The following is a 64,394-nucleotide window of genomic DNA, read 5'->3' on the forward strand; positions in this document are numbered from 1 at the left end:
CACTCATGGCTGACATTTTCCGGTCAGCCTGATTTTAAAAGGGAAGCAGCACGGCAGAGCAGTGCTAGCAAGGGGCCCAGGACTCATCCGGCTTTGCTCGCCGTTCAGCACAGCTTCCTCCGACCGTAATGTTGCTGTGGAGGTCCTCAGCGATGCTCCAGCACTAAGGCATCCTCTTGCTCTTGGCCGCTGCCACTGAGACTCAGGATGCCCCGCAGCCACCTGCTATCTCCATGGGCAGATGCAGTCTAGACACCGCAAGCTACATGTTTAATTTAAGGCTAATTAAGCCAGCTGAACCAGGCATAGTTGTTAATAACAGATCAGAAGACATGTCATCTTTCTCAAACATTCAGGACACCCAGCTTCCCTTTATTGTTCAGACAAAGGGAAAAACTGCTTTTAATTTGGCCCTGGGATTTAGGCAGCATGGAGGAAACAAAGCGAGAAGGGGCAAGCGAGGTCTCCAGCAGCACAACAGAAACCAGGGAAGCCAGAGCATTCACCCAAGTAAAGGTTTTCAGAAGGATGCGAGCAACACAAAAGCACAAATATTACTGAAACCATCCCAGTCTGCTCTGAAATAACAATTGTGCTGATCTTATTACAAGTTCTGGTACTGTACATCAGACTTATTTCTTGTAATCGGGAGAGAAGACAGCACCCTGCAGCCCAACCCAGGAGCACATCGACTCAGTGTAGGAAGAAAGGAGGGTCTTCTTGTTGGAGTACTGAAAATAATCCCTGGAAGGAGACAAGTTTGAAGGCACAATGCTGCATCCTCCGCCCCAGCCCCAGCTTGTCTCCCAGCGGCCTTCCTCCTAAAGAGCCAGAGTGACAGCACTGACTGCAGTGACAGCAGGAAGCCACCCGAGACGTCTCTGCAACTGCCAGAATAAATTACCTGTTTTCCTGGGCTTTTGAGACCCTGCTTTCTCAGCACAGGCCAGACAAGATGCTGCATAGCAAAAGCTCCATGTACATTAGAGGAAGCTGGAGAACTGTGACCTAAGGCTGGGCTCTTGAAGAGTCCAACAAACTCACAAAGAAATTGAACTGTCAGATGGGACTAGGGAGTCCCGCAAATGCTTACAGATCTCCAGCTACTGAGCCAGAAAACAAATGTTCCAGGTTTGTTGTGTTTTGAATGCCATTGCTAGAAAAGACTTCACTAATGTCAAAGATCCCAGGTCCTGGAAAGATGCAAACGGCTTCTGTTAAATCACAGCTCCTGTTAAAAACACAGCATTTTAGCTTTCATGATAACTAAGAAAAGCCCGAAAAGCATATGATCTCTACACATCTAAATTCTTAGAGAACAGGGGATAAATAGAAAGCACTCAATAATAAAGAAAAGTCACGAGCTGTAGGGGGCCGTCTCATGGCTGGGGGGTCGGAACATGCAACCTCCCAGCCCGCAGTGCTTCCTGCTGTTGGCCACCATCTTCTGGTCCACAACAAGCTCCCACTAAAAACAGCTGTATGGTTGCAAAGGAAACATTCACACTGGGGACTGATGATAAATCAGTGTGATGATAACTGCTGAAGCTGCAAGGAGTCTGAAAGGGCAGCTAGCAGAGCAGCGGGAAATACAGGGTTAACCTGAGCAGGGCAGCAAACACAAGCCCGGCAGTGCCAATGCAAACATTAACCTTTAGCTATCTTGCAGCTGATCAAGCGCACCAGTGAAGAGCATGAAGTGTCATCCTATAGGCATCTGCGCAAGCTACTCTGACATTTCAACCTGTTGTCACAACCACACAAACGTGGAGCTTCACCAGAGCCTGCCTGGACAGTTCAGCCTGACCAAGCTAACAAGAAGGGGGGAGAAGAGCAGGCAGGCAGTGCTGTGCTGCCAGGGCACTGGAAAGGAGAGCGGAGAGTCCTCCCTAGACCACAGGATACCGAGGAGCAGAGTTGAAGCATGTATATGCAGTCAGAGCAGAAACCGAGGCTGAATATTTGCCTAGCAACATTTTGGATATATTCAGAGCTGGCTGATAGAGGAGGAAGGGTGGCACCACAAAAACAAGTTGTTGTAGTTAAGAATGATCAGCTCCTAAAGCTTAGTTGGGATGTGGGACACCTTTCCTTGGATCCATGAAGGCACCATACCAGCTATCATATCCCAAGGCAACAAAATGCGTGTTCAGCCGTCATTCCTGATGGCAAGGGTAGCTCAGACAATAGCGGTGAAGCCATGACGGCAAGGGAAAATGGTGGCTCTTGTCCAAAGTCTTCCCTCCTGCACCTTCCCTCTGTGCTGCAGATGGTGGCTGCATGCTGAGTGCTCGCAGGCAAGGCACAAGTGTCAGAACAGACCAGACATAACGGCAGCAACGTGCGTGCTGAGCGTGACGTGTCTTCTCCTTCTTTGGAACATATGGGTGCCCCAGGTGAAGAAAGGGGCAATGGGCTAGCCATACCACTGCCCACCTGTTAGCACCCAAACCCCACACTGGTGTAACACTCAGCAGAGCCTAAGAACCAAAGAGAATTAATTCCTTCCCTGCCCCCCAGCACCAGCTCCTTCTGGGCAGGGTACGGGCACATTCAGGAGCAGCTTCCCCACCTTCTCTGCCCCTCTGAACAGACAACCCATCCCCTTGCTTCCTTCTGGCACTGGTACATGCCGTCTCCCTTAATAAAACCAGCAGTTTTTTTCCTGTGACATCATAAACCTTCCAGCATAAGAAGAGGGAGCTGTAAGGAGGTACTTGAGGTGGCAGACAGGGAGAGCTCAGGGCTAAAAAACATCTGAACTGCCATTCACGTGACTTAAAAGAGCGAGGGCTCAGGAGACACAGTGCTCTTCCTTGCGTGCAAAGCAGCTTCTCCCTCGCAGCTACGTGGCTGTCAGAGGAGTTCCTCCTGCTGCCACAGCACTGAGGTGCTGACAGCACAAGTGGAGTCCAGAGAGGATTTAAGGTACAAGGAAAAACAAACAAGCCAACCTGCCTTCTCATTCAAGTGTTTTGTGAGCTTCCAAGCATGAGGAACCCCCAGGATGCATCAAGAGGTTGAACACTGCAAAAGTTTCCATGGTCTGAGGGTTTCCTGTGATGGTCCCCAGCTCCCTTGGCTCCCTGTACCTAGCCTGGCAGCTCAGCTCTTTTCCAAGATGTTCTTGGATTTCTACAGGACCATTCCTGGAGCTGTCATGAGAGAAGAACAACCAGGTCAGCAGCACAGACTTCTCCAAAATCATCTTTAGGCCACTTGGAGAAAGGGAAGGCAGGTTTCTGGAGAAACTCACTAATCCTCAAAGAAAACAATAAAGCTTTTTTGTGCTTTGGAAGAAGTCAAATTTATGTAATGTTTTTAATTTCCAGTAGGTCTCATTATTGTAATCTACAGTCCCTTCAAATTACAGTACCAACACTCATAACTCCTCTTGCCAAGCGTTGGCTTTACTTGTTCAGTGCCTCAGTTCACCCACAGGGAAAGAAACTTGCCCAATCTCATAAACGGTGTGACAGAACTGGGAATAAGCTCGCAAACGCCTGTCCCCAACCCTGCGCTCAGGGTTCAGGGTGCTTGGGGAACAGACCTCCCTCCCAGAGGAAAACCACATCAGCCTGGCCCAGGGATGGCTGTTTTGCGTATGCTGCTGTGGCTCTGTCAGTTTTCATCCCAGCTGCTGTACCAACAAACCAAAATACCCTTTGGACTCTTGCTCATTTCCAGTTCTACATCTGTGAGTCCTCATGAATAAAGCCACCCTGATCTAGCTGCTTCAGGCTCCCTGCTCACCTTGGAAACGGACTTCTGGGCTTGGCTAATCCCCTTTGTTCCCTCTTGCCCCTAGTCTCAAAACCACAGACCATGATGGCTCCTCTTTTCCCCAGGCTCCCATCTCCATCCTCAGGTGGGAGCAGAAGTCATGCAAGCTCCCAGCAGTCTTCTCAAGCTACCCCCTCAGGCCATAGCACAGCACAGCTCAGTAGCAAAGTAAATCACGAAATGCAGTTGCATAACACGCAGAAGAGATGCAGGAGGGAACAATCTTGCCCATAAAATGATGAAGGCAACAGCTGCAGAGCTCACTGGCTGCCACCATGCCTGTGGGGAGAGCAGGGGAGCACTACCGACCTTGAAGATTTGGGCTAAGGGGAGAGGGATAGGCAGAGGGAGGAGGAACAATGTGTGGGAGAGGATTCAACAGCAGAATAAAATGAAAACACCTCTTTTTGACTTCGATTTGCTACTAGACATCCCCAGGTTCATGTTGGATCTCCCAGGGCCTGCTAGGGAAAGTTTGTACAGGCAGGTGAAAACAATCCAAGGCTGACAGGGCATGAAGTGGTGAGAGAAGCCAAAGGGGACCACACAGAGAGCTGCGAGCCTGAGTTTTTTTTACTTATGAGGCTGTTGGACCAGATCTGGCACTTACAGATACTCAGGCCTTATCTTGGTTGTTATTCACCTTGTGCTCTCTAGCATACCAGCTGCTGCCCCCACCACCAGGCTGTGATCTTCCAAGCAGCAACCTCTGCTTTTTTTAAGTCCCTTTACCAAAGTGAGTTCAAAAAGTCTATATCTACCATGTCAGTCTTGACTGAAAGCTGAATTTGATCATAAGACACAACTACAGAGGCGTGCGCACTCCAAGCTGGTAGGATGCAAGCAGCCGTGGTCCCAAAGGTCTCCAGCCTCATTAGCTCAATATGGTGCTCCAGCTAATGGCAGCTTGGCAAGCACTGCGTCAGCAGTTACCTGGCTTCTGTCCTGCCTAGGGATGGTGTACATGGGCTTGGATCTTCCTCCAACTGTCCTTATACTTCTGGACTGGATCATCCTTCAGCTGCTGAAACATGGCAAAAGCTTGGTGAAAGGATGCTTTACTCCCAGTGGAGTAGAAAAAACTCCTCTGTAGTTTCCCCGCTGGATTTGTCTTGTTTCAGAAGCACTGCTGGTGCCGATCTCTGAAGTGCTCATTGATTGTCTTCTCTCTGATCTCAACCTCATCTATTCTTTCTGTCCTTCCTGCAATTTGAATTGATAGTATTGACCAGGACACCTTCTATAATCATTTGACCTACAGCAGTTGTCTCTTAGAGCAGTGTCTTTGCTGTGATTTATTAAAAAAAAGATTTTGCACTTAATTGTGCCCATTCCTTGATGGCAAGGCTGTGCCAGCATCACAACCTTTCAGCTTTGCACTCAGCCATCTGCTCTCAAAGCAAACCCCACGTGTTATTGCTTCTATGTGTGGGATTCCTTTTTGGCTTGAGGTCTTCTCCTCACCTAAGTCATTCCAATTTTGGGGCTTTGTCAAAAATATTCTCTAGTTCAGTGAGAAATCTTGCACCTGCAAACTCTAGAGTCAAAAATGCCTAGAGTGTTGAATAAATATTGTGGCTCTGTCTTGAAGAGAATGATGTACTTATGCCACATCGTAAAGCACTTTCCAATCCATTAGTAACTAAATAGGATGTTAAACAGCAACTGTTATCAATAAAGACTTAAAATCAGCAGGCACAGACAACTTGCACCCACGAGTCCTACAAGAGCTGCCTGAGGGTATCTCCAATGCACTTATGGTTAATTTTATTTTTTTAATAATGCTTGAAACAAATTTCAGCAGCCATATGGAGTATAAAATGTGGCAGTACTCAAAAAGGCCAAACTGGATGATTAAGTCAGGAAGAAACTAACTAGCCTGATAAAAACGAGCATAGAGAAAATAATAAAAAACCCAGTAGGGAGTTTATTATAAAAGCATTTGAAGATGGGTGGACAGCTTCTCAGGGTGACCCATCAGTTCATGCCTTTCCATCTCTGCCAAGTAGTGGTCTAATTCTTGATCCACCTCTTACTACTTACATCCTGACAGTTTTTCATTAACTTTGGTATTCCTCATTATGTCTTCATTTTGTGAAGTGGCCTTTTTGCTTTCCCCCTCCGCACGACTCTTTCATAGCAGCCCTTAGTAATTTCAGTCACCTTTGAGGGTGACAGAGCACTGGAACAGGCTGCCCAGGGAGGCTGTGGAGTCTCCTTCTCTGGAGATATTCAAAACCCGCCTGGATGTCACCCTGTGCAAGGTGCTCTAGGTGAACCTGCTTTGGCAGGGGGTTGGATGAGATGACCTCCAGAGGTCCCTTCCAACCCCACCCATTCTGTGATTCTGTGAGTTCTCACTTTCTGGATGCCTCTCCCTTGTATTTGAAGTCAATTATGAACTTGTTACTCATCTGCTTGTCTTTGGCTACTTTGGTTCTTCCTGGCCTTTCCTTGCACTAGGATAGTTGGTGCTTGTGTTCTTGGTGTCCTTTACTTAAATCTCTCTCCTCAGACTTGCTTCCAACGGGATTTTGCCTGGAAGTTATCAAATTATTTAAATTCATTTTCTTCAACTGCACTGGCTTTATTTGGCTGTTCTTACGCAGTTCAGAAGCCTTAAATAAAGATATACCACTTTATGCACATTCACATTCTCATCTCAACCAACTCCTCCCCGGCTCTCAGCTAGTTTCCTTCTCCACCTTGTAACCAAAGTTATGGTCCCTGAAGCATTCCAAGGGATCAGCACAGTGCCAGGGTGGGACTCAGTTGACCCAACACAGATGCCTAGCTCTGGATGAAATCTGGAGATGAAACAATGACTGCAAGAATGGTAAATACAGAAAAAGCAATTTACAGCAATCATAACACTTGGTAGACTATACCCATTCAGATAAAGCACAACCTTTCTATTTCCAGAGCATGCATTACATGGGCCCAAACTAGAGTAGGAGATGGTGTATTAGAAAACAACTCCAAAGCGTACAACAATCACAATGTTGGATGTAAACCAGGAAGCAGTGGCAGAGCAATGAAGACTTATTTCAGCATATGGAAATGGGGAGACTGATGTTGGAAGACAGTGTACAGTTTGGGAAACCGTATGGGTAAACTGAAGAAAATGAGAAAAGAGGCATGGGAGATTTGAGGTCTAGAGAAAGCAACTTGCATTGAAAATTTCTATTTGGTTCGCAAAGAGAAGATTAAACAGCAGCTTGAAGACAGAGCACAAACTCTATATTAAAACACTAGGTTATAAAAAAGCCTCATTCTTGTTGAGGAACATGTAATGGGATGATGGCTGGAATTTAGAAGCCTAGAAACCTGACAGGTTCAAAACAAATGCAAAATGGAATCAGTCGCCAGTGTCCATCCACGTGAGATCACTTACTTGCAGAAAGAAGCCATTCTTCCTTCAGAGGGCAGTGAGAAGTAAAGTTTTACTTCAGATATTATCAGCATTTTCTGAAGAATACTTCATGCCTTTTCCTTACAGTCGTCTCCCTACACTTAACACAGCTGCTGTGTCAGCAGTCCATCCTTCCTTCCAGAACAGCAGCCCTGATCAGACAATATCTAAAGACCAACTTGCACTTTCTTAAGGAATACAAGATGTCAATAGGCTTTTCAGTAACCACGTACTAACCTATTGGATCACCCTGCGCAGGCCATAGTCCAGTTTCTAGCTGTCCTGGCTTTACTGTAGCAGCCCTTGGAACATGTCTTAAATGGACTGGCTGGCTCTGATCTGGGCATCAATGTGTAGCCCCAAACAAGGCAGCTGTATTTTGTTTTCCCCCATCTAGTTCCAACCCAAGGACAGCAACCCTTTGTCAAAAGTATATGCTACCCTGTCACTACAGCCTGGCTTAGAGCCAGATTCTGATTTAGAGCATTCCAGTTTTATTACAGACTCTTGCATTTAGTTCATAGCAAGGGCCTCATTTGTACAAAATTGTGCATCAGTCTGATGTTACGGACACTACACACTCAACAGAAGAATGACTTACAGAAAAATGTTGGCTTCCTGAATAAAGTGCTCGAGATCTGTCAAACGAAGTGTTCATAGGCAACCTACCAGAAGCTTGATGTATATATCCATTAAACCTGACATATTACACATATTTACAATTTAACACATCTTTAACATGGCGAAATAAACCTGCTTCAACAGATAGTACTTTATTCTCATCCAAATGTACCAGTTTCACTTCCCGCTATGCTTATCAGCACATCACTTGGACTGCAGTAAAACCTGACCACCTGGAATTGCAGTCCAGCAACATTTGGGTGCTAAAAGCTGATGTAGATCACCATTGTCGTAGATCAAACTCTCTAATGGGTCAGTTTAAAGTTCATGTTGCTTCTTCAAGTGTGCATGTGAGTGAGAGAGGAAAGGAGAAAAAAAGCCACCCCAAGATCTAGACACAAAGAGAATGCTTGAAAGCAGAGGTATTTATTAAAAAATTAAATTCCAAATTCTACCTCATTTTCCATTATCTCCTGTACAAAATACATTTATAGCTCAAGGGCACATTCTCCCATCCACGCTGTATGGTGCAGTAATTACTCCTTAGTTAGAAGACATTCAGTTCATGGACATATGCACGCACGCGCACGCACACACACACACGCAGCCTTAGTAAGAAAGGTGCAGAATATAGGACAGAATTACAAAAAACCCCTCTCACTGATGCTCCAAACTCTTGCTCAGTCAGGGGCAAGTTCTCCAAGGATGGCTCTAAACAGCACCTCTTGTAAAACACAATAAACTCACTTGGCAAAGTTTTAGGACCAATTACAAATTCAGTAGGAGTGGTTTCTGTGCTAGTATGTCCCCTACCTTAGATATTATTTGTGACAATCATAGCCCTTGACATTCAAGCAAAGAGCATAAGGGAGTTCAAAAAGTAAAGCAACTCACAACCAACCACACACCCAAGGTCTTAGTACTTTAAAGAAGACAGAGACCATTTTCAGTCCTGACTGCTGGCAGCCCGCAGCCCTCCAAATACAGCACGTGTGCTATGGAGGTGGTGTTCTTATCCTCAGCCTTCCTTTCACAGCAGGAAAGAGCCTTGTAACAGTCCACACATTTTTGCTTTCATGACACACACTTGCCAATGTGTGGGGTCACATGCTGTAAAGGGGAAAAATAATCTTACCTACATTGCCCAGCTGGCAGAGGCACAGGGCACCACTAAGAAGATTTTCACATTGCCAGCAGGATCCTGAGAGGAGGAAACAGTGTTATAAGGGTACTTGTGTGCAGAGTGCCAACCCAGAGGGTAAGTCACACAGGCACGGCCTCTGGAAGGCAGGCTGCTAAGCACGGCAACAGAGAATTTTAGGTAAATGCCTGTATTTCCATGTTGACAGCTGGTTCACTCTCAAGTCCCTTGAAAACAATTCTCAGAGGGATACAGGAGGGAACTGTCAAATAACACATTTGTTTACCTTTCCATAACAAAGTTCTGGTTTTGCTCTCAGTGCATGTGACAGGTATTCATCCACTCACAACACTATGAGGTGTCCTGTTCTACCCCTTGTTCAGGCACCATAAGAAACAGATGCATAGCCTAAAAACTGGAGGAGAAGCAAAGGCATGTCCTGTACTTTGGGCATACTTGAAGAAGCGGAAGGAAGTAAGTAGACAGAAAAAGGTAGATCCTGTCAATGCCCTTTGTGCATCAATAAGCCCTTCCAATCAAGATGCAAAAAGAAAACTCTCTGCAGATGAGAGACTGGTGGTGGCTCTCCTGCCCACAGGGCTGTGAATGATGCTGGTAAGCAGTGCATGACACAAAAGCCCTCCAACTGGACCAAGGGCAACTTTGGCACAGGAATCTCCATTCAAATCCCCCTCCCAGTCACATCTGCATCTCATAGCATGAGTAGTCCAGTTCCTGGAAATAAGCCAGAGCCTGCTGCTGGAATAGGTGTGTGTACTTCGGTGTCCTGAAGTGACTCTTAACAGAAACCTTTTAAGATGGATGGATTGTCTAGGATGAAGCTAGATGAGCCTAGAGGCTTTTTATCTATCTTCCAAAGACTGAAGAGGTAAAAATAGAGTTCACACATAAAAAAGAATTTGAAGCAGGGAACGTGGCAGCCTGCAGCTTTTTATGATTTGAATCCACAGATACAGTTTGATGAAATACTTTGCCAGTGATAAAAGGACCCCTGTCAAGCAAAGTTCAAAGAGAGCAGCTGCTCCAGAGAAGGTCTTCTGGCCTCAAAAAGCACAATTAGCTATTTTCCACATGACTGGGGAAGAGGACTAATAAGCACTCCTCAAAATGAACCTGAACTCATTCCACAAGCACAAATGGGAAAACTGAAGTACCCAAATTCCATTCAGGAAGCAAAGAGTGCCCTGCACCCATTGCCTCATGTCTGCACCACTCAGACATTTTAAGTCAGTCAGTAAGGGAATCTCAATCATTGTATTTTATTGACCTCACAAAATACTAGTTACTATTATGTTCTAGCTATGGCCTGATAGGTTTTGTTTTGAGAAGCAAATATTGAAGGTCAAATTCTAACTAAAATAATTCTTCAGTATTTTCCCCCCTGAAAGAAAACTGAGCAACATCAATTTACACTTACTCAAAAACCCAACCCTTGGAAGGGTGCGGAGGAAATGTCTGCCCTCTAGTATTCAAACATAGCCCTTTTAATACTTTTAACTCCAGATTTAAAAAAAAAAAAAAAAATAAAATTATGCTGAAGGTTGCTCCCTCTTGTGGAATAGCTAGATTTTTTTCACTGTGTGCCTCCATCTCCTTACCAGCACACAAGGCCTAAGAAATAGATTAGTCTCGGTGCCAATCAAGTGCTCTCACAGGATCTCTGAAATGGCAGTCCTAAAGAAGAATAAACCTTTGTCTGTACTGGAACAGAAGCTGGGCTTGTGCACAGGAAGGTGCGATGGCAGCATGACATTTGCCACCTTCAGCTGACCAATCCCCAAACTCAGCCGCCAATCCCCACCCAAAAGGTTATTAGCAATAAAGGATAGAGGGACCCCGCCAAGGAACACACTGGCTCATCTTCCTCAGGCAGCTCCTACAAAGCTGACCCCTTCATAATAACTGAAGTAACTAAGGTTAATGAGTTGATCTTTGCTTTCCCACAGATTTAATTGGTGAATAAAGAGTGTTAGAAACTGTAATTCCAAAACACCCACAAGTTTCTTAGTTTTCTTTGTTGTTAGTGTTAAGGGCAAGTGTGTGATTCTACATGCTGGGAAAACCCCTACACTTTAAATCACAGCTTTTATCAGCTCTTCTGGCAAATCCTCCCTATGGCAATTTGGGACTACCTTAGGGAAAGCTCCCATTCAGGATAGCAAGGTATTAAGCTGATAATTTCATCAAAAGTAGAAGATGCTGAATCACATTGCTACAAAGGCAGCAGTGCACTGTCTGTCAGCCGTGTTACCAACCATTAACAATTTGCAGCTGCTGTCAAATCAAGCAGGATCTGAAGAAGTTTGCAGCCTTCTCCCTCATCCTTCTTGCCTATATATCACCTCTGTGAACCCCTGGCTCATGCAGGTGGGAGCACTTCCTGCAATAGCAAGTGGAAAAGCATCATCAAACCCAGTAGCTAATTAGCGCAATGACTTCCCACCATGTGTTACCAGCAGGTGATTAACTCAAAAGCTTTAGAATCAAAAGCATAGGTCCATATCATCTGAGTTACTGTCTATAGGAGTCAGCTTCTGCAGAGAGATGTGACACACCAAGCCAGAGCATTACAATAGCAAGCAGATGCCTTACTGAACAATGCTATGGATCTCTATTCAAGAGGAATGAAAGCAAGTCTGACTGGAGTCTCAGTCCCCCCCACAGAACAACTATGCTAACACAGCCCTTCTGTGTTGTAGGAAATACATTAGAATTCAAGGTTTGTTAAGAGAAATGAATGCACAATTCCTGTTTAAAGATGGACACACTCACCTGCTGCTCTCCCTGTACCTGTAATTTTGATGCAAGGCTGAGAAGCAGAGCAAGAACTCTGAAAAGAAAGGCTTATGTTCCTTGAAACATACACAGAAGAGTTTTGCAAATATTACTTATTCATACAGGAACACAGCTGGGGTCTAAGTGTCATTCACGTCGGATGCTACAAGGTAGCAACCTTGAACTGTGACAAGAAATTGAAATTGGATGAAGAGTAGGAGATGGAATAAAAGGAACATTTACAAAAATAGACCTAACAGAGGAGAAAGGAACCTGATAAATAGTATTCCGCTTTCTTGGAAGGGGTGGATTCAACATTCTATGGCTCCTGACACTTAGCAGACAAAGAATTTTTGCCTGGCCTCACATTTTCTTCAATACAGTAATTTGATGGTCAACCATCTATGAGAGGGAACTTGCTGGAATACAGCACGCAGATACCATGGCACTGACAGCCAGTTTTGCAGATGTGACTTTCATTAAGATGAAGCCTTCCCCCTAAAAGCACATGTACGGACACTGGAATAGCTGGGATCAAATCATGAATGACAGCTGTCTGTAAAATTCCCAAGATATCATTTCAGTGTCTAGGACACCCCCAAGAAACCAGTCTTCACAGCATACGGGGGCAGAAAATACATTGCCTGCTATTTCCACCATAATTTCCTTAGCAGTTTCAGACAGAACTGCAAAGAAGCTACAAAGTACTGAGCTGGAACAGTCTGGCTGTGAGCGCAGGCCTGCTAGGTGATTGTTATAAATGATTAAAGGTGACCAGAAAGCAAGGCAGTATACAGGGATAAACAATCTCTGTCTCCTCTGTCTGCAGAGGGCCTGGGAGACAGGCAAGGCACAGCAGCTCAGGAGATTTCAAGCAGACTCCTTTCAGACAAATTCTAAAAATTCAGGGTCAGAACAAAAGAACACAGACAGACAGGACAGGGTAGAATGGAGGTCTCGAGATACTTACATGAAGCTGTCAAAAACCTTGCCAGAAGAAAGGTTATTAATCATGATAGAAGTCCTAATGTCTCAGACGCTGTCTGGCTCTCAAACTGCAACGATGCTTAGATTACCAGAAGGAAGACACACATGCACGCGTGAACACGCAACTACACACAGCCTCCAACTTGTACTGGTCTGACTGCTGGAATGCCACTGCTATTTGACTGACACATATTGCTCAAAAGAATTGAGATTTAAGCAGCCAGTTGTCCAGAAATATGACTTAAGGAATCAGGACATGAGTCTTCTTAAGAGGACCTTCTCATGGTCACCCTCCGCATCCTCCAATGCAGGCAGTGCAAACAAATGCCAAAGCAACAGGGCTACTCTACCTAGAGCTCTCCAGAGAGGGCATTTTACAGTCACATGTATGTCTCCAAAGCACCAGAATCAGCCTGACATGCAGCAGATCTCATGCTTCTCATCCACTGTTCCCAGGCTCCCTTTGCTGGCTCTAGAACTCCCAGGAGTCCATCCACCGGAGCCCTGCCATGGGGCTGCCAGGGTCAGAGGCCATGGGTCCTATCATCCCGTAGGACAGAGGATGGAAGAGGTAGAAGCTGTAGAAAGAAACCAAACACCCATCAGGGACTGCACAGTTTTCTGTCTCAAGAACATTGCAGCAGATTAGTCCATACATATGGGACCTTTGTTTTCGGGCTGCTCTAAGCTCCACTGGGGACCTTCTAATCTCTGCTGAACATGATATATACATAGTACAGTGTTATCACAGGCGGTATTTTCTCTTAGTAAGCAACAGCTTTGGAGAAAAGCCAGCTGAGAAAACCTACAGCAATGAAGAATTTGCCTGTATTTGAGGGATGTGGCACAATCTGACATGGGGACTAGAATCAGAAACCACTGAGCTGTGGGGTTTGGAGGAGAACAGAGTTTTCACACTGTGTGCTGGGATAAGAGAAGGATTCCCTGCAATGGAAAGATGTTTTATAATGCATTACTGGGACACAGATGCTGAATCTAATCAAATTTGAGGGTTTAGGATTGGGCTTGATGATGTCTGACAAGTTCAGCAGAGAAGAGAGGCAGAGACAAAGGCTAAGGATAATTAACAGGCACTAAGGTTTCCATTGAGACAGTGACTGTTGCACATTCAGGAAAAGTTCAGCTTTCAGCACTCACCTGTACATGATGAGCAGAAATAGTGCCAGGAACCCCCCTCCATATGCTTTTCTAGCTGTAGTGCTGGGTGACAAGAACCCAACATAGAACTTTAGTAGTGTGTCCCAGGTGATTCCTAGGAGAAGGAAGAGGTAGAAGTCAGGAGCAATGCAGAGGCCAAAGAACAGAGCTGCTACGTTCAGCCATAGACTGGGTTGACAAAGCTCTGTTAACAACAGAAAACCTTGTCAATTTTTAAAGTTATTTACCTTGGTAACCTTCAGAACTACTGGGATTTTTTTGTATCAGCAGAAGGTTCTTTTTTCCTACCTTTCCATTTGAGTAAACGCAAAAGAGATCTGGGGTCCAGCTGGTACAAAATCACAGGAAAAACTACCAAGACTGAATTATAAACAGACATGACAGAAAAGTGGGGACAGCAAACAAAGGGAAGTAACTTGTATAAAAGCATATGTAAGAACAGTGACACAGCAGAGAATAGGAATCATGTCTCTGAATTTAAATGCCCTAAGCACTAGACATGACTGCCTCTTCAGGGTGGTAACAAAAAAAGACAATTTGGCACCGCAATCTGCTTTGTGAAAAACATTTTGAAATAGTCAATGTTTTCAAGCACATTGCACAAGCAAGCAGAAAAACTGTAAGAAAAAAAAATACTGTTTAGTCTGAAAACATTCAATTTAACAGAATTGTCTTCTCCCAGACTCTAGTACTTACCTGTCAACATGCTGGAAAAAAGCATGGCAGGAAAGTAGTGGTGAAAGTAGAGAACTCGGCCCATCATAAAAAAAGGGAGGTAATGAAGGAGCCAGCCCAGCATGACCTGCCCTCCACCATGTAGCACAACTCTGGACAGTTCTGGAACACAAATAAACAGACTTCAGCAGAGAAAAAGTCAACTACAGTTCCTATTTGCAAACCTTATCACAGTAAGTAAACTCAACAGGAATGATCTTTGCAGGAAGTCATGCACTGATCTGAAATTGCTCCAAGCCTCTGCAACACCCTAGCTGCGTTCTTTATGAACATACAAACACTTTTCAGGAGAACAGTTACCAGAAAAGATATGCAAAGGTGTCAGTCTCAAGGGACTGGCAGGAGGTTTGCCATGCTCTATATTAAGACCAAACTTGCAGTTTCTCAGGACATTCATCAGGCTAATTATGTCATTCCAGTTTCTGATGTTTTCTATTCTCTCTGCAACGAGACTACAAGCCATTGAGTCTCTTTGCCAGCCTTTCCTGGAAAGAAATGTTGCTTAGCTTTCAGAGCCTGGGAGGCGACTGAGAGCTCTGGTGTCTGCATGCAGCTTAGCCGATAACTTATTGTGTAATTGAATAGTTTCACATTACATTTTAGAATTCACTTTCCACAAAAGATCTAACAAATGAAGCAACCACTGATGCAAACTGGAATGGTCTAAGTATGACTTATTAGGGTTTGTGAAAAGCTCTACAACCTTGGCATCAGACATAATAAAGGATCATTGCATCTCTTGCATTTGTCATTTGCTTTTCATAAATATCAGGGAACATTTCTTATTTCAAAACACCATGCATACTACAGTAGTACAGAGCACATGCAGAACTTGAGAGCAGGGCATTGATCCAACTGGTCTGTCTCCCTTAGAGCCAATACAGGTAGCTCCTTGCAGTATTTTTGTTGAAGATCTGTCCTGTTCACTATTAAACTCTTTGAGATATGAAGCTCCCACTCTTTTCCTTGTGGACATTGCTCGATAACTTAAGCTCAGCGGTTTCCCACCCTTGGCGCACAAAGTCCTGCCATCCACACACTTTTAAGGTGCCTGCAAAAGGCATTTGTGAAAAGGAAGCCTATTATCAGTAACCTACATAGGGTACGTATCTCTACTAGAAAAAACATCTTCGAAGCCTGTAAAGCAGAACAAGCTAAAAAGCATGGGACCAGTAGATCTCTGCATCAGGAAGGTTTCCCTGACATATGTTTTATCACCTTCTCCTACTGATACGTCCAGATCAAATACAGTCTTTCCAACAGACAGGCGTCTGTCATTTCTGAGCCACAGTGATCAATGTAACTGATAGCAATTGTGGCCAACATCTTGACTCTTGGGCAGTTCATAAGCAACTCCCATGCTAGGTTGGGTGATCACCCACAGAGCAGAGCTGGCGTATGAGCTACTGACTAATCCAAGCCCTTGTCTCCTTCAAGAAAACAAGGCAGCAAAAGCCTACTGAGACTCATATCTTTGGATCAGCTTAAGATGCCAGCTTATACCCAGTCCAGCTCTGTACTCTACAGCAAAGGTGTGGGAAGACTTTTGAGGAGCCACTGATCACATCTCCTGCCTGTGAGTCACGTCCAGAGCTATTCTCTTTGGCTAAGCAGGTGTCTCAGGGCCCTTGCTGACTTGAGGATTTCCAATCAAGTCTTACTGGCTTAGGAAATCTGGCAACTCATCAGGAATGGTCAGTCATGCAAAAAGTGAGACTTATTAATCAGAGTAATTATTCCTAGTATGGAAGCCTTTGTTAACAGTCACGTTGTTCCGTGCTACACTTTCAAAGCACTATATAGTTTAGTGTGCTGTACATACAGCTACCTTGAGTGTATTTTGTTCAACTTCCAGGGTTTTAATATAATATAAAAAAAGATTTTTTTTTAATACAGGAGTCCCAAGATGAGCTTTCCTGTATCAGGAAAACAGGATGTTATAACAAGGATTCTGTAGTGCAAGAGGGATAGGAAGACTGACCTCACCTTCGAGTTCAGATGTCAGTTGGACACCTCTCTTCAGGATCACTGCAGTGGAAACTGCTATCAGAAGATATAACCCAATAGTGACCAGATTTAGCCACCAAATCACCTACATAGGAAAAGAAGAAAGATTTGGGACTTCAGGCTGGACATAGGAACACATAGGTGAGAGAAAATGAAAAGCTACGTGCAAGCATAAGAGTACAACAAGAGAGACAGTCCAAAAGAATGAGAAGAAAAAGAATCATTGTCGCTGGCAGAAGCAAGAGTAAGCTAAAATTTGCTAAAGACATTGGCTTGGAACCTCCCACTCCAACTTACCGGGTTTCCCAGCAAGTAAACCCGATAATCAGTCTCATTGACACCAGAAAAGCGCAGGCCCTGAGGAAACAGACCAGAAGGGAGTAAAATGGCTTTGCATCAATCCAGTTTGTATTTTGCACAGTGTCAAAGGTGAGAAAAATTCCCATCCATGTAGCTCAGGTGCTACAAAATAAAGCTGACAACATCTTCAATGCAATTAAGAGCTGCTATGCTTCAAGAAGCACAGCAAAAGCACTTGAAAACAGGAACGAAGGTGGATTGATCAATATACCTGGTAGTTGATGGGCCAGTGCCAAGGTTTGGATGTAACTTCATTTTCCTTTGGTTTGAGGCCACTGTTTCCCTACAGATAAGTCAAGATAAAATTTAAATGAGCAGGCAGTTATGCTGCAAAGCCTGCCCAGAAATGTCTAGGTACACAAATGTAGATGAATACTCTTCCTGAATAAAGGCTGTTTTCTGACTACATAAACACATCATCTTCCGGAGACGGCCACAATGAGGACAATGAATGTTTTAATATTACTGTGCAAGTGAAATGTTCTTTGGGTACCATTAGAGGCAGTATTCTCTCATTTCTCTTCAGCTTTTCTGTCACTGAGGATACATGTTGCATAAGCAAGACCTTTGTTCATTAACAGACTACTTCGAGAGGTTTTCCTCCACACTGAAATAAAAGCCTCAGAAAGATTATTTCCATGGAAACTCATGCAGGTGCTTCCTGACCTGAGACAGCATTATCACTGGTTGCCACGGTAATGCTTAGCATTAATAATAATTTGCTTGACTGCCTTCTTTCTTTTAAAAATCTGAGAAGAGCTTTACAAACAGTACCAAATAAAACCTTAGTCTCCCTTCTCAAAATAGTAACATCTTATTCTTCAGATGAAGGATTGAGGAGCTGCAAGCAGAAGGGCTGTGGCCAAGAGCACAAAGAACTATCACGGGGAAAGACCGCAAGATTAGTCCACCTTGAAAATATTAAATCCAGCTCTTTTTTTTTTTATATTCAGCGATGAATGGGGAAGAGGAAAGCAGAAAACACAGCACCTCGATGAATTAAAAAATTCAATCCAAACATTTATTGTTCTCTTAAGTGTCTGTTTAGCTAATTTTCCTGACCCTGATCACAGGAATATCCTCCTGCCTCACAAATATTAATTTAACTTTAAAACCTTCCAGTAGGGTAGGGAAAATTTCCAACTCTCCTTTACCAAAATGAATTTCAGCAGTGGAGGAATTACATAATTAGGCTGTAGCTAGGTCACACCAAGAGCAGAGCCAGGCATCAAGCCCAAGGCTTCCAAACTTTTGGAAGATTTAGTTGCAAGAGCACCCCTTTTTCTGACTATAAATTCAAGTAGGTTGCTGGGGCATGTAAATTCTGCCCTAGCTTGCAGCCATCACCCAGATATCTCAGAAAAGGCTATTTCTTTTTGATGCAAGAGAAAGGAAGAAGAAAATTATAATCTAGAATTAATTATATCCTACCCGGATCATAACCATGTGGGATTCTAGCAGAATTTCTGCAAAAGAGGGCTTCAAAACATCCAGGCTGATATTGGGCACTTTAGAAGAAGAGAGAAAAATAGATTAGAAGTCTGTATGGTTTAATTTTATTTGCCTCTTTCATAATAAACTAAACTCTCTCCTCCTGTAACAAGTCTGGTTCTAGCACCTCTTTTAACTCCCTACACAATTCATTCCTATTCTAAACACAGAGGCTTGCAGTCAAAAGTATCCCTCAGTGAATTTCACAACTGATGTACTCCTAGATTTCCTCCTTTACTTCCAGAAGCAAGAGAAATAGATAAAAGTCCATGAAATAAACAGATTTGCATTTCTAGCTAAAATTAGAGACATATTGTTCATAGGCTGCTGTTTATCTGTAAATGAACCATGAGCGTGGGAATGTAAAAAGCACTACAACAGAAGAGGAAATTCTACCAAGTCAACAGCCCAGGATTCCTCTCCTTTGGTTTGCATACAGTTACCCTGAGAGGATGAAGAACACTAGGTTTTTTAATAACTCAGAACTCAGCCCAAGTCATCTGCAATTCATGGGATCAAAATTGTATTGAATAATTCAGGCCAAATGAGGCTGTGACACATATCTAACTCCTGGATGAGGCTGCAAGGCCCATCTGTCAGTATTGGCAAACTTAGTTCTCTGTCACACTTCTATTCATTTCTTGATGTGCTGCAAAGTCATTATTTAGCATGTCCTCAGTAAGAGAAGGAAAAAATACACCAGAACAGAGTGGATCCTAGGTTTTTAAAAAAACCATTAAAGTATATATGACATACTCATATTGATGATAGTAATTCCCAATTAAACCAATGATGTTAAAAATAACAGCCTGTACTGCAGTGCCTATGAAACTTCACACTTTTGTTACCCATGAAGATCACAAAATCCTTAAAAAAGTATTTATACTCCCACTACACTTGAAGCATTATCACCAGCTTACAGTACAAATCGTGAAGTAAAAAAAGGCTACACATCTCTGAACAACTGGCCCAAGATTAGCAAGTTCCTGCTTCAGTAGGGAAGAACACACAAATTCCAAACACTGAATGCCAGTTCTTGCCATCTGATAGCTCATCCCTTCCTTTAACAGCAAGCCAAGATGCACTGTCAAAGGAAAAGGAAATAAATGACTTACACTTAGGGTTAATATGGTCTTCAAAGTTCCAGAGGGAACTGGGAGTCTCCTTCAGGTATGGTGTGCAGGTGACTTCCACTTGTTCCCAACCCCTGAAGAACAGTAGAACAGTTAGTCACCATGCTACAAAAGATCACTCAATATTCCCATTCATGTCTGATTTTTTTCCCCATTTAGCTTTATACTTCCCCATAACACCTACCATACCACTCAACCCCAGCAGCTACATACTTACACGCTCTTACATGCTCTAAGCACCAGGCAGAAATCAAAACAGATCTGTCAAGCAGCCAACATCAAAATTCTACCGAATATTTGAACCACATTTTCTACTTTGGGCATCGAAACTAAAAAACCTACATAAGGCCCACACATAAGCCGTGGGATTTTTGAAGATGATGCATATTGACAACTAGAAACTACTTCAAGTCAACCCTTACAGTCTCTCCAGAAGAAAACCACCATCATTAAAGTAAGTCAATCCATGCCTACAGTAACTGTATCACAGAAACAAAAGAATGACTTTAGAGGATCCCACCAACTGTTCATTTAGTCTGTCACCCTATTTCTAGCAGGTCACATCAAACACTTTGGGAGAAAGTGCATCAAACCCTGCAGTAATGTGACAGATTAATAAGGAATTTTCTATCAATCACCACTTTGCAGACTTAACTCCACTAATTAATTAATTCCATTAATTAATCACCACTTAATTCTCTGAAGGAGAGTGATCACTCCTCTTTAAATTCCTAAAAAAATACAAAAATCCAATATACTCTAACCATCCTTATTTGCAGTTAACAAGTATTTTCCCCCCCTCAGGTCTTAACGTAAACAATATTTTGTGGCAGTAACTTCCATTCACAGGGTAAGTTTGTGTTAGGGGAAAAAAATATATATATCCCCTTTCTTGAACACTGTTGACAGAGGCAGTGATTTATTTTTTTCAGAAACAATCACACTATTTACCCCTGAGCCCAGTTTTACTGGTAAAGTCTAAATGGCAGTTGCATTCCTGACCAGGCAGTCGCCAGAGGAATCTGCCTGCGCTCACTATGATTCAGCATCCACAGGATTCCTTAGAAACCCTTTTTACCGTAACACAGTGAAGGGAAGCCTCAGCGAGCAGTAACAGGCTGCTTTGGAAACGCACCGCGTGCTGCTTCAGGATCCATGTTAGCATCCCACACAGTACATCTCTGCAGATACAGCTGCTTGCTTGGCGTTAGCCTGGATGTCTCTGCATATATCTCGTTTTAATCATGAAGATATATAATCCAAGGACATATTAAATCACGACCCTTGCTAATAGCAGCTTGTTACCGTTGCCCTCGCTTCAGATGCTGCATGCAAAAATGGCAGGTCTTCCAATCTCAAAAGAAACTAATACCAATAAAAATAAATTTGGAGGATTGTGGTGTGGAACAGCACGAACTGCCCCAGGTTCTAGCAATTTTTGTGAATCCCAAAGATAAAATAAGCATTGATGAACATGTCTGTCATCCCCTCCTGGACTTATCAGATGACAAGATCTACGCACATGACACTCTTGGATTTCTTAGTAACAGACATTAATTTTCAGAGCTGTATACCTTCACTGTAACAGACTGCATAACCCTAACCCAGATCTCCCCCTCTGGTTATATTTTTAGTACCTGCTAGTTACTTTTTTATTCTTTTAAAGATAAAGAAATGGAAGAAATGTGGTTATTGCTTAGCTTAAAAGTACCATTGAGCAAAGGAACATATCAGCTCAAGGCCTTGCAGGGGTAGAGTCGGATTACAAGCTATTTACCATTTTGGCAGAGTCTTTCCAGAAGAGCCCAATATACACCCTGTGGCCACATGGGTTAGCCGGACCTGACTGCGTAGGACTTTGATGAGCTTCCCAGACTTTCTGCCCACCACTTCAATCCGCCAGAAATCATTGGAGTCTCCTGTTCCATTCTGTCATGTAAACATACCATAGGAGAAAAAAAAAACACCCAAAAAATGAAAAAAAAAAAAACCCCAAACCCAACCAGCTAAGAGACATACAGGACTGAAGCACTGCAAATAGAAGCTAAATAGCTAAACAAAGGAGCCCAGGTTACCCACACTCAGACTTCACAGAAGAGATTTCCCATCAGGAAGAGATGATTCTAGACATGAGCAACTACGCACAAATACATTTTTATCTCACCAGCCTCAAATATTTTTGCTTCCAATTCATACTTGACTGTGGCTCAGAGTTACATTTTAAAGGGGGGTAACTTGGCTGCTTCACAAAAGGGGTTTAGGCAACAGCCCCTTGCATTTGGAAATTCAGCCCTCAAAGCAGATTTCATTTTTGTGATTCAAAATTCTGTCATCATTCTGTCAAAAAAAGGCACTTGTCTATGAGACAAGGCCAAATACATAAAATAATGCTTGTCAGAGCAACTTCAAGGTTGCTCAGTTTGGCATTTCTGGAGTTGAACGCTGCCAAAGCTAGACTGGCAGTAAAAGCTTAAGTTATTTTCCTGTTTGTGTTAACATTAAATAGACCTTAAATATAAGATAAGCTATTTCATGCTAAATCAGTTTTTCCTCCAGTATGGTAGATGCACATTTATCACCTTGGCTAACAAACTAAAAAAGCAAGAATAAATCCCCTTGGCATGGGTATGAACTCTCCCCAAAAGAAGGAGCTTTTGTTTTATCTTGCCATTCACTTACTATTCCATAGCCAGTGACCTGAAAATGCTTCCTTGTCAGGGGAGCCTCATGCTGGTGACTGTGAAGATTTCTAGAAGTTCTGAAATGAAATTAAAAGTCAAACCTTGTTTTGTTTTTATGTCTCAGTCAATTTGTGATAAGAACTTCGGTTTGAGACATTCAGAGAGCTGCCAGCGCTTTGACCACTGAATTCCAGGCAAGGGCAGGGCAGGATGCAGCCTTAACAGCGACAGAGGCCACGGAGTGAAGCTGCTGCTTCCCACCACGCGACTCTGGGCTTATGGCACACTGGGCAGTGCTGGAAAAGGAGGACAGCATGAATAAATCCAGCCCTCAAGCTACAATTCACCACCTCCAAGTGGTAAAGACGTTGTTGGGTTTGGTCTTGGTTTTTTTTTTAAATGAAGAGTAAAGGTGGGACTAACAGTCCTGCTCTTGCAAGAAGCAAAGCGAGATCCTGACCTCTCTTGATTACCAGTTTTGCTTTTGAGGGGAAAGGCTGAACCATTCCGTCAGGCACAGGTTTGCTGAGGGGGGGGATCCGTGGCCGCCATTAGACCAGCTGTACGAGGTGCAGCCAGCCAGCCTCCCGCCCTAGCAGGCACTGCTAACCGGGGCAACCACAAAAACCTGCCCACATCCCAGTCAGCCCCTAACGAAACCCCTCAGACACCGAGCCCCCCCGCCGCACCGCGCCGGCCTTGTCCCCACGGACACCCCCAGCCCGCGCGGGAGGCGAGCGCCCTCTACCGGACCTTGGCCGCAGCACCGCGGTCTCACCTCCCGCTCCAGAGGCCTAATCGCGATTTTATCGCCTCCATTATCATATATTTGGTAGTAAAATCCAAAATTCAAAGCATTTTTTTTTAAATCTTAAAAGCATGTTGGAAGCCTAAGCAGTGATCTGTGAGCACGCAATACTGAACGCCACATGACGCAATTTCCAGGCTCACAAGTTCAGAGCTTCTGTTAAGAAATCACAGCTGCGACAGCACAGAGCACGGTGGCACAGTGACATTAGACTGGATGAAGAGCAAATATCAAGTCACTAGGGCCCCCCTGCTTCCTCTCAGGTATTCCCTACAGAGAGGGAAGGCACCAGACGATGTTTTCATTAAAAGCGTTTCTCTGCTGTCATCTCGGTGCTGTGGAGAACTTCAGCGGGTGGCTGCTGCCTATGCACGTAGGAACAGGACACTTGGAGTACACTGACAAAAACCCCACACTATTTGCCTAGAAAAATCAGAGAGTGGGGACAAGCAACAGAATGAGTGGTTTGAAATTGCTTCTTTGTCGAAGAGTTACCCTTAATACTGTACCTCACACAGGTGAACAAATCCCCCTGCTGCCTAGGTAGGTATTTCTAATGAAGTGGTGTAGTTCTGTTAAAAGTTTCCCATTTAACAGACACGCTTTAAAACATAAACCATAGAAGAAAAACTCCACAAACTCCACACTGGAAATGCAGATATACAGACAGCTCTGTCACACAGCCCACTTGTGCTGGCCTAACCATGTAGTTTTGCGCAGGACAGATCTCCCACCAATTCTATTCAATCACACAGTTTCTTTGAATCCCAGAAATCAACCTTACTCTTTATGTTCCAGACGAATAATATCTCCGTGCCTCACAAACTCCACAGGGCTCGAGGGGTCTGACAGATCTGCTGAAGGAAGGCAAACTAATCATATCAATGCACTGACAAATGTATCAGGGTCTTAGAAACTTTCTTGGGAATGCTTGTGCCTCAAGCAGACAATATAAGGCAAACTAACTTGTGTCAACCTGAAGCCTGGTGTAAACCACCACTCTAGTTGAAAGACCAGCCCTGAGGGCTACTCCAAAGAACATGGCCCCAAGCAGCACATACTACCCGTAAATAAAGAGGATGCCTGGTCAGGCTAACTGAACACCAAAACTATATATATAAAAATATATTTATTTAATGAACTATAAAATGACTCTTGCAACACTGATTGTAATTTTGTTATATCTAGGTTATTTGCATTTTTTGTTGTTTAGACAGTTCTTGTTAATTTTTATGTACATGTGCTGCAGCTGAAGAAAGGAAACTCTGCCAGACTAAACATGCCTCAGCTACACTATATGATACTCTAAAACAACAGATGTATGTACAAACCATAGATCTTCACATTCAGCACTCTGTCTTGTCCCAAGCAAACATCCACGCAAATCAGTTGAACACAATGTATCAGAACATACCAGGACACAACTTTCCAGCACCCATAGCCACAACAACAGATGCCACAAAACAGAGTTCAGATTAATTTCCTCTCTGTTATTTGCAGCCCTACCTAGCTGAAAAGTTGTCAATGCAACCTTCAGCTGAGAAAAGCTTATTTACTTCAGCTGTACAATCTGGTGAAAAAACAAAACCAAAGTAGATACAAACAGCGTTAATCAAGATGGTGTCGATTCCCCTTGTTCTTTCTCCTCTCCCCATCATATCCACAAAGGATACTTTGCCCTGGAGGGAACTCATAAGCGAAAAAATGAAGCAGCAGTTATAAAAGGAACTTCACTGGTATTTGTTACCTGTATCCAAATCATGTTTCTTTATAATCCACAGGTTATTCAAATCTTTATGTAAGTAGGCAGTGACCTGAAAGTACAAGATAAATTATTTCACCAAACAAGAAAAAAGCTGGTGATACCACACACACATTCGCCAGCAAATCGCAGTCCCAAATGAATGCACTAATAACACAGAAACCCTGGCATTACTTTTATGACAGTGCCCCCTAGAAAATCAGTTACTGGCCACTCCTTAGCCCAGATCACACCTTTTGTTCAGTGTACAGCCCATACACTCAGGAGCCCTACACTTAATGACAGTTCACATGCATCATGAGTAACAGCCTCCAACCATACAGCTTGACCTCCTCTCACCCTACTTCAGAGGCTCCTTCTACAACAACAGGATATCCAAACCTGAACTTTTTGAATACTCACTGACCAGTACCAGAACCAGGAGATGGAAACAGCACTGGCTTTACAGACAGGCATCACTGGCAGAGATTTATGACAACAGCCTGCCTGTGACAACCATAATACTTCTACCAAAAGATCCAGGCAAAGTAAGAAAGATTCAGGGATCAACTGTTAAAGCCGCACATGCTACCCAGCTAATCCTTACTGGCCTGCTCAAACTCAGAGTACCTGCTCCTCCTGTTACCCTGGGCTGGGGAGACCATATGGCCCCAGGGTGCTGCTCTCAGGGTGCAACCTTCCCAAGCAGCATGAGGAACTGTGCCCAGTTTGCTCACTCTCCTCTTCCAGCAGCAGCAAGTCCCACTCTGTGGGACCCTACAGCAGTCCCAGACCTGTGCCTCCCACTCAGGTGGGAGCAGATAGCCCAGTGGGTGGGTGAGAGGCAGAACTACAAGAGTGTCTGAGGGTGAGGAAAAAGGAGAGCTGGAAGTGGAACCTCATACCTTGAGGTTACATCATCAGGAAAGGAGGGAAAGGAGGAGGCAGAGAGATCACGGCCTCCATCTTTTCCTCCCTAAATCTCCTCCAAGTTCTAAATTCCCTTCCGCCCTCCACAGCCCCCAAACTGTCCCAGCCCCCTATCCTTGTCCTACCTCCAGGGCAGGGAGCACAGGGGGGAAATCTCCACCCTTTCCCACTTACCCTCAAGGAAACTCCCATCAGCGTCCTTTCCCTGCTTTTAGTGTCATAAATCATGCTCTGCACTTGAATTTTGCCTATCCTTGAGCCAGTTTTGGTATGACATCTCCGTCTACAGTAATGAACATCAATGTCACATGACTGTATTCAAATTTTTTGTTGGGAAGAACAGCAGGAAAAGAATATTGAGACAAAGTTTTCATTTCTGAAAACTTCTTCCTCACCACAGAGACTGAGGGGAGTTAGAAAACAAACACTTGTTTTTCTCTGGCAACTTTCAAGGAGCTCAGAACAATTTTTAGACACTAATAGGCAAACTGCAAAACACATCTTGAGAAAGCTGCAGAAGCTGCAAAGATCTGTGAAGCTCCATGACGACAGACAAAAGAAGAAATTAACTTAATTTTTGTACTACTTAATTAGAGATAGTTGCATGATTTCTGATTTTTACTTTGATTTATTGCTTAATCATTTAATCAGAAGCTTTTAGAGAGTTCAGACAGATAGTTTAACTATGGCCAGCTTACGAATGTACATATATCTAATTTAATGAGCAAAGCCTTACAAATTCTGGTGGAAAGCAAAGCACAAAAGGGAAGTAATTCATGTAAGGTCACAGAGGCCAGTGGCAGGAGTGAAAACAATGCACAGCAGCCCTATTCTGTTGTTTTTAAAACACAGCAATGAAATCTGTAAGATAATGTATTTGTTTTAAACATAAGTTTTACAGCTTTCCTTGAGGTAACAAGAGCACTTTCATTATGAAAGATTATTTTTAAGTCCTCTTGGCCTCCATCTATGGAGGGTAGTCTTGCTACTACAATGAAGCCTTGTTACTTTAAGTCACCTCTCTGGTGCACTGTGGTAGGCTCTCTTCAAGCATCCTTTTTGCACAGACTTCCAGGCCAAGTGCACAGCTGTGGCACTGAGAGGGTAACAGATGCTGAGTAAATACATAGCTCCTGTCACAACAGCACCTAACGCTAAGTGCAGCAGGAGTGAGTCGATGGCTGTAGTCAGAGGCAGTACTACCTCAGTACACTAACCTGCTGCTGGCGAGCCCCAACGCCCTCCGGGTAGAGGTGCCAATGGGAGTGAAGGTATCCCCCCGCCATCCGAAGGTTCTTCATTGTGACCACAGACCCATATGCCAAGTCTACATGGGAAGGAAGGAGAAAAAAAGGCATAAGGCAGCTCTCCTATAAATATCTCCTCCAGCTAGTCTGCAGTGCTCTGATGAAGCATGCATTCTTCCGCTTTGTTTTGATGAAAGCTCTTTTCGTGTTTGACACTTTATTCCACACAGCTCATTGCAAGCTTATCTTCCATCCCCAACCACAATTCAGTAAAACTGTTACGTAACATTTGGCTGAAACACTTAAAATTCTCCCACTTAGTTTTAACATAAACAGAAGTGCTAGTTCTTTTGTGTGTGATTTCAATCATGAGAGGTTTGAGATAGATTTCCATAAGAGTATACAGTCAAATTAAAACATGAGCAAGTTTGAAAAGCATGTGACTACTCTGAAGCACTCCATCACCCAATCCCTACAGAAATACAAGAGGGAAGGGAGGCAAGCTCAGCTATCAGATACCCTGGCTTCAGACACCTTCCTTCATAGCCTCCCAACACAAGTGATGTGGGAGAACAAGAGTCTTGGGAGAATGGACCTGCTGCTCTCCCAGTAGCAGCTCTGGAGCAGGGAACAGCCAGAGAAAAGCTGAAGTAATTGGAAAGCTACACCATATTAAAGGCTCAGTAGTCCCTAGCCAACCTGAGGATTAGGGAATGACCACAGAGCCATCTTTCCCCTAAATTCATATGCATGCTTGAATACAACACAGCTGAACCAGGTGCATGCTGTGTCACAGAGGAGTTGATAGTTTTCATTTGCAGACATTTTAGAAACAAATCCCACATCTGAACACATACAAACCTAAGGTGAACAACACAATCTCTTTTTGTTGTCTCAAGCAACAAAAAGGCCAAAAAATGCAAAGATGCATGCACATAAAACTGTCAAACTCCTCAAAATGGCATCTTTCCCTCTAGAAGCAATACGATGAAATACGTAGCAACCTTGGACTAAACATGCTGTTACTTTCAGCCTTTTTCTTTTCTGTCAATATATAAAACTGAACAGAGGAACAGCATGGATCTGACCATGACCATGAAGGCATACTCTGCACTGTCCTGCTCTGACTCACACGAGACGCTGTTTTTATTGAAACCCCCACATACATTGATGACATTCAAAGTAGTTTATTCCTTTGGACACTCACACTCTGGAACGGAGACATTATGAAGATTGTTCCCGATCAGCTGGGACTGAAATGCTGAACTGAAGAAACCATCCCCAGGACCACTACAAAAGAAAGCAAAGAATGTGACAATTCAAAGTCTGGCAAAACAGGCATACAAAGCTCTATCACGCATTACCAAATTGTTTTTACAGAAGGAAAAAGATAAAACCAGACATGGCATCACAAGAAGAATGACTGCAGTCCCCTTAGATGCACACCCCTCTAATGAGACAGTCTTGCAGGAAATCGTCCAGAGCTGCAAGGACTTGAAGCCACAAAAATGTACACACTGACACTGCACAAACCACCATCAACTATCTTTGGAGGTGTTCTTATGACAAATAAACTGACCCACTGTCAGGTTAGATATAATAAAGCCTCTCTCTGTCGCTCCTTAAGCCTCATTTCTGCTAAGAGGGTAGATGTAAGACCAGTTGACTTGAACGGAAAAATGACAGATTTTATATTCTTTTTTTTTCTGGTGAAATGCTTATTCACCTCATCTCTTAAGGCTGGCGTATGGAAAAACATTCCTTGGCCATTTTACTAGCTGTTGTGCTCTTTCCACATAAAAAGCAGCCCTTGGTTGCAGGCATTCAGAGAAGAGTCCTCCCTTTGGGCACAATCAGACTTTTTTTTTCATTGCAGTCAAAGCATTTTTCAGGAATGCAATGCCTTTTTTAATTACAAAAACAAAAATAAAAAGAATGAAGTGTAGACATTTTCAGGTCCAGGAAAGAGAGGTGGAAAAATAAACTTGACAAAGAGTTTGGCTAGGATACTTGCTTGGCATTTCAGAAAGTCTTAAGCTCAAACTCAGTTTCACTGCCTGCTTGGCCAGAGCCTTTCTCTAAAAACAATGCAGGAGTCTGGGAAGGGAATTAAACAAAGACACAGCTTGTGGCTGTGCTTCTGACACTGAAAATGGAGAAATCCATAATCAATGGCTTTTAATTCAAAGCAAAGACAAGTGATTCTTCTTCTAGAGAAAACATTGTGAAATACCTTTTATTTAATACTGTGAAATGAACAGCAAACATAGCTGTGTAGAGGGCAAGCGGGAGCAGGATGAGGCAGAGTACACGAGCCAGTAAATGCTTCCCAAACATGACCTGTAACAAACAGAACCCGGATCAAACAGTGCAGCTGCAGGAACAACTCCACTCTTTATCTCACAGGACTCTGAGCAGTGGTCCTATAGCAGAAACCTACCATGCAAGCAAGCCAAGTGGAGTGCAAAATTACCTCAAAAAGGCCTAGGGAGCAGTAAAAGCTCAGGCAGACCTTGTTGTGCATCTCCAAAAGCTGGAGCTGGGGTACCTTGAAATTTCAGGGTCTTGGGAGGAAGACCAAAACAGGCAATAGGAGGGTTTAACTTTCAAAAATGTTGGGCATGCCTAACTTTGGCAAAGGAGATTGGGCAGCTCCCATTGACAACACTTTGAAAACAAGGACCTTAACTTGTTTATCAGAGCGGGACATGTCTTGACACAAAATCACAGCAAGGAGATGGCTTCCAGAATAGTCACTGTCAAAGCTAAGCAAAAGGGAAAATGAAAACTTGAGGGCACAAGCTACTAGATACAATTCTCCCAATAAGTCTCCCTATGCACATATGACTGCAACAAGGACGTCTTGGGGACCTAGATATGCTGCATTCACAGAAACCAGCTCACTTAGCAAGGATGCTCTCACAGTGCAACTTCTGTTGCTGGTCCTCAGCCAGAAGTTACAGAAAAGTCAGCAGCAAAACCTGTGAGTGTTTCTAGCTGCCTCAACACAAAAGCAGAGCTTTATTTAAATCCCTTGGAAAGGTGGCTTGTACACACTTGGAAAGGTGGCTTGTACACAGATGCCCAAGATGCAATTACATATTCACATCCTACTGATACTGCTGGTACTAGAGTACATAATCTAAAATACAGGGTGGGCAACACAGCTGTGGGAGAAGAAAACACCTTAAATAGCAAAAATTGTCCACATCTAACTTCAAAGTGGATGAAGGCAGATGTACTTGCTGTCTTCCTTATTTTTTGTACATGGTACCTATCATACAATCAATAAGCTAACCATCCTCCATCCCTTAATAACAGATACAAAGATTTCAGAAGTAATGGAAAAAGAGCTGAACACATTACAAAACTAAGAACTTACTGAAGTCAACAAAGGACAGTTGCTCAGCTCAAGTACTTGAGCAGAACACTTAATAACCACTGTGCACTTGGAAAAATGCTGATTAATGGTACATAACCAAATTTATTCAGCGGAGAGGCATATGAACTAATATCCAGTTCCCTGCTCAAAATGACCACAATATGCTTCAATCTTTGTGAAAAGGTTTTCTTTAACTACAGACTTCAATGCAAAGTCAAAAAAGAACATGCACATGAAGGACAGCATCAAGCAAACCAGAACAGTGGACCAAGATAAGCTGAGAGTTCTAGAAATCAAATTAGTCCCAAAAACCTTGCATGTAAATAATCATGCGTAGTTTCCTAACAAATGCAGATATAAGTTACTCAGGCTTTCAGGGGTTTAATCCTCACTTCTTTTTTTCCTTCCTCAAGCACCAAAGTTGCCAAATAGTTAGTTATTCAGAAAGCATCTATCTTCTGGAGTAAATGTCTTTACATATTCTAACACTCAAGGGCTTGCTGCCAGCAGCACAAATGAAATCACTGTGCAGCCGTCTGCTGGCAGAAAGCTTAGACATGATGGATTTGTTCCATTTCAAATGCAATTAACTGACTTTGCTCAAGAAGTGCTTCTCTGGAGCTGGAACATTGCATCTTTGCAGCCCATATTGATTCACATTAATCAGAGAAAACAAATCACACAGCAAGAATAGAAAAAGACCCCCAAACCCCCACTGTTTATGAGACAAACAGGACAAAAACAGTAAGTGAAAGATACAGAATTTTCAAGCTTCTGAAGAAGCTGAGACAAGAGGAGAACTAAACACCTTCTAAAAGATGTGCTTGAAGAATTTGTTTTTCTGCTGGTTGCAAGACAGCAAGCGGTACATCAAGGTATTTCTCCAAATATTAGATTTCACAGTCCCCAAATACAAAATGCAATATATTAGAACAGGGCGCCCAAACACACTAGTGAATTTCTTAGAGCTTATAGGAACTAAATGTGTGTGAAATCGAGCAGGCTATGGCTGCCTTCATCCTCAGGACTGGCTACAGAGGCTGCAAGTTGCAAAGCATGCCTGTGATTCATTGTACTGGTTTCGGCTGGGATAGAGCTAATTTTCTTAGTAGCTAGAACAGTGCTATGTTTTGGCTGTAGTATGGGATTTGGTATGAGAAGAATGTTGATAATACACTGATGTTTTTAGTTGTTGCTAAGAAATCAAGGACTTTTCAACTCCCCATGTTTTGCTAGTGTGCAGGTACACAAGATGTTGGGAGGGAGCGTAGCCAGAGTAACGGATCCAAACTGGCCAATGGAATATTCCATATCATACAACGTCATGCTCAGTATATAGATGAGAGTTGGCCAGGAAGTTTTCTCTCTTTCCTGGGATGGTGGTTTCAGGATCATTTCCCTCCAGGATCGTTAGCTGGGAACAGGCTGGGACTTGGTCTGGCGGGTGGTGAGCAATTGCATTGTACATCACTCGTTTGCATATTCTACTATTTCTATTATTTCCATTATTATTTTAATTTTATTTTATTTCATTTATTAAATTTTTTTTATCTCAACCTGTGAGTGTCCCTCCCTTTACCCCTCCAATTCTGTCCCCCATTCCCCGGGGTGGAGGGAGGGTGAGTGAGCGGCTGCACGGTGTTTGGCTGCCGGCCAGGTTAAAACCATGACACTCATGATGGACTATAGCACACTACTGCTATGTGGCCTGTGCCCTCATACTCTCATGAAGCAGAGCCTGAGCTTGCGCTGTGTATGTAAACTCAGTGCTGTGAGACATGCCTGTCTGCCAGGTAGCATGTACTCCTCAGAAGGTCATGAGGTCATGTAACAGTGTTGGACAACATCTTGCTTTGGGCCATTGTACAGCCATTCCCACTGAGCATTTTTAACCTAGACTGAAATAAAATTCATCCAACTGGAAAGGTAATAGTTTCTCTCCAGTAAAAGCAACAATCTTTTTGCTGTGCTCTTATGACATTATATCCCACTGACATATGCAGGTTTTTTTAAACATATGGCAATAGTTTTTTCATTATAAACTTCATCTTTAATCATCATCATCATTCACCCCAGATGCCCCTGTTTGCTGCACAGTATCACTGTTTGGCTAGTTCCATGGTTGTCAATAACTAGGAGAATTACAAAGGCAGAATAAAACAAAGAAACCCTTAATGTAAAGAAAAGTTTTTGACCCTCACCAGTGACAGGCTGAGGTTCCCCAGCAAGCCCCATAGGTCATAGATTGTGTTCAGGCCAACCAAGAGGACTACAAAAAGGCCAACAAACTTTACCCCCATTGCTCCAGCAAGGTTCACGCCAGTCAGACTCAGCCAGAACCACCAGGAGGCAGAAAATGGCCTGCAGGACAGACAGAGCAGGTCAGTAAATAAAATGATGGCTACCTGAACGGGCATCTGCAATCAGGAAAACAAAGAGCAAATTGGCTACCCTGCAAAATTACATTCCATCTTCTTCTCAGGAGCCCATGAAGAATAGAAAGATAATTTTTTCATTAATTTAGAATGATGCAAGGATACCCCTGATAAAGGCTTCAGAAGGGCCCAACACTTAAGCCTGGGCAGCCCTAGATCTCCCCTTTAAGGAAGAGAACATAGACACCAGGCATAAGCTAAAATACTACCGTGAAGGAAGCCTGACACATGGAAGGTCTGAAAATAGAAACAGGACTTTTGCTCCATCAAATGCAAACTTACATCTTCAGGAAGCTAAGGACATGGAGGAGAACAGGACAAAATGAACAGCTACTTTTCCTAAAGCAGAAAGGCCATAGTGGAAAACGTCTACATAAAGCACAAACAAAAGCTGCAGCAAAAAGCAAACAAATTACAAACTAAACTAAAACTGAACCACAGAGAAAAGATGACAGCAGAATTTAAAACCCTTTTCCTACTGACTCCTGATGTCTTGACACTTGTATTTTGGCTAGACAAAATCCCCGTGACCTCCTAAGCAACACAATAGCTAGAGCTGGCTTTTAATTTGCATAAAACCAACTAGTTTGAAAACAGGATTAGCTCTAAGACATGACAAATAAGTTCAGGTCAAGGCACACAAAGCTGATCAAACACTGGCCTGTAATTTAGTGCTTGTACTCCCCAAGGTGTGTGTTGTAGATGAGGATGGCCTTGGATGGCCCCACATGACGCTGCAGGCTGCGTTTTAGCCACACTAAGATTGATATGATCAGTGCTTGAACACTTCATTAAACAAAAATTACTAACATATAACACAGCATTCTAAGATTTTATATCTTTGAATGCTGGGTGCATTGCGGGGAAACTACTCTGCACAGCCCAGCCACAAAGAAGCCTTTTGACATATCCAAATATCTATAAAATCATCATCCCACTCTGGATGGTCTACAGCAAATATCCTGAGCAACTTAACTGCTTTATTCAGAAACATTCTATCTATATTTCTCTCAAATTGTTGCTACCAATTTCTCTAAACCCAACAAATTACACTGCTTACCTCAGCTAGCAAGATTTTATAAGTGCTTGTAGGATTACAGTCACATAAGCCGTGTTTCTCCAGACAAAGTGACTGGTTCAAGATAACAAATTAAGACTTTTGCCATTAAGGAGCAAAGCCTTGAGCAGGCTCCAACCATCCTTCATTCCTCCTTCTCTGATCTACAGCGCCCTATACTAGCTTTCTTTCCTGTCAAGTTTTAAAAAGCTTTAACCTTCAAGATTTGCAGTTCCATAAACACCATTTCTGCTGAAATTTCCCTGCATGCTAAAATAACCTATTTAAGTCTCTCTCCTGGTTTACCCCAGCCATGATGCTTTCTCTCTAGTTGCACAAACCCTCATACTAAAAATTTCTCTCCCCTACCACGAGCCATTTTCACCTCCAAATTTCCTGAAACAATCTCATCTCAGCCATTCACCCAGACTACCAAGGGACAGACATGTTCTAGTACTTTATCTGTGTGAAAGTTGAGTACCTATAGTTTAAAAAAATTATCATCTTTATCTTACCTATCGGCACAGCTGTTACATTTCACCATACTCAGAACAGCTCCCATGAGGAAAAACATCAGAATGGGGTCCAGCAGAATATATTGGGACAAAGTAATACAGCCCGTATCTGCAAACAGACACACAACAATGTCAAAAAGGCTTGAGGTTCCAAAGTGAATCTAAGATTGCAGGAAGCCACTTTCCTCAGTGTAGTCAAGACAAGGGAAATTTTAGAAACAGAAGCAGATCAGAACATTTCAACTTCTACTTGGGTAACAAATGAAAACCACCCTCACAAAAACCAGGCAGTACAACAGTATCTGTGAAACACCATTTGGGAGGTGCTGCTAACATATTCAGACAGAGAACGTTAAAAGACAGCAATGATTTACCTACTAAGGCACCAGCATGGTGCCAGAGGATGCTACAGGAGAAGTCATCTTTCAGATGTTACCTACAAAAAATGAATATGACTTGGATATTTTAAGTCTCCATGCCTCACAAAACCCCAATTTGGGTAATTCCATTTGCAATGTTAATTTCTCCATTTGGCTCAATTCGACAAGGAACTTTATTCATTTCTCACTGTGAACTCTTCCACAGTAATGCAGTAGGCTGTTAAATACCTCTATAATTCATATGGGATACATTAATGTTTCAGTAGTGGGCCAAACCATTCCTGACCATCCATCTTATGAAAATTTTTAAAATTGAGGTGAAATGTAGTCTAACGCTGTGATTATGCATATAACAGAAGTACCTATGAAGTAAACAAGACTGTAAAATTCTCAAGGGGACCACCAATTAAAAAGCCTCATATATTTAAAGCAGAATTACTTTGCTTTTGGGAACCTCTCTCGTTAACCCCAGTTAGTATCTCCTGGCTAGGTAACACACGATAATCCAGAAATTAAATTCTCAGGAACAATTAACCTGCTCAATTTTGCTGTAGCAGGAACACCTACCAAAAATGAGGACGAAAGCTGTGAGTAAGGCTGCTGGCAGTGACTTTGACAGTTCCAACACTGTGAGGTAGGCGAAGGGAACCAGGCAGGAGCCAAGGAACGCACAGAACTGCAGGAAAAGAAGATCATGGGAGAAGTTATAATCCTCCCCAAAGTGAACACACACCCACACCCTTTCCCTTCCTTCATCTTCCACACCTACAAATAACAGGAGGTGTTGCGGTAGCTGAACTGACTCACTAAGAACGTCAGACAAAAGCCAAATGCACAAAGATAGGTAGCTGTTCAGAGAGGGACAGCTACTTTGTTCTGTCTCTAGAGGTGTCAGTAACAACAGTCAGTCATTCTCTTGTTAGACTACATCAGATACTCATAACAAGGTATGTCAAGTAGGAACACTACACATCCACCATACTCAATTTATTTTAACAAGATATTAGAATATGAAATCTAAGAACAAAATACACCTGTACCTTACATCTTTAGCAGACCAGCATCCCCTCCTCTACACAAATGAGACTAAGCATAGTTGGAGGAGGAAGAACAGAAATCAAAACAAAAGAAAGCAGCATCACAGTAAAACCTGTTCTCTCCAAAGTCTGGTTCTAGCACTTCTCCCACCTTTGGCTCAGGGAAATCTAGAACCATGAATTGCTGGAGACCTGGAAAGTAAACCAAGCAAATACGCCTTCCCAGTTTTTATCCTTCTTGCTAGGCACTAGCAATTACAGAATCACAGAATCACAGAATCAACCAGGTTGGAAGAGACCTCAGGGATCATCGAGTCCAACCGTTGCCCTGACACCACCATGTCAACTAGACCATGGCACTAAGTGCCATGTCCAGTCTTTTCTTAAACACATCCAGAGATGGTGACTCCACCACCTCCCTGGGCAGCCCATTCCAATGTCTAATAACGCTTTCTGAAAAGAAATTCTTCCTAATGTCCAACCTGAACCTCCCCTGGCGAAGCTTGAGGCTATGTCCTCTTGTCCTATCGCTAGTTGCCCAGGAGAAGAGGCCAACTCCCACTTCACTACAACCTCCCTTCAGGTAGTTGTAGACTGCAATAAGGTCACCTCTGAGCCTCCTCTTCTCCAGGCTAAACAACCCCAGCTCCCTCAGCCGTTCCTCGTAGGTCAGACTCTCCAGACTCTTCACCAGCTTGGTCGCCCTCCTCTGGACTCGCTCCAACACCTCAACATCTTTCTTGAAGTGCGGGACCCAGAACTGGACACAGTATTCAAGGTGCGGCCTCACCAGTGCTGAGTACAGAGGGACGATCACTTCCCTAGACCGGCTGGCTACACTATTCCTAATAGAGGCCAGGATGCCACTGGCCTTCTTGGCCACCTGGGCACACTGCTGGCTCATGTTTAGCCGGCTGTCGATCAGCACCCCCAGGTCTCTTTCCGCCGGGCCGCTTTCTAACCACTCTTCCCCCAGCCTGTAGAGCTGCATGGGGTTGTTGTGGCCGAAGTGTAAGACCCGGCACTTGTTCTTGTTGAACCTCATGCCGTTGGTCTCGGCCCATCTATCTAACCTGTCCAAATCCCTCTGTAGGGCCTCCCTACCCTCCAGCAGATTGACACTCCCACCCAGCTTGGTGTCATCTGTAAATTTGCTGAGGGTGCACTCAATCCCTACGTCTAGATCATCTATGAAGATATTGAACAGCACCGGCCCCAGAACTGAGCCCTGGGGAACACCGCTAGTGACCGGCTGCCAGTTGGACTTTGCCCCATTCTCCACCACTCTCTGGGCTCGGCCATCCAGCCAGTTTTTAACCCATTGAAGAGTCCACCCATCCAAGCCCCGGGCAGCCAGTTTATCTAGGAGGATGCTGTGGGAGACAGTGTCGAATGCCTTACTGAAGCCTAGATAGACTACATCCACAGCCCTGCCCTCATCTACTAAGCGGGTCACTTTGTCATAGAAGGAGACCAGGTTGGTGAAGCAGGACCTGCCTTTCATGAATCCATGTTGGCTGGCCCCGATGCCCTGACTGTCCTGCAATTGGCCACTGTTTCTTTTTTTTGGCTTGTGTTATCTGCTGTCAGTTTTGTGGCTCTTGATCTTCCTAGATAGCAGAAGCCAGAGTTTCAGATAGAATACCACTCTGAATAGTGACTTCCTCCCCCGCTCCATCAGCTTACTCAGCTCATTGTCACTGGTGGTGGCAAACTGCAGGTGGCATTGAATGATCCTGGCTGGCTGACATCCTTGGCTCTCCAGCAGAGCAGCCAGGCAAAATGGAGTGAGCAGAAGCCCAAGCTCAGCGATGTTCCTTTTGCAGAACAGGCAAGATATCTGTCCCACTAATCAGCAGCAAGGGTTGGCCTCAATAATCACCTTACTTTCTTACCTGGCCTCTCACAGTCAGACATTAAGACTTACTCACAAAACAACCACTAACACTTTTCTAAGGAGCTTAAAGACAAAGCACAAGGCTAAACAGACTTCTGATCTGATCCAGGAGAGCTGTTCTTATGACATAACACTATAATGAAAAGCACAGGAGAGCTAACCAGCTTGATACTAGCCTGTAGAGCCTTACCCCTCTCATTCCCATGTAGTTGTGCTGCTCATATCTGTCCCCTGGCTTTTGGAAAGGAAATGTACCATCATATCCACTAAGGTAGCCAGCAAGTCCAATCAGCATCTGAAGAGGAACGGTGAAAAAACTGTTCAGGGAAATCGCATTGGAGGAAGGAGTATCCAAGCTAGCAGCAGGTAAGATTTTTACAGAAGCCAAGTCTGATCCAGAAGATAACTACTGAATTCACACACATCATCCAAACAACAGTTTATGTACAGAACTCATATGCACACATATTGCCCTTTGTCTAAAGGCAAAATCAGAAGGGATCAAAAGGACTTTGGCTACTGACTAGAAGGACAACTGCAAGCTCAAGAGAAATACCAGGTGTCGGATTTAGCAGAAAGAATTCTGTCTCCGTAGATTCTCCCATAGCTCCCTATTCCTATAGTTTAAGGAGCTTCAGCCTGAAAGGAAGATAATCTTTCTGAGGCAGGAGGACTGCACCTTCATCAAGGCAGGAGGAGTGCACGTTCATCAACACTACACACTGTTGGTAGAACGAGTTCTTTGATTACAGAATAGCAATTCAAGGCTTTCAGGGTTCTTTGTGATAGGAGTCTCATTTACACATAAGCTATCAGAACTGTTTGGTTCCTTTGAAATGTAGGCTTCTATTAAATATCCCCTCCAAACCACGTGTGCCACGTTCATTTTTTAATGTCAAGCTTTTCAAATACCCAACATGCAATACTGTTTTGTTTTCCCATATTCAAAGCATTTCATAAAGAAGAAAAGATGTAAGTTGAGGCTCTGGATAGAGAATGCGAATTACCATGATGCCAAGAACAGTTAGGAAAGGTATTGGTGTTCCTCACATCCTTCAGCCAGAAGGATGGGGAAGACTTTTGTTGGCCCACTCCTGTGGCTTCTAAAACATGTAACAGAAGAGCGGTCTACCTTCCCCAAAGGAGGGTGGACATCAAAGAAGAAGGTCCGATTAATGTAGTAACTCCCCATCTTCCCAAAATGAGTTTCATCCCAACTGGAAAAAAAAAAAACAAAACACCAAACAACCTGCTACAGTGTTGAAAACAGTAAAAAAATTCAGGAAGGTCTTTTTACTCGTGCTTTTCATCATACAGAGGGCTGGTGCCATACATTCTGTATGAGACGATGCATTAAATTAATGGGGAAATGATGGAGAGTACTTCAGCCATTCCAGGCGAGGTCCTTTTTAAAGAGTTTGATATTAGCACTCCAAAACCTCCACTCTGCCCTTCCGATTCCAGGTTGAGCTTGGAGATGTTAAAAAACCCAGCCTGCAACCCACAGATCCCCCAAACCGCCTCCCCGAGACCCAGTCCCCTCTCTGCAACGTGCCCGAGGGCAGCGGGGAGAGCGGGGCCGGGGCCGGGCTGGCCGGCGAGCGCCGCGCTTCCCTGTGGTCCTCACTGCCACGATCCCCTCCCGCCACCGACCTGGAATAAACACGGACCCCGGGCAAGGCAGGGGCGGGCGGGTGCTTGAGAACAGGGCGGGGGAACGGGGGCGCGGCTGGGAGTCCGGGCGCACTCCCCTGCGAGGGGCCGGCCGCGGAGAAGAACGCCGGCTGTTTCGGGGGCGCGTCCCGGGAGGAGACGGGCACCCACCCGCAACCAGGGGCTCGGCCGGGCCCGCCGCCCCCGGGGCAGTGCCCCGCCGGAGAGGCACAGGCCTCGCCCCGGCTCGTACCAGACGTGCGGCGGCTCCGGCAGGCGGTGGAAGCGGGAGGCGAAGCTGAGGAGGGTGACGAGGGCCAGCGCCGCTGGGCGAGCCAGAGCGGCAGCCGGAGCCGTAGCGAGAGGGGCGGCGGGGCGCACCGGCCCCCCCGGCAGCCGGCGGGAGTCCTGTTGCCGCAGTGGGCCGCCGCGCGGGCCTGGCTCGGCCTGGCCGCCCTCCGCCGCCGGCATCCGCGGGGCTCCAGCGCCGGGGCGGGCGCGGCGCATCCTGGGCGACGGGATGCGCCGGATCCGGGGCGGGCGGGAGGGGCGCGGGGCACGCCGGGAGATGTAGTGCTGCCGGGGCGGCGGCGGCCGCCACAGCGGAGCCAAGTCCTGCGGTGAGGGGACGGTCCTGCGGCCGGCGGCGGCCCGAGGCCGGGACGGGGTTGACACCGCAGTCCCCGGCGCGGGATGAGCTCTGCCGCGGCCAAGGTACGCGGTGCTGGCTACCCGGTCTCCCCGCGCAGCGTCCCCGCCGGGCGGGAGGGGAGCGATGGCGGCGCCAGAGCTGGAGGGAGCGGGGCGGCGGCTCTGCGCCCTGGGCCGGTGCGGGCCTCGCTCGGTGTAGCCTCGGCTGCTGGCTGCGGTCGCGGCCTGCATCAGCTTCTGGTGCCCCGGCCTCCCGGAAAGGCCGGGATGGGGGTTACCGGGAGGACCGCACCGCCGTGCGCAGCGCCTCTTACATAGATGTCCGCTGCCCCAGCCTGCACCCACGTCTCTGTCTCAGCAGAGAGCAAGGAATTTGCCCCCATGTTAAATAAAACTAATGCCTTTCAAAGCAGTGGTGGTGTTTACTTAAGATAGTTTATCCTTGCGAGCTGTTAACACCAATGCCTGCCGCAGAGATAGAGCATTTAGGAGCAAACCTGTTCGGTCTGCTTATGCCTTTACGTTTCAAGCCAGCAGAATACAAGCGGTGCCTTTCAGACACCCAGGTTTCCCCTATGCAAGCCTCCAAGGAGCAGGTTTCTTTCTTCTGTCCCACGTGGGCAGCTGCTCAGTGTCAGTCCGTGTGTGCAGGCTGCTTGGAGTGTTGGGTCTCAGGACAGGAAAGGGGTGAAAAGACTTTGCCTTTCCAACTGCGTCCTGAATATAGCCTGGAAGGAGGTGGTATCCAGAGGAGACCATACTGAAGTGGACAGGCTTGGAAACCTCAGCGCTCAACACACAAAGTTTGGGGTGTCTCTTTCATCTTCCTAAACAGTGAAATGCATTTCCCAGATTTTTACTCTAGATTGGGATTTAAGCCCAAACTTTCTTCACTGCATTGCTGATGCTGGAAGTGAAAACAGAACCAAACCAGAAATCTCAGTAGACGTGAAGCAAATGTTGTCCCCCTGCTATCCTCCCAGCTCCAACCAGTCTAACCTGCAGCTTATGAGGATTATACTCCACGGGGTTGTAAATGGAGGCAGTTCTTCCCTGCTACACCCCTGGCCCATGCTCAGATCTTCCTCCAAGGAAGACTAGATATAATGTCACTCTGGGACCTGTCCACTGAGGACAAAACACTCCTGCTGTCTCTAGACTTTACTTAGCTGATTGTTTTGCCTGTGATGTGCCCTGCCGCTGGGAGTAAAACAGCGTGAACTTAAAAGAGCACTCCAGGCCCCAGCCTCTGGAGGCACAGTTCCCAGCTGAGGGATGGGTTGTTTTCCGTGTTCTTTTTGGTGAAATCCCCTGGGGCCTCAAAATTACAGAGCGAAGCAATTAGCTCAGCACAATTTATTACAAATGATAGCACAGGCTGCAAAAACAACAAAGAACTGTAGTGAGGATCAGAAGCAACGTCTCTGCCAGCTGAGGGGCCAGAGTCCAGAACAGGTGGGGTGAAGGACATGAATTTCTGAGCCAAAAAATCATCAGCAATGTCCCCAGGAAAAACACGTAAAAATAGTATGTCATGAATGCTGTGCGTTTCCCTTTTGAAGTCATAGTTTCTCCTTCTTTCCCTGCAACAGCTAGACATTTGGAAAAGAACATAGCTGAGATTTCTAATGCCCTGATTCCAGAAGCAGAGAATTTAAGAAAATCAGTAAATACTTTGTCCACAATAGAGTTGCCAATACTGCCACCACTTCCCTCCTCACTTGTAAACAATTTCTCCAGTAAACTTTGACTAGAGTAATTTAATCAAATGCATACCTCATTTAAAATTATTTGAACCAATCTAAACTGTAAGAAAAGCATCAATTTTACAAAGAGGACTGGAGCACGGAGATCCTCAGGGTCTTTCTGGTTTTCTCTCGACAGATTGTGTGTCAGTGAGCAAATCCCTGCCTTTTTTTTTCCCTTGCTATCAGTTTCTGGTATAATTTCTGTGCATTTTGGGAGGGTGGAGACACAAGAGAGATCCCTGGCATGCCACAGGATCTATGGAAGGAAGGAGAGACACGATTATGGGTTTATTTATAGAGACATGCATGAGTACCAATTTCCTGTGTGGAAAGGAAAGACCATAACACAAAAAAGTGAGCTTCATATTTTGCACAACGTTGCCCTGGGAGCAAAGTAGCAGCCTGTCCCAGGCATGCAATGTATAAAACCCTCAGCACCAAGGAGGGCTACAGGAGGACCCTTGGGGACCTCCCTGCAAAGGCAGCCCCTGTTCAGGGAGCTGGCAGTCATTCCCTAGTGCAACAGAAACTCTGCACATGGCTTCAGTTTCTTTGTTTTGTTCCCCAGGGCTATCTTTCTGCATTGGCAACTGCTGAGAGCCTGACAGGCTCTCTAGAGATCTTACTTCTGGACAAAAAAATAGGGAAATAAGAGTGGTTCCTAAATGTGTTTCCAACCTCAAAGCTGGTTAATGGTTCTGGTATCAGGGCCGGGGCTGCAGCACGGCACATGGGGATGCGGATGCAGCTGACCACAGTCACTCAGGATTGAATCTGACTGGCTGGTTTTCATGGCCTGAGCACAGATTTAGGGGCATAGTCCTTTCCTCATTGGCTTTAGGAGAGAAGCCTTCCCCCATGCCAGCTGAGTTAAAAGGGAAAGCAAAGAGGTTGGGTTTGTTTCCTGGAGCAGATTGCACGCACTGACTATGGCGTCTGAAAAGGTGAGAGCTTGGACAGGGTGGAAGGGTCCACGAAAGCTGCCTCGGTGCTGGAGTTCAGGTAGAGATGAGCTGTCTGCCCTCAGCATTCATCTGGAACCGCAGTAGCTCTTCTCATTTGTAAAGAGGCCTTGCCCTGCCATGCCTGGCTGGAAAAGCCATTTCATGCCATGCAAATACCCAGTGCAAGTGCTTGGCATAATCAGTGAGGAATTTGCTTAAAAAATCCAAGACGGGATAAAAGTTAGCAACATCTGATAGGGACAAAGAGGGAAGCTTTGTAGGGGATAATTTCAAGGTCACTTGTGCATTGCTGGAAACATCTGGTGCAACTAAATATTCAGAGGGCCAGCATGAAACACAGTGACACTACCTGTATGCCCAGAACAGGAACAGTCACTTTCAGAAAGGAGCCCTCTCTCCCCAAACCTTGCTCTGCCCTGTCTTACAGTTCCTGAAATGCCTTCTGTTCATGCATTGTTCTCCTTACAGTACTCTGGTGTTCCCACCATATAACCACGTCATCTGTCTTTCTCTTTTTAGCCGATACTTTACAGCTATTTCCGAAGTTCCTGCTCTTGGAGAGTGAGAATCGGTAAGATCCAGTGTTGATCTCTGTTTTGGTGTTATTGCAATATCCTCCCCTTCACTAACCCAATTAATCAGTCACTTATTAAGAGAGAGATCAGCAAACATTATCCTGGAACAGTGAGGCATTCCCCCCTCTCCTTCTCTGCAGTGGGAGGGAAGGGAATACCACAGCCTACCTGGGGCAGGGGGAAGGGAGAGGAACAGACAGGAGGGCTTTGCTCAGCCTGCAGCTAGTGAGAGGGAATTACTCCTTTTGTAAAGCTAACATGATGCAGGTGGCTGCTTCTTCCACATTATCTAGGAAGGCCCTACACTCTGTTTTCACACTGATACTGCCTCAGACTCTGGTCTGCCCCGGTCTTGAGAGCTAAGCAGGGCTGGGAATGGTCCCTACTTGGACTGAGACAGTCTTAAGCAAGGATTTGCAGGTGAGCACAGGCCCCCCTGCCCTGTATAAGCCGCATCAGGAGGGCTGTGCTGCAAAGAGTGGCAAAGCTTATTTTGAATAATGCAGTGTTTTTGCCAGGACTGATCTTTAGTTCTTTGGTCCTTCATTTGCCAGAGCACTATCTATCTTCTCAGTGGACTCAGGCCACCTTTCTTGAGGAATAGGGTCTTTTTTTGGTTTAAAGCCATTCTTTTTTCAAATGGAAATAATAACATTTCCCTGAGGCTATCACCAATGAAACTGGTCTCAGTGTGCCTGTCTGAAGCTGTGCACTCTGTTCTCCCTAGCACTGGCTCTGAAAGGGATTGCCTATGACCTGGTGCCAGTAAACCTCCTGAAGGATGGGGGACAGCAGGTAAGGATACAGCTGCCATTGCTCTCTCCAGGGGTACTGAACTTGGGGATCATTAGGGGAATTAGGATCAGCACTAGGAAGTTCACAGGCAAAGTCTCTGAATTCCTCACTGCTGCTCTGTAATTAATAGTTGTTTTAAGCCAGTACTCCCTGGCATGCAGGATAGAGGGAGATGACTGTAGGAGACTAAAGGTCTTCTCCTCTCTTAAACATCTGTGATTGAATTTCATAAGGCTGAAGATCTTTTGCTCCTGCTTAGCATGATATAACTGAACCTATCTGGCACACAGGCTTCAGAGAAGCTGCACTGCGGTTTAAACACAGACTCAACCTCACTCAGTTAACACCAGGAACTGTGTGTGGTGGTGCGTCCAAAAGATGCTAAATGATACAGCAAGGGGCTGCAAAGGGTCTGCCAAAGGAAGGAGTGGGTTGCCAGAAGAGATCTTCACTAAGAATTTATTTGGGGGACCTTAGCTGGGAGTTGTGCACCTAGTAGTAGCACCAGCTTGATGTGCCAGTATGGGCTAAGATGGAGTTCGAGAACTAGAACAGTAATAGTGACACTGCTGCAGTACTGCTCATCCTGGGCCTTGTATTGATAGTTGATCAAGAAGTAAGGCAGTCTGGCCTTGAGTGCAGTGATCCCTGAGCCCCAGTAAGAGCTTGCTGTAGGCTAACAGTACAGCATAACTTACTGCAATTAGTACTGATGCAGAGGGAAAAGCCAGGTAAAAAAAAAATTATTTGGTAACTGGGTTCTAGGGGAAGAAAACAAGGAAGAATAATTTCTTGTTGCAGTAGAGTAATCTCAGGTTTGTTTCCACAGTTTTCTGCTGAATTCAAGGCAGTGAATCCAATGCAGCAAGTCCCAGCCTTGAAAATTGACGGCATCACCCTTTCTCAGTCGGTGAGTTACCAGCCACTTCCCTGTTAACCATTCACTCCAGCCTGCTGCCATTCTGGAGGGGATGGCTTTGCCCCATCTCTTCCCCCAGAGCTCTCATCTGTGCACTGGAAAAGAGATGGCATTTGTGATAAACAGTCCCACTGTGGGCAGAAATAGCACACAGCCTCTGTTGGGAAACTGCTGTCTAGGACTTAAGCTCAATTCAGCTTTGGTTTGTAACTCTACCTTTCACTGAGCAGTTTGTAGTCTGACTTAGACAGCTGTGCCAGGGTTTGCCTGAAATTACAGATGGGCTAAATGACAACAAGGTCCCAAGCAGACATCCAAGGGATATTCTGTTGCTTGGATTGGTAACAAACTTCATTCAAAAGCTGTTGTATTCTCTTGGATCAGCTCCCTTTTCCCACGTGTTCAGGATGTGAACTTTTCCTTGGCTCTTCAATAACCTCCCTTTATCTCTTTGTTCATCACAGCTAGCTATAATTCATTACCTAGAAGACACCCGTCCTAACCCCAGGCTCCTGCCCCAAGATCTGAAGAAGAGAGCCCAAGTCAGAATGATCGCAGATCACATTGCTTCCGGCATTCAGCCACTCCAGGTATTGCCTTGTCATATCCATGCAAATGAGAAAACCAAGACGGGTTTCCAGGAGTCTGTAGCTCTGAAAAGTTCAGTCTCTTTAAATTGCTGCCAGCCAATAGAGTGGCAGACCTTAAGATGGTGTGTTAGCAAATGAAATCTCTGCTTAGCCTCTTCCTGATCTGCCAGTGGCAACAATACAGTATTTCCTACAAAGAAAATCCTATAGCACTTTCCAGAAACAGCTGAACCCATGCAGTTTCACTGCAGGGTCTAGTCTGTTTTAGGAAGGCAACAACTGAGTAAGCCAAGGGCAGAGGCAAAAGGGTACCCTGGCAGCCATTACAGAAGGACAGTCCCAGGAGAGAGATACAGCAGGGTCCATGGTTCAGTGAGGGTGAGGTCAGGGCTGACCCAGCAGGCTGAACTCAGGCTGGGGGTTCAGGCTTGGCACCTCCTCATCTCCCCTCTCCTCCACTGGATGAGGTAGTAGGTAAGATCCAGACACTGGTGGTCAATCTAACCTGGAGATCCCTTGCCTTCACAGAACCTGAGCATCCTGAAACAAATGGGGGAGAAAAAAATGGAATGGGCTCAGAGCTGCATCGCGTCTGGCTTTCAAGGTGTGTCCCACATCCAAAATGATCAGCATTTCAACAGTCCCTTAAAAACTCTGCATTGCTGGCATCCTACTTTCCTCCTCAAGCAGAATAACAATTCTGCCTAGGCTGGTGTGTTGGGGTCCTGCCCTGCTGGGTAGTACTCCAGGGTCTCAGAGGAAAGATACTGTCCACAATGCACTTTCACTGCTATGCATGGAAGAGGGAAAGCCTGAGGCCATCCTGTACGCTGCAGCAGTTGATTCACCCTCATGCATGAGGGCTGACAGCACTTCTCCTTTCCACCCAGCTGTTCCCAAACTAGTGCCTTTTGCTTTAAAGTTCTATCAATCTATATTGACATGTTTTTGTCATCAGACAAAATACATCTGATGGCAAACTTCCATAGAATCTAGCAAGTTGCAGAGTATTTCTTTACCTCCCTGGGAGAAATATGGTGCTTTTGGTTTCCTCAAAACCCTTTCCCCCATGTGGTGAATGGCAGGCCCATCTTCACTTCTGGACAGACATAAACCAACTGAACCTTTGCATTTTTCCCTTCCCCACTCTCACATTTCTCTACATTGTCCTCTTAGTATTTCAGGTGCATTGCCTGAAGCAGCTGAAATCACCCTGGGTCCCAAAAGGCTGAAGGGCCCTAAAGACTCCTATAACTACGCTGTTGTGAGATTTCTGTTCCTTCTAGGTTCAGTCCCAAATTGCTCCTTCTTCATACTCAGCTCAGAGTCAAAACGCCTTTGTTCATAATTCCCAGTCTAAAAGGTCTTTGATGTCCCTTTCAAATGAGTTTCCAATGCCTCACTCCAGTGTACCACCTCTCTTGGCAGCGCTGGAGCAGATTCTGCAGCACACTGCTGGGCACTACTGTGTGGGGGATGAAGTAAGTATCTGAGAGAGTGTTGTGTACTATTGGAGAACTTAAAACCCTGGTATATTCCATAAAGTAGGAGAAGAAATTAGTTGTGGAGACACAGCACAACCCCATTCTGTGCCTGGAGCTACATGCGGTGCTTTCACTGTAAGAAAAACAGCTACATGGATCCTACTTAGGCCATTACTGACTTACAAATAGTTACAGAGATGTTTACTTGTCCCTGCCTATAACCTGCTGATGGCCAGATTCTGCAGCTGTATCTAGGATGTGGCTGCTACTAGAGGATGTGGAAACAGATTATATATATTTCATCTTTAAGAGATTTGGACTTCCAAGTGTCCTGTCATAGGGGCAAAGCTTGGCTCAAGAAATACAGGTTCAGTTCTTATCTCTGCTCTGTGGAACCGTTAACCATGTGGTGGTGTGTTTTTTCTGCTCTATTCATCCAATTTTAACATGGACAGATTTCAGAGAGCTCACATACAAGCTCTTCTGACCCTTACCAAGCTAGAAGCCACTCAGGCCCCTCCCATTTAATAGTCCTGTTTGGCAGGCAGTTGGATCTTTCCTATAAAGGCCTGGCAAGAAGGAAGGCTCCTGCAATAACCTGTGATGCAGAGGATTGTATAGTAAGAGTGTTATGGAATTAGAGCCCTTGGTGGGCAAAGGCTAGTTAAGAGATCTTATGCTGGAGAATAATGTGTGCTCTGAAAGGCACCCAGAGCTTTGTGACCTGGGGAGTGGGGTGGGAGCAGCTGCCTCTGTGCAGACAGGCAGCTAGCTGTATTGTCCTTGAGTCTTCTTTTCAGATTGCAGGTCCCTGAGCCTGTGTGCAAAGGTGCTATCACATATCAGGTCTTGACATTGGCAGGAGCTGCTTGATACTCCTGCAATGCAAACAAGCAAAATTTACTCATCTTTTCCCAGCCATGCAGACTCCCCCCCCCCCCTCCCTCTACTGCCCCCTCTGCAGCTTGCCAGCAGACTTGTTTGCTCAGAGGCAGTTGCCAAGGAAGCACCGTGTCCTTGAGGTCATGATGATCAGCTGGTAGATATGAAATTCCCTAAAGGCTGATAGCTTCTTCTACTAGTGACTCCTATGAAGTTCCTTTCCATGTACTTTTATCATATTCTTTATACTGCATTAAAGAATGGGATTGTTGTGACAACTCCTCTATACTGGCTGATAAAATAATTTCTATCCTGCTCTCCAAGTCTCCCACCACAGTGAAGTGTGATGGGATGGGCTCCGAGTTACTCTGACCCATTTTCTCTGCTACATTTGCAGGTTTCCATGGCTGATCTGTGCTTGGTGCCTCAAGTTTCCAACGCTGAAAGGTAATTAAGGCTAAGCTTGAGGTGCTCTTCAAGGGCACCTACTGCTTGTGCTGGGCTGTCAGAGCTTACCTTCTGCTGCTCCTTGTGCCTGTTAGGAAAGCATCCTTCCTGCCTGCCCTATCCAGTTATGGATTCCTTGCATGAATTTTCCTATGTCATAAATACTGTCTCTTTTGGAAGCTCTTAGAAATAGGGAGCTGGGCTCTCTTCTCGGAGGTCCCTAGAGGAAACCTGATCTATGTCCTTAGAAAAGCTAAGGCTGCCCACACTCCACATCCTCTCTCCCCGTTTGCCCTATATTTACACCACACACAGGATGAAAAGATTAATCTGACTTTATTTGTTGAAAGCCTTAAACCTATGCAAGTAGTGGCTGCGTGATTCCCAGGAAAAGCATAGTGCCTTCTTATCCTGTGCTGCACGCTATGTAAAAGCCTAGTGGAGACGGAAGGAAGAACTAACTAACCTTTCCTCTAGCATTTGTTTTTAAACCTACAAAGATGAACCTTTTCTCTTAATGCAAAAGTACCCCAGCCTGTGACATTCTCCCATACTGGGCAGGCACAGCACACTGTTCTACCCTTCTGTTCACTGCTGCACTGGCTGTCTGACTCAAGAGTACCTCACAAATTCTTTTCCTTTTGCAGATTCAAAGTGGACATGGATCCATATCCCACAATAACCAGAATAAACAAAGCTCTCCTGGAGTTAGATGCATTCAAAGTAAGCCACCCATCCCGGCAGCCAGATACTCCTCCAGAGCTGCGAGCTTGAAGCCCTTTTACTCATTAAATCAAGTAAACTGGAGTGTCAAAGAGGACAACAGCTACAGCTTGAGTAGGACTTTGGTGCCAGCAGGAAGCCCTAGTACTGTTGTCTCACTTTCATCTGGATGAGAAGAAGGACAGAGGACCTGGAAGTAGCCTGGATGACTTACAGGCGCTATGCCTGTGCTGGAAAGCTTGCAGCTACTTCTGACTATGTTTTTTTCTGTCTCATGTATCTCCATGAAGCAGATTAAAGCAGAAGCATCCATAATTATCAGAAGTTCCCTTTGTATGGCTTTGGGTTGGGGAATGTGGCCACAAACAACTGTGAGGCATTGAGACAATTCTAGACTTCCCACAGGGGCTTCTTACTTCTACCACCTACAGAAAGAGCATCAGGGAACCAGCATACAGAGTCTGCTACTAAGCTAGCAGGCCTACTTGTCCTTGCAGCTGCCTCAGACCTATGGCATAATCATCAGTGCCGTGGATATAAACAGTAAGAACTAGTCTCTGACAGAAGACATCTTAATCCCAACCCTTACTGGGTCCCATGGGTCTTGCAAGAGTCAACAGTCAGCAACTCTGCCAACCCTTGCAATGACAGATTTACTACCTGGGGCAGCTCATTTGTACTTCTTCCTTATGTCTAGCAGCAGTCTTGCAGAATTTGTAATAAAGGTCTGTCTAGAGCAAAGCTAGGTGGTTGTGCCATAGTCAGGAAAACAGAAGCAGCTCACTCTCATATGCTGAAAATGATGGTGTTCTCTTCCTTTTCCCATCCTCAGACACCACTCTAAGTGTTTTCCTGGTTCTCAGACTATTTCCCAAGGGAATCCCACACCAGATTCCCTCCAAATCAGACTCACGCCTGTACTTTCACTGTGAAGACCTTCCAAGCAGCAGGAGTAAATCCCATTCCACTCATCCCAAATGAAACCCAACATCTGAGTCACCTTCAGAGCTGAAAGCACCCTGGGAATTCCAGCCCAGAAGCCTGTGACTGTGTTCCTGTGCAGGCTCAGCTCAGATCCCATGGAATGTTTTGGTACCCAAGCCCAGGTACCAAGCCAGGGATATGAGAGGGAATTTCTGCCAGTCGGAGGCTGTATATCAGCTGCCCTAAGAGGGCAATACCCAGGGCCTTCAGAAAGGCTTTACAAACCCGTCATCTCTTGTGCCAAGGTAGCATTCACCTACGTACAGGTACTACCACATTGCTTGGACTCATTTATTGCCATCCATGTCTATATTCAGGCTGGTGAAGAGCCCTTGCTGTTCCAGGCTCATTCTGAGTATTGTGCCTTATCCTAGGTCCAGCTGGATCTTGACTGTGCTGTTGTAAAACGTCCCGGCACAGTTGCAGCCCCCAAAGACCAACACCGTGTGCAGGTTATGCTCCTCTTTGTTCTCCTTGTCCACATCCATCAGGTGGGCAGGAGTCAGGTCAAGCAGTGTGTGGCCAGCTCGGGGCACAGAGCAGAGGTCGTGGTGGATCACCGTGCTCCATGAAAGAGTATCTGAAGTAGAAAGCAGCTATCAATACTGACAAACCCATTCCTAGTGCAAGGGATGAAACAAATGGACCAGACTAGGTGTTCAGAAACACCACTGCAGCCTGATAGTCACCTTCAGCTACGGAAACCGGGAGGGAGAGTCACTCACCTAGGTGGAAGACAAAGGCATCCTGCAGGGCTCCTTTGGCATTGCAACCTCCACTGATCAGAACCTTCTGGTCCGACACAGCCAGAGCTGCATGAAAACTGTGACCAAAGCAAAGCTGAAAGGTGACTACAGCGAAACCTGCCAGGGTTGCCTCAGTCAGCAATGGGCAGACTTGAGCAGGAGGCTGAGGGCTTAAGCTGCAGAATGGAAGTTAACTTGTGCTTCTCTTCTGCCCTGAATTGCTGAATAACCTTGAAAGAACTGTTTGTTTGCCTCTGCAGGTCAGGCCATAATTAGGCCTGAAAAGCACCTCATTATCTCAGAAGGAGCTACCAAAACTCCTATGTTTTGCTCTGTGGAGTAATATAGCAGGCTAGCTGGGCTTTGATCTGATTTAGGTCATTCATTGTTCTAGTGGGCAATAGTGTCCCTTTAGGAACAGCACAGTCCTGGTACAAGAGTTTCTTCCTCTCGGTGTATCCGTTGTACTCCAGGTACTGTGGAGACCAAAGAGCAGGCAATACAGTTCACTAGCACACGGCAGAAAACTTCCCCTAGCATGAAAGGCAGTTTTCCAGGAAGACCAAGGGGTCTGTACCCCTGCCACCCTACAGGCACCAACTAGGACAGCACAGGAATTTCTGGTCCCAGAGCAGAGGGGCCATCCACTGTATTTTGACTAGTGGGACAGAGATATGCAACTGGGTCTGATCACAAGCACCATTTAAACCTGGCTCCAAAGAGAAAGGACAAAGGAAGAAGAAAGCTCCTGGGCCTGCAATAGGATCTTACCAACGCGCAGAAGGACATCCTGCAAGGAGGGGGACTGGTGTGTACTCCATGAAACCTGACAGCCAGGGGAAAGGCAGGTGAAACGTCCAAAAAGCTCAGCCTCATAACTAGACAAAAACTTCCATGCTCTGCCACATCAGCAACCTGCATTCTCTGTTACCCAGCTTCCAAAACAGCAGTCTTGTTTTTCCCCATTCCCTCCCTTCTGACCCAGGAAGAGTTTTTTTATCCCATAGTTTTCCATCTCCATTGCCTAGTCAGGAGTTTTTTATAACATTAATGCCGCCTTCCCATCTAACATGCCTCATTCCCCAGGCCCTGCCTTAGAATGGACCTTCCCAAGGTATCCACCTGGCACAGACTTTCTTACCCAGATCCAGGATGTGCATGTCACTGAGGTAGAGAGAAGTCCTCCGACCCCCAAAAATCAGCAGCTTGTTCTTCAGTAGAGTAGCTGAATGCCTGGGCAGAGAAGAAGCAAGTGAACAAAGTATCTTTAGCAGCTTCCCAACACTGACGTTTCAGCCTTGGCTTCTGCTCTTGGGCTGCCATAGCTTCAGTCTACGCCTGCCTCTACCCCCAGGCACTGCAGCCCAAGGACAGAATCTCATCAGGATTCATGACAGGGGGTACTGGGAGTCACATTGGTCAAATCATAGCCCTATCTTAAGGAGCAAACAGTGGAGAACAATCCACTAATATTTAGGAAATTACACTGGGGTCATAGGAAGGTGAGCAGAGGTTTCCTGCTCTGATTTGGAGGGCTGGAATAAGAGTACTCTCACCCAAGCCTAGGCAGAGGCTTCTCCCCTTCTGAGATGGGCTGGTACCAAATTTCATGCTCTGGATTGAAGATATAGAGCATATTGCTGCAGGGTCCAACTGCCAGTGACGCCTTTTTAGGGAAAGTCCCTCCGAAAACAAAGAGCTCCTTGCGGTAGATAGTTGCACTGTGGTAGGTGAGCACTGGCATCCTCCCTTTAGCCTGGAAAAAGTTCAACATACGTTTGTTACAAGAAGTGCATTATTTGCTGCATGACCCGTAGGAAAGGGGCCCACATCGCGCAGTGAGTTCAACAAGTCTCAATTTTCACTTTATTGGCTCCCCAGCCAGATCTTCGCCACACAGAGAGACAGTACAGCTGTTGCGTACTCTGCATCACCAGAATGCTCTGATGAGAGAAGGAAGTCAACCTCCTACCCCAGGTTCCTCAGAAGACTACAGAGAACAGAAAGATCTCATCCAGGCTTATTCTGTAAAAGCCATCTTGTAACTTAGCCAGGAAAGAGACAGATAGTCCCTTGCTGACAGGGCCCTCTGCAAGGACATGACAGGCAACTAAAGAGCTCAGAGATCTGCTGTGCTCAGAGCAGTCTCTGATTTGAGAAGATGAGCTCTTCACCTCAGCATCCAGTGCAGCTCTCAACAGCACCATATAGAATGAGAGGCCATTTCCCTCTGCCGCTGTACAGTACCTCCCACCCACAACCTCGCTCAGACACAGCACTCCACAGCAACCATTTTTTCACCTTGCTTCATTCATGGTAGGTACAGCCCCTGGTTTCTGCCAAGCTTGTGGCCTTTCAACATAGCCTTCTTCTATCTGTCAATCCCAACTAAGCAGCTCAGGCAACCTGCAGCAACAGTGGACCAAGACTACTGGAGTAAGGATATGGGCACATCAGTTGCCACATTCAGGCAGGACCTGCCACCCCCGCTGTGCTTTTGTCTTGGAAGAGCTGCAGTACTTACAGCCACGAGGAGCCATTTCCAGGTGACTGTGTCCAGAATGTAGATGCCGCTGTAGTCTTTGTCCTCCCTTATGCCCCCAAAGATGTAGATACGCTTGGTGTCTGGGTCGTAGGTAGCTGTGTGACCATGCAAGCATGATGGCATGGTGTTTTGTAGCTGAACACCCACTGGAAGCCAGAAATCACTGTCTGCGGGAACACACCAGACATAGTGTGGGAGTTCAAAGACGCTCTCAATTCTTCCAGATTTAAAGAATATGTCATAAAATTATTACCTTGCTCCCTTCATCTCCTCCTCTCCTTTGATTCAGGGCTAGAGGGGACTCATACAGAAAGGAATGAAGGGGAACATTAACTAGGTGGGGAATAGTAAGGTGGAAGAGAGGATCGGTGAGGTGCAGAAAGCTGCAAGGCACTGGAATTTTATCTCACACTTCTCCACTAGTCATCACACATACTGCACACCATGCTGTTGCTTTTACTCCTTAAAACTCACCCAACTCTTTCCAGAACTTACACCTTAGCTCCTGGAGAGCTCTCACATACAACCCCACAGCCTCACAACCCCAGCTGTCAGCTCAGCCTGGTGGCCGTGCTAGAAGATGTGACACCTTTGCTGACCCCTCCCTATGCACAGACTCCTGAGTACCCTCTCCCAACCTGCATGAGTTGTCCTAGAGTCCCATTGCCCCCACTGCCTTTGATAGCCCTAAAGTCCCCACCAATTTCCAGCTTCCAGAGTGCATCCTTGCAGGACTGCTGATTGACACCTTCTCCACCGATCAGAACAGCCATCCCCGGGTCACTGAGGCACATGGCATGGCACCACCGTGGGCTGGGACTGCCTGGGGAGGGGAGAGCACAGGGCTGTGAGCAGAGTCAGATGAGACACCCCCAGCTCCTTTCCTGTCCCTCTGGGGTGACAAGAGACATAGCTCCCTGAGGAAGATTTTCTGTTGGCTTTGGGGAATAATTGCTGTATGATGAGCGACATTGCTAGCAGAGGGAGCCAGCAAAGAGTCTGGCTGGATGTAGGACGCATACAGGCTGCCACTTCAGACAGGCTTGGATGCCCCCCGTTGATTACCCATCCCCAGAAGGGATATCCCAGCTGTGCTCTCCCCCTGTGTTACTCCTTGTGAGGGAGGGCTACCCAGGGACAGCTTGTTAGTGCCCAAGATACAGCAACCAGAAGCCTGGAGCTGCTTCCAGAGATATTCCTTGTACTTCTCTGTTTCTCTGCCTTTTCTCTCCCACACCCCTGCAGTGGGCTGAGCAAGCCAAAAAACACTTTTTAATCAAAGCCCATTTCACATCTCACCCTTTGCCTCAAAGGGCTATGCACCCAGAGGTGTGCCTGAGCTTCAGAGGGGCTACAGAAGCGTATGGGAGAGCCTGACAGTACTGGAAGCGCCTATACTGAGGGCAATTGCATGGAGAGGAACAGTATATACACACAACCTACTTGTTATTCTTGATCACTGGGGAAGTAAAGGATGAAGCATGAGAGGCCTGTGACATTAAAGGGAATGGTATCACCGAGTGGCTGAAAAGACAAACCAGGGTCTAGGAACCAGATCCTCACCTCGCAACTCCTCCACTGCCAGATCTGCAGAGGAAACACAGAGATGGCCCATAAAGAAAGCAGCCAGCAGACATACCCTGGAAAGTGGTCAGCCCCACGGTTTAAGAGCCCTTTGGCCTTCCTTTCTCCAACCCCCAGCACAAAGCTACCCCACTGCAACAAACAAGGTGCAAGACCAACAATCCTGAAGAAAGTCTCATCAGAAGAAATGCAGACGACAGGTAAGAGCAGGGCACATTGCCTTTGACTGCCATCATGCTGTCACCATTTCATTTTGCCCCTCTGATGGAAGCTCATTTCCCCCCTTCTCACACTGCCTACAGCAGAAGCAACTTTACGATGGAGCTATATTTCCTTTTGTGAGAAGCAAGCCAAGTCCCAAGAAGTCACTTCACATGGGGACCACTGCGTTACTGTCAAACATATACACATAAACTTGCTCACACCCTGGAGCTGACTTGGAATTCACACTCCAAGCTAAAGGTTTTGTTTCCAAACCCCTTGGCAGCTACCTTCTCAGTACTGAAAAGTCAGTACAATTATACTAATATTTCTTTTCATATTCCCTATACTTTAATAATAACCAATGTCTTCTACGGACCAAGTGGTATGCTGTTAGTAGGGGAGCAGACAAACTAATGGAGAGGTTACAGAACGTCCCAGTAGGTAACTTTCTTGTGCCTCAATTTACTCTTGTAAAACAAGGCTAATGATACTTGCGTTCATTTATAAAGCACTTTTACTTGTACGAAGAGACAGGCATATTATGTTATGGTACAGAGTGTTGGCACTACGAGTGTCCCATGTTCTATTTCTGGCCTTTTCCCAACAGGCAAAAATTCATTGAGCAGTTTATCCAGGACTAAGGAGCAGTTCTTGGTATTTTGCAAGCCAAGACAGACAAGCCCATCTTGTCTTGGAGATATACAGAGAAATGGACTGTGAAGTTGTTGCCCAGCAGCACTGACAGATCATTCAGACAAGACCTGTAAAATAAACCTGGAAGCTGCCAGAGTTACCTTCTTCATCGAGATCTCTCTCAGATGCTGTGGGTTCAAATAAAACTTTCCTGGGCTTCTTGGGGTGGACAGGACTCTTCCTCCAGGCCTCACTGGGTTCCACGTTGTCAGATGGTGGCTTCAGGGCACAAGGTACCGCCAGGGTCCTCAGTGGTGGGCGTATGTCCTTCCTTCCAGGCCTGGATGCTCTAGCAGTCACCTCTGAGCTCTGACTCTTAACCTGTGACAAGAGTCCCAGTCAAATCAGCCCTGAAGAAAAAGACCTGAGGCTACTGTGAGTTGTCTGTTACTGGGTCAGAGATTATGGTCATGTGGTGACTCTTTTCAGGCTCATCTTCCCACTGAGTCTTAAGGGCCAGCATGCCAACAGTATCAGCTGCCAAAAAGACACTGAGCAATGCAGCTACCTGCTGCTATATGCCCAGTGGTCCACTTTCAGACTGCTGGCTGTCATGGGCACAGCTAGCACAAGGCAACTGGAAAGGTAGAAAGGCCACCTGTGCGAGAGGTAACCAGGCTGATCAATCATCCCACCAAGGGCTGTTCAATTCAACCCTTCCAAAGGCATTTCAATGAAGAGTACCACTTTCTTTAGCACAAGTCAATCTTCGTCTCCAAAACTTGCTTAGCCAGATCTCCACTGAGAGAGCAGTAGCAAGTGTTCCTGCTAGACATCAACTGAGCAGCTACGAGTGAGGGAGAAGATACTAAGGAGAGGGTGAAATAATGAGAGGAAGGCTCCAGGATACACATACTGCAGTAGGATCCTCCATGTCCTGGCCAAGGGGCATATCATCTGCTGGGAGCACTGGTGACTGGGTGGTCTCTGGGACAAGGAAGGGGTGGGCGGGCGTACTGCTGGAGACTCCTCGGAGCAGCTGTGACAGAAATGGTGACAGTGAGAATAAAACGACATGACAAGTGCGCTGGCCTCCATCCACAAAAGGTGAGCAAAAAGATGTCTTGCAACAGACAGATTCCCTGCAAGGGAACAGCCCGGCTTTCATCTCCAGCACCAAGAGAATAAAGAAAGAAAAGCAAAGCACTGGGAGATGCTAAATCCAAGGGCTTCAGCACAAGGTCAAACAATTGTGTAAGTACCATAGACCCAAGAGAGAGTGGAACTGGAAGTGAACCGCACTCTGCTGCCTGTCTCCTGTGACATACAAGGTGTTTTGGCAAAGCTCCATTTAGGGAATAGGCCTGGAGCATCACAGAGCGTTTAGGCTCAGCACAGACATGCATTAACAGATCCACATGCCTTGGAGTAGCAAAGAGAAGGAAAAGGAGAGGATGGGAGAGAAAGTTCTGTAGCTCAGAAGTGACAACATTTAGGACCCAGGGCAGGAAGAGAGGAGGATGTTGGTTCTTTTACCTGTCCATTGACAGTCAGGACAAGCTTCGCAGAGTTGCCTTTGTCCATCTCTTTCAACGAGGCCATGAAAATATCTGTCCTCCAGTCACCTTCCCACACCAGAGACCTGCATAGGGGACCACGGGTTTTCAGCCCACAAGTAACACTGACCAAAGAAAAAATCCTGCTCCCACACTAACTGGTGACAACCCAAAGCCAAAAAAGATCCAGCCCTGAAAGCAGCCAAAAAGAAGCTGAAAGCATCACTAGAGAGAAACACCCTCAGGCCTGAGCAGCTTTGGAACGACACCACCAGTACTGGGCTGCACCACAGAGTTTTTCCAGGACACCCCTCCTGACACCCCGTCAGCGCCAGCTCCCACCACGACCTGCGGGCAGGCTCCAGCGTGCCGACTCGCTGCGATGCAATGTCCGGGGACACCAGCACGTCCACCGCGACGCTTGTGTCTGGCGAGTAACAGCTCCAGTCTCCCAGCCCGAACACCACCAGCTGCTTTGGCAACGGCAGGGGCAGCCAAGCCTGGAAACCCATCTTGCTGGACTGGCTGTGAGGGGAGGGAAGAAAAACAACAGAAAACAGAGATGATCATGAAGGAGTAAAATGGAAGGTCCAAAAAATATATGAAAAGGTTTGAAAACGTGTCTATGCCAGGGGAAGGCAAAAGGAGAAGGTTTGTGTCATTTAAAGAGGAGACTGCGCAGGGGTGCGATGAAGAAAATAAGCAGTAGCCCGGGAAGAGAGCACAGCCATGAGCAGGGACAGCAGAGCCAGGCGGGCAGGGGCAACTCCAGGGGGGAGAGGCGAGGCAGGGGGAGGCGAGGCATGCGGGTCGCCCGCGGGGAGCCCACCCCTGGACAGGGACGGGGCCGGGCCGGCCCCACAGCTCCCTCGCAGCCCCCGGGACAGCCGCGGGGCTGCCCCTGGCAGGGCTGCCCCTGGCAGGGCCGATCCGCACCTGCGAAGCCGCCGCGGCGGCTCCCGCAGCGCCCACAGCACGTAGAAGGCGAGGCCGCCCTCCTGGGCGTTGCCCCCCGGCCCGGGCCGGGCCCGGCGGCAGGCAGGCAGCATGGCGGCGGGTGGATGCCTGGGCTGCGGGGTGCCGCCATTAAGGCGCCGTGGCGCAGCTGCGGGCGGGCGGCCGGCCGCCGGCCATTCGCTGCCCCGGCCTCCCTGCGCAGGCCGGCCCCGCCGCCTTGATCGGCGTTAGGAGCGCCCGAAAGCGCCGCGCCCCCCGCTCACGGGGCAGCCCCGGCAGCAGGGAGGAGGCCGGGAGAGCAAGGCCAGCAGCTCTGGCCGTCCTGAGCCAGGCCCTCCCTCGCCTCCGTAGCGAAGTACAGTTATTGCTGGAGCCCGAGTCGCGCATCCCTGGCCGGGGCGGGATAGCTTGTTTGCCGACTCCTAAATGATGGTGTCTGTACGCGATTCTTGTAGCTCTCATAAAAAGGAGCAGGTGTGAAACTTGCTTCTCTTGTTCTGCAGTCAGGGCTACCACCAAGAGAAGGCCGGATGGTGGCTGCGAACCACCTTGCCTTCCGCAGAGCAGGGATGCGGGGATGCAGGCTGCAAACCACCTCACCCTCAGTGGGGCAGGGGTGCAGAGCTGCAGGCTGCAAACCACCTTGCCCTCCGCGGAGCAGGGGCTGAGGCCCGGCCAGGGTGCCTGTTTCGGGAGGCAATGGGGTTTGCTCGGGGCTTTGGGAAGGGGCCAGCCCCCCTACCCCGCTCCGCCGCCGCTCGCAAGCGCGGAGCGGGTCGCCCTCTGCTGTGCCAGAGCGTGGCACCTGGGAGCCGGGCGAGCGGTTTTGGGACGGCGGCGGCGGCGGTGGGGGGAGGGGAGGGTGTGTACCTCCTTCCCAGCAGCCCCTTTAAAACAGGATGGTGGGCAAAGTGTTGCCTGGACTACAGGCTACAACGCTCTAGTGTTGAGGTAGACCAGGAGGCCTCCCATCCCCCTAGGGTGAGATTGGCGTGCTCAGCTCGCTCCCTGAAATGCCTGTACACCAATGCACGCAGCATGGGGAATAAACAAGAGGAGTTAGAAATCTGTGTGCGGTCAGGGGTCTATGATCTAGTGGCAATTACAGAGACTTGGTGGGACACCTCGCATGACTGGAATGTGGTCATGGATGGCTATGTCCTGTTCAGGAAAGACAGGCCAGTAAGAAGAGGTGGTGGAGTTGCTCTTTATGTGAGTGAGCAGCTAGAATGTATTGAGTTCTGTCCAGGGGCGGATCAGGAGCGAGTTGATAGTTTGTGGGTGCGAATTAAGGGGCAGGCTGGCAGGGGTGATACTGTTGTGGGTGTCTATTACAGGCCACCAGATCAGGATGAGGAGGGTGATGAGGCCTTCTACAGGCAGCTGAGAGCAGTCTCTCAATTACAGGGCCTGGTTGTCATGGGGGATTTCAACTACCCTGATATTTGCTGGGAGGCCTACTCAGCCAGCCATCCTCAGCCCAGGAGGTTCCTGCAGTGCACTGATGATAACTTTCTGATGCAAATGGTGGATGAGCCAACTAGGAGAGGAGCGTTGCTGGATCTTGTTCTCGCTAACAAGGAGGGTCTGGTTGAAGCGGTGAAGGTTGAGGGCAGCCTTGGTTGTAGTGACCATGAGATGGTAGAGTTCAGGATCTCATGTGGCAGGAACAGAATAGCTAGCAGAATCACAACCCTGGACTTCAGGAGGGCCAACTTTGGCCTTTTCAAGCAATTGCTAGGGGAAATCCCATGGGACAGGGTACTAGAAGGTAAGGGGGCCCAAGATAGTTGGTTAGCATTCAAGGACTGCTTCTTCCGAGCTCAAGATCGGAGCATCCCAGCAGGCAGGAAGTCAAGGAAGGGTACCAGGAGACCTGCATGGTTAAACAGGGAACTGCTGGGCAAACTCAAGTGGAAGAAGAGGGTGAACAGATCATGGAAGGAGGGGCTGACCACTTGGGAGGAATATAAGTCTGTTGTCAGAGGATGTAGGGAGGCAACTAGGAAAGCTAAGGCCTCCTTGGAATTAAACCTTGCAAGAGAGGTCAAGGACAACAGAAAGGGCTTCTTCAAATATATTGCAGGTAAGACCAACACTAGAGGCAATGTAGGCCCACTGATGAATGAGGTGGGGGCCCTGGAGACAGAGGATAAAAAGAAGGCGGAGTTACTGAATGCCTTCTTTGCCTCTGTCTATACTGCTGGAGGCTGTCCTGAGGAGCCCCGGACCCCTGAGGCCCCAGAAGAAGTCAGGATAGAGGAGGAATCTGTCTTGGTTGATGAGGGCTGGGTCAGGGACCAATTAAGCAACCTGGACGTCCATAAATCCATGGGCCCTGATGGGATGCACCCGCGGGTGCTGAGGGAGCTGGCGGAAGTCATTGCTAGGCCACTCTCCATCATCTTTGCTAAGTCGTGGGCAACGGGAGAGGTGCCTGAGGACTGGAGGAAAGCGAATGTCACTCCAGTCTTCAAAAAGGGCAAGAAGGAGGACCCGGGTAACTATAGACCGGTCAGCCTCACCTCCATCCCCGGAAATGTAATGGAACAACTTGTCCTTGGTGCTGTCTCTAGGCACATCAAGGATTAGGAGGATCATTAGGGGCAGTCCACATGGCTTCACCAAGGGGAAGTCATGCTTAACCAACTTGATAGCCTTTTATGAGGATGTAACCCGGTGGATAGATGATGGTAAAGCTGTGGATGTGGTCTATCTCGATTTCAGTAAAGCGTTTGACACGGTCTCCCACAGCATCCTCGCAGCTAAACTGAGGAAGCGTGGTCTGGATGATCGGGTAGTGAGGTGGATTGTGAACTGGCTGAAGGAAAGAAGCCAGAGAGTGGTGGTCAATGGGACAGAGTCCAGCTGGAGGCCTGTGTCTAGCGGAGTCCCTCAAGGGTCGGTACTGGGACCAGTACTATTCAATATATTCATTAATGACTTGGATGAGGGAATAGAGTGCACTGTCAGCAAGTTCGCTGATGACACCAAACTGGGAGGAGTGGCTGACACACCGGAAGGCTGCGCAGCCATTCAGAGAGACCTAGAATATTGTGTCCAGTTCTGGGCCCTTCAGTTCAAGAAGGACAGGGAACTGCTAGAGAGAGTCCAGCGCAGAGCCACGAAGATGATTAAGGGAGTGGAACATCTCCCTTATGAGGAGAGGCTGAGGGAGCTGGGTCTCTTTAGCTTGGAGAAGAGGAGACTGAGGGGTGACCTCATTAATGTTTATAAATATGTAAAGGGCAAGTGTCATGAGGATGGAGCCAGGCTCTTCTCAGTGACATCCATTGACAGGACAAGGGGTAATGGGTGCAAGCTGGAACACAGGAGGTTCCACATAAATATGAGGAAAAACTTCTTTACGGTGAGGGTGACTGAACACTGGAACAGGCTGCCCAGAGAGGTTGTAGACTCTCCTTCTCTGGAGACATTCAAAACCCGCCTGGACGCGTTCCTGTGTGATATGATCTAGGTAATCCTGCTCCGGCAGGGGGATTGGACTAGATGATCTTTCGAGGTCCCTTCCAATCCCTAACATTCTGTGATTCTGTGATTCTGTGAAAGAAGCAGAGCCCCCCCCTTCCCTCCACCGCAGCAACCGCTTGGAGAGGCTGGATCTCACTGAGCTCTCTCTTGCTCACCCCCAGTCCCCCATTGCCAACCAAGGATGCTGTGACAAGCCCCCCCCGAGTGTCCTCGTCCACGTGGGGTGCAGCACCCTGCCGTGGAGCGGGACTTTTCCCCTCAGGGGAAGGAGGAGAAATGCGTTTGTGCTCCCAGGCTTTTCCTCAAAGGCTCTTTTCCAGCTGCGGCACCCAGTGAAAGGTGCTTTGCAGCATCTCTGGGCTAGTGACTTTGGCTGCTGAGGACTTTCCCGAGTGTTTTTTTGTCTCGTGTGGCTCCTTCCCTCGAGCCCCACCACCTCCTGACCCTCCACGCACACCCCATCTCGCTCGGGTCCCTCCTCAGAGGGAGCCGCGCATCCTCCCGAGCATCCCCAAGCCGCTTTATGCACCCTGCTTTGGCAAACCAGCTCCAGCAAAGCTGGCAGCGGTGAGCTGAGACATCACAGCGTCCAGCTGGCTCCTCTCCTCCGCTGCCAGAGGGCCCTGCGTGTCCCTTGGCTGTCCCCGATCCCTTTTTTTGAACCTGAACATGGCCGTGGATTTGTACTCAGGCCCTGAGCTGCAAACTTGGGCTTGAAGAAACACCCCCTGCAGCTGCCTCTGCTTCCCCGGGGGAACGTCTGGCAGAGCCCAACACCAGCCACGGGCTGATTTATGCCGCCGCCTGAAATCGAGTGTTGCCCGTCCCGCTCTTCACGCTGGGCGAGCCGAGCCCGTTCAAAAACCAGTTTCAGGAGGAAATTTCTGTGATCCCTTGGTGTGAACTAGGCCTACACAGACAGGTACAGGGGCTCGCTGCCCCCCCTGGGCAGGGCATGGGAGGGGTGTTCCCCCTCCCAATGGTATTTTCTGTGTGCAGCTGAAACAGGGAAGAGTCATCAAAGCCTGCTGGGAGACCTTCACTGAGCAGCTCATGATGAGAGCATTTCTGCTGCAGCCCAACCACAAAAATTACAGAAAGGGTGGGAAAGAACTAACATTGTGAAATTTCACACCACTTCCCTGCATCCCCACCAGGTTGCTTAGTTTTCCTCTTGGCCATATGCCTGAGCCCAGCACAAGGACAGGGATTCATTGTGAGTGCATGGCAATCAAATAGCTGTAGTGCTGTTTCTCTTCAGTGGTCTTAAAACGAGATGAAACTTCTTTAACTTGGCAGAGTAATCTATCCGTTTGATCAACATGCCTTATGATTGCTCCTCCCCATCAATTATTTTATAAAAGTGCTCCAAGGAAACAGAGGACTATAACAGAGACAACTGAACCTCTGCAGCACTTGTCCTACCGAGCTTCATAACAAGACAAGTGAAGAAGGCGAGCTTGGGCTGCAGGTATCATTCCTCATTTTGACCAGCAGGTACCTCCTTTATGTAAATATAGTCTCCGTAGTAAGATAAAGTTGATGGGCAAGCAGCTATGAGGATCTATGAAGGGCAAACACTTTTCTCTCGATAATTTAATCAGTACCTGGTAACTGAAGAGATGTTTTTAATCCTTCAGACTGAAAGCTGAAGTAACAGAATAGCTAGCTATAGGGGATCTCTGCAAATTGAGGGGAAAAGCACCAATATGAAGCACTGGAGCGTAAAGCATTCAAACTCTACATGTGTCCATGATATGAGCTTGGCTACTTGCTTGTTTGTCCTGGTTTGGCCTAAGCCAGGCCCATTTTCCTTTCAGTGATTTTTACTTTCAGCTAAGTCCCTTCTAAGTAACTGCACTTTCTGAAACTAACTGCATGTTTTGCAGACAGTGTCTGCTTCTAGGACTGATAATGCTCGAAGTTTGTAGTTATCACTGAGGCACCGGTAGGGATGTTATGCAGAAAGGCTCTTGCTGTACTTATTCTTAGAGAAACCAAGGTCACTGCTGAATTTCTCACTGCTTACAAGTGAAGAGCCAAAGGGGGGTCACACCTGCAGGGAGGAGCGGACAGGGCAGGTGAGCCAAAATTGACCAACGAGGTATTCCATCCCATACATGTCACTCTCAGTATAAAGCGGGCGGATCACGAGGGTCTCGGCCTGCTTCTGCTGTTTGAGCCTTCGGCCCTTTCTTCTCCCTTCTTGCCCCCTTCTGCCATGGCCGGTGTCCAAAGAGGACTCTGTCTGTTTTCTTGCTGCCCCCTATCCCGATCCATGCATCCCTGAATCCAGTTCCCGTCTGTCGCTGGGCCCAGCCTGGGCCTTCCCGGAGCCTGCCCTGCAGTGCTGGTGGTGATGTGGCTGATATCGGGGGAGCTCAGTCTTGGTTTTGTATATATTTGTATATATTTGATTATTTCATTTATTACTATTATACTCTTTTTCATTATTATAGTTTATTAAAACTGTTTTAACTTTCCAACCCGTAAGTCTCCCTCCCTT

General features: G+C 46.4%; 4 protein-coding genes across 6 annotated transcripts; 1 reads left to right on the plus strand and 3 right to left on the minus strand.

Annotated features, from left to right (window-relative positions):
* Positions 1–8,214: 8,214 nt before the first annotated feature.
* Positions 8,215–39,915, minus strand: POMT2 (protein O-mannosyltransferase 2). 3 transcript variants are annotated; one of them, XM_068399377.1, is made up of 21 exons: positions 39,662–39,915; positions 38,888–38,972; positions 37,946–38,050; positions 35,389–35,497; positions 34,442–34,550; positions 32,636–32,795; positions 29,286–29,392; positions 28,260–28,342; positions 27,023–27,132; positions 24,882–24,948; positions 23,919–23,991; positions 22,325–22,403; positions 21,423–21,574; positions 19,628–19,719; positions 18,453–18,529; positions 17,233–17,304; positions 16,959–17,018; positions 16,641–16,746; positions 14,616–14,756; positions 13,899–14,013; positions 8,215–13,318 (listed from the first exon to the last, which is right to left on the minus strand). In XM_068399377.1, the coding sequence occupies exons 1-21, from the start codon at positions 39,913–39,915 to the stop codon at positions 13,213–13,215; spliced, it is 2,262 nt and encodes a 753-aa protein (XP_068255478.1). In that variant the 3' UTR covers positions 8,215–13,212. The 3 variants fall into 3 exon arrangements, with proteins under 3 accessions (XP_068255478.1, XP_068255479.1, XP_068255480.1); XM_068399378.1 differs by having other exon boundaries at positions 23,919–23,988; positions 39,662–39,879; XM_068399379.1 differs by lacking the exons at positions 38,888–38,972; positions 39,662–39,915 and adding an exon at positions 38,763–38,844.
* Positions 39,916–39,975: 60 nt separating this feature from the next.
* Positions 39,976–49,505, plus strand: GSTZ1 (glutathione S-transferase zeta 1). Its single transcript, XM_068398869.1, has 9 exons — positions 39,976–40,122; positions 43,292–43,343; positions 44,075–44,142; positions 44,972–45,052; positions 45,526–45,651; positions 46,180–46,255; positions 47,080–47,132; positions 48,415–48,464; positions 49,112–49,505. Exons 1-9 carry the CDS (start codon positions 40,102–40,104, stop codon positions 49,236–49,238), a joined length of 654 nt encoding a protein of 217 aa, XP_068254970.1. The 5' UTR covers positions 39,976–40,101; the 3' UTR covers positions 49,239–49,505.
* Positions 49,506–50,540: 1,035 nt separating this feature from the next.
* LOC137661748 (rab9 effector protein with kelch motifs-like) lies at positions 50,541–53,585 on the minus strand. The gene is made up of 5 exons (XM_068397373.1): positions 53,442–53,585; positions 52,474–52,673; positions 52,059–52,150; positions 50,897–50,994; positions 50,541–50,751 (listed from the first exon to the last, which is right to left on the minus strand). The coding sequence occupies exons 1-4, from the start codon at positions 53,583–53,585 to the stop codon at positions 50,954–50,956; spliced, it is 477 nt and encodes a 158-aa protein (XP_068253474.1). The 3' UTR covers positions 50,541–50,751; positions 50,897–50,953.
* Positions 53,586–53,602: 17 nt separating this feature from the next.
* On the minus strand, positions 53,603–58,488 carry LOC137661749 (uncharacterized). The gene is made up of 9 exons (XM_068397374.1): positions 58,376–58,488; positions 57,788–57,964; positions 57,420–57,525; positions 56,800–56,922; positions 56,045–56,264; positions 55,026–55,049; positions 54,163–54,285; positions 53,716–53,763; positions 53,603–53,629 (listed from the first exon to the last, which is right to left on the minus strand). The coding sequence occupies exons 1-8, from the start codon at positions 58,486–58,488 to the stop codon at positions 53,726–53,728; spliced, it is 924 nt and encodes a 307-aa protein (XP_068253475.1). The 3' UTR covers positions 53,603–53,629; positions 53,716–53,725.
* Positions 58,489–64,394: the final 5,906 nt, after the last annotated feature.

This window comes from Nyctibius grandis, chromosome 4 (assembly GCF_013368605.1).
Source record: "Nyctibius grandis isolate bNycGra1 chromosome 4, bNycGra1.pri, whole genome shotgun sequence".
Taxonomy (NCBI): domain Eukaryota; kingdom Metazoa; phylum Chordata; class Aves; order Nyctibiiformes; family Nyctibiidae; genus Nyctibius; species Nyctibius grandis.

Excerpts from the sequence above, each read along its gene's own strand:
- POMT2 (XM_068399377.1), bottom strand. The coding sequence starts at position 39,915 with ATGCGCCGCGCCCGCCCCGGCGCTGGAGCCCCGCGGATGCCGGCGGCG. Across the intron at positions 38,051-38,887 it reads TCCACCCTCCTTTGGGGAAG|ATGCTGATTGGACTTGCTGG; the intron begins GTAGACCGCTCT and ends GTTCCTCTTCAG. Across the intron at positions 19,720-21,422 it reads GGAAAGACTCTGCCAAAATG|GGGTTGGGAACAAGTGGAAG; the intron begins GTAAATAGCTTG and ends ACTGTTCTTCAG.
- GSTZ1 (XM_068398869.1), top strand. The coding sequence starts at position 40,102 with ATGAGCTCTGCCGCGGCCAAG. Across the intron at positions 40,123-43,291 it reads TGAGCTCTGCCGCGGCCAAG|CCGATACTTTACAGCTATTT; the intron begins GTACGCGGTGCT and ends TTCTCTTTTTAG. Across the intron at positions 43,344-44,074 it reads CTCTTGGAGAGTGAGAATCG|CACTGGCTCTGAAAGGGATT; the intron begins GTAAGATCCAGT and ends TGTTCTCCCTAG.
- LOC137661748 (XM_068397373.1), bottom strand. The coding sequence starts at position 53,585 with ATGCCATCATGCTTGCATGGTCACACAGCTACCTACGACCCAGACACC. Across the intron at positions 52,151-52,473 it reads AAGCCTCTGCCTAGGCTTGG|GCATTCAGCTACTCTACTGA; the intron begins GTGAGAGTACTC and ends TTCTCTGCCCAG. Across the intron at positions 50,995-52,058 it reads CATGCACATCCTGGATCTGG|TTTTCATGCAGCTCTGGCTG; the intron begins GTAAGAAAGTCT and ends CTTTGGTCACAG.
- LOC137661749 (XM_068397374.1), bottom strand. The coding sequence starts at position 58,488 with ATGCTGCCTGCCTGCCGCCGGGCCCGGCCCGGGCCGGGGGGCAACGCC. Across the intron at positions 56,265-56,799 it reads ACATGGAGGATCCTACTGCA|GTTAAGAGTCAGAGCTCAGA; the intron begins GTATGTGTATCC and ends CTCTTGTCACAG. Across the intron at positions 55,050-56,044 it reads GAGAGATCTCGATGAAGAAG|ATCTGGCAGTGGAGGAGTTG; the intron begins GTAACTCTGGCA and ends TTTCCTCTGCAG.